General features: G+C 39.9%; 1 long non-coding RNA gene across 1 annotated transcript; it reads right to left on the reverse strand.

Moving 5' to 3' along the window:
• Nucleotides 1-15792: 15792 nt before the first annotated feature.
• Nucleotides 15793-58513, reverse strand: LOC148217020 (uncharacterized). The gene is made up of 3 exons (XR_015797840.1): nucleotides 58394-58513; nucleotides 17253-17448; nucleotides 15793-15990 (listed from the first exon to the last, which is right to left on the reverse strand). It is a non-coding gene; the product is annotated as an uncharacterized LOC148217020 (long non-coding RNA).
• Between the last annotated feature and the right edge of the window lie 13576 nt (nucleotides 58514-72089).

Consider the following 72089-nt stretch of genomic DNA (forward strand, 5'->3'; position numbering starts at 1 on the left):
TAAATACTTCAGAATGTTCAGGTAACCAGCTTTGATGACAGAGTTGTAAGGCTTCTTCCCTCATGGAAGGAGAAACATATAGCCAGTCATTATGATTCAGTTCTTCCAGTTCTCAAGAAAAGCGGGGAGGTAGATGATATGGAGAATCCTAAAGGTCATCTATGTGATCCTGGGGAAAATGAACATGGAAGAAAGAGAAAGAAATGAAACTAGAGTGAAAACAGAAAAAAAAACCGCAAGAAGAAAGAGTCCTATATGAAAAATTTTTAGAAAGCAGATTAATTTCTCAACAAAATAAATGGACAGTGAAAAAAAGGATGTGGAGGCTGCTTGCAACAGAATGAAAAACATTATGTTACAGAGGGCCACAGAAGCAGATTAAATTGCACTAATGGGAAGTATGAAAAGGGAATGGTGGTAGAGTGGTGAAGTGAAAGAGGCTGTGGATGAACAAAAATACACATAAGAGTGTTATTGCTGCAAAAATGAAGATGGAAAAACAGCAGGTGAAGAGGACTAAACAAGAAGACTTGGTCAGAAGGAATGGTTTTGAAAGTGATAAAATGATTTGGGATGAAACTGAAGTGAGGGAATGCTGGAAGGAGTATTTTAAAGATCAGTATGGGAATGGGAATGATAAGTTGAAGAATAAAATTGAAACAAACACTATACATGTTGGCTTCCAGAGAAAAAAATGAAAAAAAAAATCAAATGTGAGAATGTTGAAATATAGCAAGGCTGCAGACTGTGGTGGTAGTAACTGGAACATTTGCAAAGTATGAATGTGGTTATATACTTATATACTGACTGTACAGTGTGTTGAATATGTATGTGAAAACAGTGTCTGTGCCTGACCATTGTTGAATGCCATATTGTTTTCCTATACAAAGGAAAAAGTAGTAAGAGTGAATGCAAAAATACAGGGGAATTCATTTGTTACATGTACCTGAGAAGGTATTTGGCAGAATTCTGATCGAAAGGGTACAACAAATGGCAAGTGAATAACATTTTTCAGAAATGCAGGGTGGATTTATGATGGACAGAAGGTATACAGATCAGCTTTTTGCTCTTCGCAGCTCAGCAAGAAATATATAAATGTAAGAAAGAAAATTATTGTATGTTTATTTAGAGAAAGTGATAAAATGAATATGTTTGAATTATGGAATATTGTGTGCTAATATGAGTTGGTTACTGAATGCAGCAAGAACAAAGATGATGGATATAGAACATCTGTAAGAATAATTGCAATGCTCAGTGAATGGTTCAACTTTGAGATGGGAATAAAACAAGGATGTGAAATATGACCTTGGTTGTTGAATGTATTTATGGACAAAAATATAAGGGATGTTTGTGGTGATGTTAAAGGTGTGTTGGTTGGGGACATCAGTTGCATGCACTTTGTATGAAGAGAATGCCATATTATTGGCTGAGAACTCAAGACATTTGCAATAAATATTAGATTAGATTAAATAATGAAATGAAATGTATGGTGTGGAAAATATTGTTTCTTCTGTTCAACCAAAAAAAAAAAATACAATACAATTTATACATAAATGGAAACAACTAGAGTGAGTAGATGAATTTTGTCCCTTGGTAAAATGATTATGAAAGAATGGATGGAGAAATTTTAAGTCACCCAAATGCTAGCATGCGGTCTGCAAGGAATGAATATTTGAAGATGGAAATGAAAATGGCTGTTTATAAAAGGGTGCTTCTTTCCACTTTCTAATACGGAAGAGCTGGATGTGTCAGGAAAAATATAAAAGCAGGTTGAATATAGTAGGAATGGGTTATGTAAAAAAGGTATGTAGTAAAACAAGAAAAGTATGGCCAAGAATGGATGTAAATGAATGATCAATATGAAAGAAGTACACTGAAATGTTTTGATTGTACAGAAAAAAATGAATGAGAATTGCCTTGCAAAACAAATACAGGATGGAAAATTGAATGGGTTGACAGGAAGGAGAAGACAATAAAGTTGTAATTGGATGGAGCTGATGAGATCCTAAAGAGAGGTAAGAAGTCAAGTAGAAATGGTGGAGGCTTTGATGGTTTGCAAGCATAAAAATACATTTCATTTATTTATTTATTTATTATTTATTTATTATTAAATTTGTATGCCGCCCATCTACCCCCAACGGGTGACTCTGGGCGGCTCACAGTTAAAATCAGAAGCCCCATCAACAATTAAAACTCCCCCATAAATAGTTAAAGTAAATAATCCATTAAAAATCAAATCTAAACAACAAACCCTGTACATAAAAACTAAAAACATTCAAGATGACGTTTGAATGGATATGTATCGCAAATAGTGTTGGTGTAAACCACAGTTAGCCATATCCTTCCCCCCATCTCATGCCTTGTTTTGTTAACTTGTTAATACCTTATTAACTTGTTTTGTTGTTTCTTTTCTGCACTTTTGTTGTTCCCTTTCTGCACTTTGCATAGCATTGCTTATCCTGAAAGGAACAATATGACAGAATATATGAAGCTTTGAACTCGGCACCAGCAGGACAACTGCAGAAATATTTCTCTTACTCTTTTCCCCTGGAGGCTCACAGGTAAAGCGTTTGCTACTCACCTCTGAGCAGTATAGATGCAGGATGGGTTATAAATATTGTTTTAAAACAACAGATGAACCATTGAGCTGATTCTGCCCAGTTAAAATCACAGAATGTGCCAGGATTATTTCTTCAGTAAGGACAACCTTCCCTTGGATCTCCTAACTGCATCTTTGCTGGCTTTCAGGACAGCATCCTCTTTTTTCTGTCCCAGGTCCCTAATTTGAACAACCTACTCTGGGCATCAACATGAATGGGGGTGCCCTCTCCCAGCTCATGTTATAAATTCATGACATTAGTGTTTCATAATAGAGAAATGGAAAGAAGCCTTTATTTATTACAGCTCCAGCAGATGCTGCAATAATGAACATGAGTCTTTTACATTGTCCTCATTCACATCGTTCATACTGAATTTTATTATGAGCTGTGTAATGCAATGTAATGTTCAGCTTCTCTGTGACACAATCAAAACACACATTTTTCATATGCATGTGTCTTTTCTTGGGACGATGGTGGGTAATTGAAAACACTTTATCAGTTTGGAAGTTAATGACATAGGAGGAAGAGATTTAGGTACACAATTCCTGTTGATAATGGGAGTTTCACAGCTGCTGAAAACATACTGCTAAATGTTGACTAAAGATAAGCACGAGAATATATTTGTGCCATGAACTTCACATAGCATTTACCTATTCTCCAAGCAAGTAAGCAAAACAAACATGTCACTCTGACATGTGCAATAGTTATACTAGCTGTAATTTACACGGGAGAGGAAACACAGACTCTAAATGAGCTCCTCTGTTTATATTTGGGGGACAAGAATTCTCAGTTGTGAGGCACCCCTGTGTTTTAAAGGTACAGGACATTGCTAAGGGAAATCCAAGCTAGTTCCTCTTTGTATACTGGTTGTGCTTCCATTAGGTCAAATGGAAGTACATATGAACATGTGGACACGTACTGATGCAAAACTGTGTCCGGAAGAACTGTCAACCTGAAGTACAGGATGGTGATGACAAGTACCACATGCCACGAGGATGATGAGTTTTGTGTTTCTTGAACCACTGCACCATCCCACTCCCACCCACGATTATAGGAAAAGGCTCTTTTGAAGCTGGGAGGCAAGATGCAATGGCATTCTGCCAATTTATTCAGATAAAAAAAGACTCTGATGCATTGGTAGAGAAGACAATAAAACTTTACTGGTATTGTTTCCGTCTTTGCAATTAGGCCCTCTAGCACCCAAAGAAAGTACATGACATGTTTAATCTTGACTTCTAAAATTGTTCAAAGGATCTCAAGGAGGGATTTAGGCAGAGCACGGCAAGCTTTAAAGCAAGGCCAGTTCCTAATTCCTTCTTAGACAACAGTAAGATGCTAAACTCTTGTTATTATAAGGACTTGTATGCTCAATGATTGAGATGGGGGAAGAAAAGACAGAGAAGTTTGTATCTGGAGTCTTAAAATAAAGGCAATTGCCCTCCTTTAGTCCAAACTCCAGACAGAACCCCTTAGCAGGAATACAGCTCAAATTTCCTCCGTCTTACAACATTGATAAAATGAGGCACAGATTCTCACAGGGAGAAAGACACAGAGGGCCCCATTCACAAGGGTCTGGGAGTGTCTTTATGTCAAGCAAGCCAGGCCAGAGGGGTCATACCAAAGGCACAGATGCGCTCAGAAAAATACACTCCTATTGTATAAAGCAAAGTACCATATGACCAGGCTCAGATTTCACTCCAGGGTTCTAAAGGACACCTCCCAACCGGATTGACCACGTGCATCAGACAGGCACAGCTTGAGGCCTACCATACCCTGACTTTCTAGGTGCTCAGTCATTCTCCTCTGCGTTGGCACTTTTGCCTCCTCCTCCTCCTCCTCCGTATGGGGAGACATGTATACATCCTAAGCGAAGAGGAAGCCCCATTCTTTTATTTGTAATCTTTTTTTTTTCTTGCACGAGAAAGCATTCATATATTCTTGCTGAGAGGAATTCATTTCACTGCTTCTATCTCTCCCCTCCTCTGTCTGTTTTGCATGGGGAAGATTTATACCTTCTGGCTGAGGCCGAAGTGGTTTATTTCATGCATTTCATTTTTATTCTGTCTTCTTTTTGCATGGATTAAACCATTCATGTACTCTGGATAAGATTGAATTGATAGTATTGATCAACAGCTGCCCACAAATCTACTAATGATGTAACTCAGCACTCCGCGAAAGATAACATATTCACAAAATATATGCTCAAACGCTATCCCTGTAAGCCAAGGTGCACAGTCTGGTGTCCTCCAATGTTTTTTTTTTTTTTTTTTTACAGCAACTCCCACAATTCACTGGTCATGCTGGAGGGAGTAAAAGGCCCAGATATCTGGAAAGCACAGGTTGTGTAAGTATGTTGTAAATCCTTCCTTGACTCTTTTCCATTAGGAGAATTTATAAAGTGATACTGTATCATCTCCCTGTCATTTCCGCTGCCCTCTTCTTTGTAATCAGGGCTGCTCCCAGGATGACAGCGCTCTATCACATGCTTAGCAATTGTGCTAAGTCCAACTGCTCCTGCAGTCTAAATTTTATTTGCTAGGCTTGTGCAGACCATTTCTCCAGGGTACATGGGGTGGTACATAGAGGGATTTCACATGATGTAATTTGAAGCACTTTGGAGAACAGGCTGGGCCCCAAGGTAACAAAATAGGAATTGGATTAAAGTTTGCACTCCCACTTACCCTAATGACTTGTTACATAGAAACCTGTCATGCATTTTTGAGAAATGTGATTCTGTGCTTTTCAGAAATGTGATTAAATTCTGGAAAGCCCAAGAAATCTGATGACATGACACCCATGGTTCCTTCCTGCTCATTGATGGGAGCTGAGGTTATCTGTGGCTTCCTCGTTGACTTGCCACTATGTATGCTGCTAATGGCTTTTCCTGGCATCTGGGTATGGCAGCATCTCACATGAGATCAGGCACACAATTTTAATTAGCTGAAAAAATGAGAGACACATTTTTGAAATAAAAATGAAAGATTTGTTGTATGGGCCATTAATAATATGCAAAAAGATATTCTTTTATTGCTCTGGGTCACTGAGGTTGAAAGGTACCAGATGTGAAGATATATTACCAATACTTGGATTGGAAAAAATGCACAGCACCATCAAAATCATAGCCACTAAATCAGGACAGATTTGAATTCGTTCCTAGAGAAACTCCTTGAATCCAATGATGATGCCAGGTTGCCAGTTTGCTTCTAAGTGCAATTCAAGGTGCTGGTTGACACATAGAAAGCCCTACGTGGCCTAGGGACTAGTTACTTGAGGAACTGCCTGTCTCCCATAGTATCTGCCCGGCCACTTTGATCCAGGAGGGTTGGTGCACTCCGGGTTCCATCAGTCATCTGTCAGGGCCTGGGAAGCACACCTTCTCTGTAGCACCGCCTGCTCTCTAGAAGGAGGTTCCCCCTGAAATTCAAATGGCTCCCACCCTACTGCTACTCCAAAGAGCCTAAAAGATGTGGTTCTTCGCCCAGGCCTTTGGCAAGGATGACTGACACCCCTTTCTTCTTTTTTGTTCCCTCCAGGTTTGTTTTCTTCACCATCGTTGTTCTGTCTTCTGCCATTTTGATTTGTTTGTTTTTTGTATTGACTTCTGTTCTTAAATGTTTTTAACAACTATAAACTGCTCAGAGTCGCCGGGGTCGGGCAGCATATAAATTTAATAAATTATTATTATTACGTTAACTTTGCTCAGTGATTAAGTGTTGTCTATTTCCCCCCTTATTTATTGTGATAATTTATTGCAGTGAATCTTGGCAACATTGTATGCTGATTATTCTTATGGACTGATATGTTAGAAGCTCTCCATAGATTTTACAGGCATGTTTATGTATTTTTATATTTATAGTGAACTTTAATCCTGATGTCCCCTTCTACCAGTGCACCACATGTCACAACTAAGGAACATAGCATGTAATTATGTCTGGATATAAACAGTTCTACGGGTATCTCTGTATCTTTGGATACATTTGTGTCAAACAGGGTATAAAGTCATCTTTGAAATTCATAAACTGCTTTCCAGAATAACTTTGGGTATCAAGTTCCAAATGTTATGTAGAAGTGGAGATATAATATCACATTCCTGATCAAAATGTTCAGGGCAGTGTTATGATAGAAAGTAAACTCTTGAAACACCAAATGGAAAATAATAGATTGTTCTTACATTGACAGTCATGACATACAGTACAGGTAGATTTTTAGATACCCTAAATGATTATGTCCAGTATAACAGTATAGCAGTATACTGTTTCTAGTCACTTCAATAATGCATCTCACATTAAATCCTGGGCACACCTTAGGATTACATCCAGAATCGCCTTCTCTCTGATGATGAAACCAATCAGAGAGAAGGTGATTCTGGATGTAATCCTAAAGTGTGCCCAGGATTTAATGTGAGATGCATTATTGAAGTGACTAGAAACAGTATACTGCTATGACACGCAACATATATGTAAGTGGAAGATTGCTAAGAAAATATAACATGTTGACTTCAGAAGAGGAAATGCCTCAAAAATGAGGAGATTGGTTTCAAAAAAAAAAAAAAAAATCAGACTTTCCAAAACACTTGGAAGTTATTCAATGCTGCAGTAATAGAAGCTTGGCTAGAATGTAAACCACATATCAGGAATTGTATTGCTAAGTCCAAGAGGATGTCACTATAGTTAATAAGCAAAGTAAGGAAGTTATTAGAGTAAAATGGCTTCTTTCAGACTCCTGACCAAATGTGGAACATTAATACAACAATGAAGAATGCGTTCAGTGCAGGAAGGGAGGCAGTTGTACAATTGGACAATAAGGGAGTTAAATGTGTGTTAAAGAAGAAAAACAAGAGTAGAGTACAGAAAATTGAAATGACTAATCAGCAGAACACCGTGGAATCCGCTTGAGATTGCTTTGAGAACTAAGATGGGACAAAATGTGATTAATGTATAATTTGTCCCATAGTGTTGCCTCTGTACCCAACAGAACACCAAGTTACACTGTAGCCAGATTACTAAACCACTCAATGTAACACCAAGTTTTTTTAAAAAAATCCTAGGCTGATCTAGAAAATCATGAAAATTATAGGAGAGTTAGTTGTATATACTTTCTAAGTAAATGAGTGAAAATAAATATTAAAGATAAAATTAGAAAGTACAAAGAAGAACAACTTTTGCTGGTGAAAGAAATCATCAAGATTTACTATCTGCAAAGATAAATCCTGTCTTTCTAAACTCTTTGGGAGCATTCAGAAGTATGTGATTATGGATAATCCAGGAGACATAAGGTACTTGGATTTTCAAAAAGCAGAAAGCACCAGAATAAGCTTAGCTGTAGGGATATAAGAAAAAGCTTCCTCTCTCCATTGCCATCAAGATCAGAACTGGTAATAGCACTAGTTAATACATTTATTTATTTATTGTACTCATTTCCCATTGTAATTGACACATTCATAAACACATGACATTTCTAACAGCAAAAATAAACAAAAATATTACTAAATATGAAAATAATAATTACAAATAAATACAAACAAAAAAGATGGCCCCTTTCACCCGTTTCCAGAATGCCAATAATGAGCACTGAGTTGGCCAAATAAATGGATGACATCAAATTATTCAGAGACGGTGAAGATAAATAAGGTGATAAAAGCCCCAAGGAAAGTTCTCCAAAGTGCAGAAATAGCATTAGAAGATAAACAAACTCTAGATAGAAAGTAGGTAAAACCTCCTATCTTCATGTTGATGTTGATGGGAGCTCACCTGCCACCGAGAGACCAGGAAAGGATTTTTGAATTTAAAACAAAAATAACTGACTTCTGTGAAATGGATAGCATTTAGTAGCAATTATGTTACACTAGCAATTTGTAACACCAGGACCAAAAATAAAACTGCCAAAATCAAAATTCCGATATGCAAATCTATACTGCAGCTAAACTTGGAACACTCCTCACACATGGGCCTTGAGGGGAGGAGGTCTGAAGCCACTCCCCGGTGAGAAAAGGCGAAAATGTTGCAGTTCTTAAATCGAGGTGAAAAAGGGGGAGAAGGGAAAACACAACAGAGGAATATAAAATTGTTCATAGGTTTAGTATCTAATATTAATAGAGCTGCATGGTGAGAGATTCGGAGCAGAGAGTAGGGAGTAGTTTCTGTTGTGCATTGCTGAACTGTGATGTTTCCTATCGCAACTCATGATGGACATCCACCAACATTTGCATGTCTTTAAAAAGCAGATTAGACAAAGTAAGGGATAGCAAGTTATTAAGAGCTTTTAGTCACAATGACCACATCCTGCCTAGAGGATCAGAGGGAATTTGTTTCTGAAGACCACATGCAAGGCAACAGCAGCAGAAGATGCTTGTGGGCATTTCAAAAATAGGATCCAGACTAGAGAGGCTTTTGGTCTGACCACTTGGTCTCCACTTAATGTCCTTCATTTAAAATATGAATAATGGAGGCAACTGCTTCTGGTATCATTTCTTTCTGCACAAAAATCAAAGTAACGAAGTTATTATGAGATGTGACATCTAGCTGGCACAATTAGGGCTTGGCTATATCCTGTCTTAACTAGTATAACACATTCTGTGTAGGGTTAAAGAGTGCCCAGAAACTGCAGTTAGCGTTAACTGAGGCAAAGTTCTGGTTTCCAATTGCTTACTGTGCAAAATTTAAGATAACAGTGTTAACATTTAAAGCCCTAAACAGTTTAGGATTGACTGTGAGAAGAACCACTTCTCCTAATATGTGCCCATTCAGCCCTTAAGACCTGCAGGAGGGGTCTTTCTGAATATTCCCTGATTGTCAGAGGCCAATCTATCTGGCATATGAAAGATGGGTCTTTTCCTGCATTGCAGCTGTGCCATGGAACAAACTTCCTCGTGAGATGGATTACCTTCCCCCTGGCACTTAGAAAATCTATATAGTTCTATCTTTTTCATCATACTTTATATACTACTACTACTACTACTACTACTACTACTAATATTCTAGTTTGTTTTTAAACTTTTTGTATTCTGTTAGTTCCCCATAGCAATCATTTGGATAAAACAGTAGATTAGAAATTAATTAATTAACGTCTTGTGATCAGGCAAGGCTCAGAAGATGAGTGGGTCTCCTATGACCTTACCTTCTGAAATCTCTAGTTTGTTTCTACTTTTCTCTCTGATTCAGTCCATGGATGCTGTTGGCCAGATGGGTCTGGGGATTGGTCATCTTTCAGCCAGCTGAGTGTTCTGCAGTGCCATTAGACAGATTGACTTCTTCAATTTATGAGAAATATTTGGTAAATGTTTCTCCCTTCATAGATGGCTTATGATGAAGATTTTGGAATAATGCCTTACTGGAACATCTTAGTGAGTCATTTCTATCTATGTCTGTACTTGAAAATGGATGTATGCTAAGTATAAGGTACATATTACTTTAGAGTTCTGATTCACATCTTAATAATAAATAATACCATTTCTAATATATGATCTTAGTAAACTTTTGCAAAAGTTATATATAACTGAAGACAGACATAATTGAAAGAGTTTTAAAGATGGCATTAGAGACATACACATCAGTAAAGGGATTATTGATTAACTGCCCCTCCTCAAGTCATACTTCAAGCTGACTATCTGCCTCCCCTCCCTTCCATTTTTTAATAGTAGCATGTGTTCATACATATGTTCATCTGTATTTTTTAAAGTGAAACATTTTTAAAATAAAGAGAAAACTGTGGAGTCCTTGGTGCTCTCTGAGTTTGGTTGTTTGCTTGCAGATGTTTCATTACCCAACTAGGTAACATCATCAGTGCTAGTGAGTGTGGGGTTTGCTCCCTGTTTATATACTAGAACTAGGCCGATCACCTTACAAGTCAATCAGTATTGTATGTCATTGGTTTTTCTAGATTTCAATGTACAGGTAGTCCTTGTTTAGCAACCACAATTGGGACCAGCAAGTCAGTTGTTAAGTGAAGTGGTTGCTAAGTGAAACTGCGACTGTGCTTATGATCTTACTCCAGCTTTCCTTTGCTTTACAGACCTGCAAAGATCATAAATGCAAGGATTGGTTGCATAGTTACTTTTTCATCACTGTTATTACTGTGAACGGCCACTAAATGAGGCAGTTGCTAAATGTGGACTACCTATACACAACTGTTATTTTCCCATAGCACACCCAAGATGAGAAAGACATTATATAACAAGGCCACTCCCAAATAGATATTTGTCTTCACAATAAAGAAATGACTCTTCCTGGTGGCCACATTAATAAGTATTCCTCCCATCCTTGGGCTGGCAGAAAAATGTGCTGGCCTAATCAGTGTTGTCTGATGACTAAGTTCTATTCTGCCTTGGAGAAGAGACAGGCTACTAGTTCTGTCCTTACAGTTATAATGTGGAGCAAGTGAAAGGCACCATTTGGTGGAGTATCCTGACTGGGTTTCCCCTCCCACCAAACATCACCTGCCAGTAGGAAAATCGCCCAGTATGTGGTGAGGCAGGCATGGGCAACTGTGACCAAGTGTCTGGGATGGAGGCTTTAGCTTTTACATTTCCCAAGTGACACTTGTAGAACAGAGTAGGGGTGCTGGGTGAAAACAGGAATTTTAACCTGCCTACATTGTGAATAATTCAATCATAGTTTGGGCAGCTTTAAAAGAGATGGACAAATTCAGGGTAGATGAATTGCCATTGGCCTTGATGGTCCTACATCACCTCCAGTATCAGAGGCAATATATCCGTTGATAGCCCACTGCTGGAGAAAAATAGTAAGAGGGCACCAAGGCAGGCAGGTATTGATCTTCCTGGATGGATATGTGGACGGCAACTGAATGTTGGCCTTGATAGGCCTTTGGTGTGATCCCACAGGTTTCTTTCTAATGTTCTTAATGCAGATCAGGATGAATCTCAAATGTTACCCATTTGATTAACAAATGGGTTAACAGGTTAACCCTGGCCTTAATTCTTGTACTGTGGACACAAATAGCCTGATAAGGTAACAGCACAGCAACATAGTTCTGTCTCTTCTAAGAATAAAAGGCAGAGATAGGCAACCTTTTATGGCATGGGGGTACATCAAGTGTCTTTTAGGGTACACCTGCCAGACTAGGGCTGAGCATCCACACACATCCACACATATCCACACATAAGCCTCCCCCTCCACTTTATTTTTACCAACCCAGAGATACCTTCAAACTATTTTTCCAGCACTCTTAAGATACAAACACAACATTCCTGCGCTATACTTCCCCCTCAAACACACCTACACAGGTGGATACAAAACCACACATTAAAAAATCCTCTCCGTGTCATCCATCCATCCATCCATCCATCCGTCCGTCCATCCATCCACCCACCCATCCAACAACTCACAGATTCATACCCTCCCATCCCTCACCCTCCCCTACAGGTGGAGAAACAGGATGTTGGGTTGCCATCAGGACAGAAAAGGAAACCACATACACAACTTAAGACCTCCCTGCCTTTATAGTGTTCAGTCTCTGTGAACGCATGTTTAGGCCTCTAGGCAGTTGGAAGTTTGACGAAAAAGCAAAAGCAGGACAGACTGATTGCAAAGGGAAATGAAAAACAAATGACAGATTCAGAAAAAAGATCTGGAGAGAGAAAGAGGGAGAGGGAGAGAGAAAGAGAAAGAGAATTCAGGCTGGTGATACAATGAAGAAATTAGATCAAGTAGTGTTATTCTCTTAAAAGGTGCTGTTAAGGGTGCTGTTCTTCTCCCATTTGTGCCTAGTTAATGGAATAAACCCTGTCCCCAGAGGTTACTTGATGTTTCTCTTCTAGTAGTAAGGAGAAAATTGACTCAGCTTAGCACACACATTCAAGTGGCTACCTCTAGAGTCAACACAAAAAGTCTTTTATGAGAAGCCTGGTAAGTGCACGGGGCCCCCAACAAGGTCGTGATGGTGGTATTTCCATCGTAAAGTTCAGTCAAGTTCATGACATTAAACAGGGCTGCAAATAAGTCTGCAGAGAAGCAACCTTTATCTCCCCACAAAATGTCTCTGAGCAAACACAAAATATAGGGGCTGTCAAACCTCACTCGTGGTCTCACTCAGCCATTGTATGTACTGAGGTGTGTGTTATCACTGATTTTGTTCATCAAACATAGTGGCTAAAGGAGGCCGGTTTATTTACCATGTTCAGGGATTAAAGTTTTTTTTCTCTCTCTCTCTCTCTCAGCCTAATTTAAAGGCTTGTTTTTCACCTAGTTCTCCATTTACTTTTGTCTCCATCTGCACAAGTTATAGGCTAAGGGAAAGATAGCTGAGGCATGTTTTAAAATAATTTCTTCTTTTACCACAACCTTTAAGCAAGAACCCCCCCCCCCAAAAAAAAGATTTACAGAAATAAAGTCAATATTTGGGACCAACTACCATGGAAATTTAATAGACTTACAGTGGCAGTTCGCTCAGTCCTCCCCCACTAATGGTGCACTTTTGACCAGTTGGCCCCTCTCAAAGGATGCTATTGACATGTTTATGTGAGGGAAGGGAAGGACAAACATAAAAGGTAAGAGAAAATGGGGTTACATTACAGTTACAATTTTCTCATCTATATTTCATGATCAATCTTCAACAGCAATCAAGTCTTTTGATTCAGATTTTGTGCAAACCCACCATAGAAATGAATGCTGTGGAAGATGATGCCAGCAGACCCATATAAACTGGGTTTGCCTTGATCATGAATAAAGAAAGTATATATTGGTGGAAGTTTCTGAAAAGAACTGCATAGAAATGAGGAGTGTTTTCCTACTCTGTGACTAATTTATGTCCACACTTTCTTCTAGGCATTTTTCTCTTTGTTGGGTTGAAATTCAGTATCAGAATCCAGTTTGGGGGAGGAAGAGATGGAGTTAATATATATTGATTGAAAAAAAAATGATACTAAATGTATTCATCTAGGCATACCTTCCAATGAGCAGGACTGACATTATTTATTTATTATTTATCTAATTTCTGTGTCACCTCACTAACATAAAAGTTCTTGGGACTGTCTGTAATAAATAACATAAAAACCGTTCTGATAGAAATAAGCATAAATTCAGGAACAGCAAAGATACCATGAGGAAGAAAACTCGTAGAGTCAGTCAGTCAGTCAGCCATGGAAGAGAGAGAGAGGGCTAGATAATAGAGATGTGAAGAAGGAGAAAGTTCGGCAGCCTTGCACTTCAGTCTGCTTATTGTGGTGATGATGATAAAACTTGATAGGGTGATTATATGGATTGCCTGTGAGAAGGAAGTAGTATTTGTACTGATGTCCAAGGGAGGGAGGTGGCTAGTGATGCAATTGCATGAAATACATATACATTATATATAAGAAATCATGACATAATGATGCAACTGAGGGAAATGACATACAGGTAGTCCTTGAGTTACAACCATTCATTCAGCAACCGTTTGAAGTTACGACATTGCTGAAAAATGGACTTACAATTGGTCCCTGAATTTATGGACATTGCAGTGCCCCCGTGGTCAAGTGATCATGATCTGGGTACTTGGCAACTTGTTTGCACTTATGACCAGTTGCCAAGCATCCTGCAGTCACGTGGTCACCATTTGCAACTTTCTCTGCCAGCTTCCCACAAGCAAAGTCAATGGGGGAAGCCAGCAAGGGAGGTTGCAAGTTGCGTGGGTAAGTCACCCCCACTCACCCCGGCCTTTTTTTGTTTGCTCGCACACATTGTACCCTCCTTCCCCCATTCCCTTGCACGCGCGCACTGTGCCCTCCTTCCCCCTTTGCTCAGTTGCTCATACACACACACACCATGCCCTCCTTCCTTCCTTTGCTCATTTACATGCATAGCACCCCTTTGCACTGTGCTGCAGCTCTGGGACTTTGCAGGAGGAAAAAGAAAGCTTCACAAATGGCCAACAGCTTCCAATGTGAGCTGCGCAGCACATCCTGGAAGTGTCCCTGGAGAGTGCTCCTGGTGTGCTCCTGGTGTGCTCCTTCAGTGCTGGAAGTGTCCTTGGAGATTCCTCGAGTGAGCAAAGGAGGGAAGGAGGGCGTGTGGTGTGTGTGAGCAAACAAATGAAGGAAAGAGGGTGCTAGTGTGTGCGAGCGAGTGAAAAGGGGAAGGAGGGCCAAGAAGCCCCTGAGACATAGTGTGGCAAGCAGCCTGAGAGCTGCACAGTTCTGGGGCTGCTTGCCCCATAAGACAGGGTGCAGGACAGACAAAAGGGCAGAGATGGGGAGAGATAGGCAGGTGGGGGGAAATGGAGGCTCAAGGCTGGGAGGGACCAAGCCTGGAATGGCTTGGACTAGGATGGGTCCTCAGCTAACAACCAGTGGAATTTGCTTAACTATGGCAGTGGGTAGTGCCAGGATTGCCATCGCTAAACAATGTGGTCACATGACATCTTGCTTTATGACCATGTCACTTAGTGATGGAAATTCCAGTCCAAATTGTGGTCGTAAGTCAAGGACTACCTGTAACTTGTGTCATTTGCACAATGATGTTACAATGGGTATGATCTTGTGGCTTCTATCAGATACCTGTGGATATTTGGCTGTAGAGATCAACCTGGATTTGGAACAAGTCACAATTTACAGAATTCTTCTGGCCCCCACAGAATATCTTTACAGAAGAATGAGATGAATACATTTCACATGGTAGGGTGTGTGTACAAGATGTCTTCCGCTATTTACTGATATTTACACTTTTCTTCAAGAAGGCTAAGATAGCTAATAGAAAAATCTCTCTCAAGATTCCTGGTACAGGCAGTCCTTGTTTAGCGACTGCCTCATACAGCGACTGTTTGCAGTTATAACAGTGATGAAAAAATAATTTTGCAACCAATCCTCCCATTTATGACCTTCACAGGTCTGTAAAGCAAAGGAAAGCTGAAGTAAGATCATAAGCAAAGTTGCAGTGTCACTTAATGACCGCTTCACTTAACAACTGAGTTGCCAGTCCCAATTGTGGCTGCTAAACGAGGACTACCTGTATGTATGAAGTAGCACATTAACAATGACTTACCAGATTTAAAACAGCTTAACAACAGTTAATATCATCAATTAAGACATTAAAATAGCTGCAACCACAGTACAACAGTGGAAGAAATAAGGATTTTTTAAAAAAATACCATACAACAGATTGATAGATTGATAGATCAATAGATAATATTTATTATTTTGGTCAGTGACCAAATAAAACAGAACATATATAAGCCAAATGCAGTGAAGAGAGAAGAGAAAACCAACCAACCACCCATCCATCCACATAGCCAAAAGATAAGTGGACCAGGTACGAGGATGTCTGTCCTGTGCAGTGGTCGGGTGTTTGCACACATTCACAGCAGCTCTACAGAACTTTGCTGCACTGGGGGGGATGATAACCCTTTTCTTGCCCGATGACAGGGAATTGCCAAGAAGCTCCTCAGGATAATTTGATGCCTGTAGCAAGAGAGAGAAGATGAGTCATCTTTCGATATCGTTGTAGAAGGAGCAGTGCAGCAGCACATGAAGAATAAATTCAACTGAACCGTCACCACAGGGGCAGGTTTGGTTAATCATAGGGGTTTTATTGAACCTCTCGTATAAAAGTGCTGAGGGCAGACTATTATATCTGGCTCTGAAGAAGAATCTTTGTTGGGCTGGAGAGTACAACTAATAATGACATCCATTTGAAAAAGGGGAGGAATTGCGTATAACCCCAAAGGTTATCCTAAAGTAGGCTTTTACCACCCTGTGGAAGGTCATTAAAGAAGGGGTGAAGTCTTTTTTCCTGGGATGGGAGTCCCAAACTCTGATTGCGACGAAGAATTATTGCACATGCCACTTCTTCAAAGAAGAAACACTCTGGCTGCCTCTAAGAACTAGAGTGATCCAACCAACAAACCTACGAACAGACACTCCAGACTTTCGTGCAAACTCTGATTTAAAGACAGACCAATGACACTCTGAGATGAATAGTAATGTACCCCAGTACCCTTGTAAGTGGCATAATGAAAACAAAGAAAGAAACCAGAATCCAAACCAAGCTATATTCTCCTTTTCCATTCCATCCATTAGGACAAATGGTATTTAACGTATCCATTGCAAAAGTCAATCTGTGTAACCATGGAATAAAAGTATTAGGCTAATATGTTTGACTCATTGGAAGTTTTCTCTCACCCCAAAAAAAAAAAAAAAAAAAAAAGTGAGACCCTCCTGTGCAACAGGGATGAGAAACCCACAGTCCTTCAGATGTTCCTGAACTAAAATTGCCAGCAGGCCCAGCCAGGAGAAGGAATGGTGAGTGATACTTAGATTTGTAGTCCAGCAACATTTGGAAGGCGACAGGTTTCTCATCCTTGCCGTCAGATGAGTCTGATCCATGAAGTGTAACGCTAATGATGCATCACTACCCAACTGCCTGATTGTACTTTTTATTCTATAATTCTAATGTTGAAAAATGATAAAATGCCAGTTTACTGGAAAATAAATAGGAAAGGTTATTCTTCAGTCTTCCCAGTTTGCTGTCTCCTCTGCCAGCTTATTTTTCATCTGGGCAGAAGCTATACACCAGTTTTATTTTCTGTGTGATCCATGTGGGACCCAGAGGCATTCTGGGAAATAAAGGTCATGCTGAAAGCTACTGTTTTGTTTACCATTGTGGCAGGTCCCTATTGAATTGGTTTTTTAATTCAAAGCATCTAAAAGATATGCATACGTACCAAAGAGCAGGGAGCTTAAAAGGCACCAAAAGGAGGTGTCCTCGGGCACATTTGTGCTCATGAGCACCAGGTTGCCTCTTCTTGCTGTATATATCAGGAGTATTACTGAGGAAAATGGTGCTCCCAAAGGCATGGTTCTCCACTACCCACCAAAAGCCATTGCAGTTGTTCCAGATTTCCCTTCATGAAGGATTTTCTGTGGGAAGGAGGGGGGAAAGAGAGAAGTGTTGGGAAAATTGAGGAGGCTTTGAAATGGAAGGTGATATCGACCCCTGTAAAATTCTGTGAAGGAAGCAAGACAGTTGCACCATAAAAGCCTTCTCTAGAAACACCCAATGGATTTTTTTTTTTGAAACCAACTTTCAACTGATTTCAACAAGCAAGCAAAACGTCTTCTTAATATTCTGAAAATTAAAGTGAATATTCTGAAAATTAAAGTGAATTATACTCCAAACACTTGCACTGTTCAACCATGGTTTGCACATTCTGAAGGTTTGTCTACCCATCCCCAGTGGTTCATGCCTTTTGCATTCTAGAAATGCATCTAAAACAAGAGCTTTGCTTTTGGGATCTCTGCTGAAACTGCCTTGTTTCAGGGAGTCACCACAGCAGTAACAGAAGGCATGGCTTGAACGTGAGATGCACATTCCACAAACACAAACTTTTCAAAAGAAATTAAAAACAAAAACCACAACACACACACAATGCACACACACGAAAGTCAGTCAAGCCAGCCCAGTACAATTCCAAATGAATTATACCTGGAGGATCAATTCCTTGGCTTTAGTCTCATTTGCAAGCCTTAAAAAGTTCCTATGTTGCCACCTTAAAGCCCTTGAGCTTTGCTGGCTGGGGAAGGGGAGAGACAGAGAGAGCGAGAGACAAGAAGAAAATGAGTTGAATAAACCCTTTGTTCAAGAGGAATGCAGGTGAACCCCAGACATCCTGTTGTATAGTATATATCAGGTTCATCCAGCTGAACTATAAGGGAAATCTAAGCTTAAACTCAGACGTTTCTTCTCTTCTTTCTCCCTTTGATTTTGCCTGGAGATATGTGGGACAGGCAGGCATGGCACTCAGTTAACTTGATGCAAAGTTAAGAAAGAGCCTTGCCGTCTTCTGTGCCAAGCAGAGCCAGCCTCTTTCCATGTTGCCAAGGCTGTAGGGGAGGAGAAGAATGGGCATGTAGAAAATGTGAAGACAGAAGGATTCCAGTTCAATCTTCTGCATTCAAATGAGTTCCTTTGTTCCACATTCCTCACATAGGCCTCCTTCCTGCTCCCAGGAAGGTGTAGGTTATTCGGTGGGCATCTCCGGGTTAATTAACGTGGGACCAGGTTCCCAAGCACCAGTCCTCTTGCTCATCACTTGTCTTGCCTATGCAAGGCAGGAATAGGTGGGGAATGTCAAAGCTTCTGCTAAAATTGTTCAGAAACTGCAAGTTGCAATTTCTGCACAAACAGTTCAGATGTATTCAGAAAAGGATATTTTCACAGAAGAAGCCCTGCTATTTCCTTCCTGAATGTATAGGCAAATTATGGGGCAGGGCAGAGGGGGGCTACATTCCTTAAAACACAGTCTTAAGTGAGTAAACTCACTGAAATTCACTTCGCTTAGAGGACAATGCTGTAAACTTACTAAGAGTACAGTTTAGCTTGTTTTACAGCTGAATGACCTTTCGTGAATGCCAGAAGCAGTCTCCTTTGGAAAGTTTGTAATCGTGAAGGTATTGGCCTTAAGACTGGGAAGATTTGGAGTCAAAGGCCTGCTCGGCCTTGAACCATCCAATCTAATCTACCTCACGGAGCTGTTGTGAAAACACAAAGGTGGGACCCGTGTACACAGTCCTTTATTTCTTTAAACTTGTGGGGCCTTAAAGACAAAGAGATTTTTTTTTTTTTTTTAAAAAGGGACTTTTTAAAATGTCCCTCTTACAGCCAAAACAACAAGGAGTCTTTAACTGCTAACACATTTATCGCAGCATACATTTTTTAAAGAAATGCAATCAGGTTCATCAACTGAAAGATGTATTGTGAGTGGTCTTTCAGGTACAATATGATTCTACATTGCTTCCTTTCCCGTTTTCTGCAACAGAGGAAGGGAGACATTACACTGCCAGTTTTTTTTTTTTAATCTAATTGTCAAGGAAAAAAGTAATAAAAGCATTTATAAAAGATGAATAGGAGTATGCCCTCCATTTGTCTACCATGACACGCACGCACAAATGCAGACACCAAGTGAGGCTAACAAGTCAATTTCATTCAGGCTTTTTTCTCATATTACAGAACCACCATTCTAAATTTACCAGTTGGAGCCGGGAGCTGCAACCAGTCCTGAAGCACAGAACATACCTGGTGGCTCATATGTGCTTCATGCAAATCCAGGAGAAATGCTAGGTTTTCAGGACTTTAAGCATATGTCTTCTTCAATATCACAAGCCTTTTCTCTCCCCTCTTCAGCAAGACACAGGCCTTGGCTATTCCCTCCAAAATCCCAAATAAAATTGCCATCGACATTGTCATTTGTAAAGTACTTTAGTTACAACTTGACGGCAACTTTTCTGAGGAATCTGGGAGGAACAGTTTTCTAGCACTACGTGTGGGCCTTGGATGTAGCTTCGTGCAGCTCTAATCTGGAGCAGGCTTCCTATGTGGCACTTTGCAGGCATGCTGGGGCTGCGCTTCCCAGGATTCCTTATCCGGAATGTCTACTGAGTGTGCTGGCTAAGGAATTCTGGGAAGTGCAGTCCCAACACATCAAGCTGGGAAAGGCCAAAGTAGACAGTAATAACTCTGGATGTTGCAAATTTCAGTAAACAGAAGGCAATGGCAGTTAGGGTTCTGGCAAGTGCTTGATTTGCAAATGGCTGGATCTCTGCCACGCTGCCCCTATAATCTAACTCAGCGTTTTTCAAACTCGGCGACTTTAAGACGTGTGGACTTCAACTCCCAGAATTCCCCAGTCAGCAGACGTCTTAAAGTCGCCGAGTTTGAAAAACGCTGGTCTAACTGTTCTGTAGCATCTTGTCTCTCCTAAAACACTGTCCTCGAGATTCTGCTTAAGGTCATGGGCCAACTGTAGGAGTTGCTTTAAGACTATCCAGGCATGTATCTTATGGAAAATTATTTAGGAATTTTCTAAAATATACTTTAGTTATGTTGTACATACTGTACAAACTGTTTGGCAATGAGGCATCTGTGATGCAACATATTGTTGCTATTAGAGAGCTTGTATAATTCATAAATATTGTGGGCTTTGACAATTAGAAAAAAAGAGCTATCTTTTTTTTAAAAAGTGGCCATTTTTAATAATTAAGTAAATAACAAATACTTGTTTTCCCAGAATTAGGAGGACCTACAGAACCTAATTATAATTTTAAAATTTTTTGGGATGAATGATGGCAAAATTCAACTTCATGCTTATTAGAAGCGCCCCCCCCGCCCCAAGTTATTTGTTAAGATGGGCAGCCTTATACAATTCATCAATCGACCAATCAATCCATACATTTGCAGTTAGAGAATGAGGTGGGGATTCAAATACATTGTTCTTTGTGACAGGAGTTTAACTTCCATTAAAAATAAATCTGGCTTAACTGATTGTGGAATAAGCTGTGGTAGTTTGTACAGATAGTCAGTTCCACCCCCACCTCCTGCAAGACTCCCACAAAGTATTTCCTGCTACCCTATTTACTCTTCCAGCATTAGTCACTGTATATGAGTACTGAATGTATACTGCAGAATCACCTTTTTTCTTAAACCTCCTTTTTCTATCCCAGCTAGTTTTCCTGGAAATAAGACTCCACTGATAACCTTTTCACTGAAAGGATTGTTTGTACCTTAAGAAAAGCTTCCCTATATTGTTACGAACTAAACTTATTCAATGTTTTGAGACCATTAGTCCAGTTACTAACAGTAAGGATGGAAAAGAAATCAGCCACAAATGTTTATGGCAGTGGATTTTCTGTATTTGCTATATTTTGTCATACAGAATCTTCTGTTTGAAAGCGACATCTCTGCCCTCCCTTCCACACACGGATACTTCATAGGAGATGAATCTGAAAAAGAACATGCATTTCTAAAAGTTATGTACAAAAAATAACAATTTTCTGGGGTTTTTTTGTTTTTTTTAAGGAAAAAAGAAGAATATATTTTCCTGCATCCGGAAAATTAGAATGACATGTCTCATCAACAGCATGAAGATTCTCCAACTAGAATTACCCTGGATTTGTCAAATAAAAGTTCTACCTGATTAATTTTGTTTTGTTTTTTGATCAGATAACTTCTTTAATAGAATGTGGGATTGCTGTGGACATAATATATCTTGGTCTCAGCAAAACATCTGATAAAGTACCCCCGATAATCTAACTAGCAATCTAATTAAATAAGGAATAGATCGCAGGATCGTGGATCTAGCCTGAAATCTGTACTGAAAGAGTGCTCACCAATTGTTCCTCATGAACTGCAAAGTTTGAATGAATAGCTTCAGTATTAGGCCCTGTATTTTTTCAACATTTTTATTAAGGAGTTGGTTAAGAAAGTAGTGGGATCACTTTAGAGAACTGGTATAGGATAGGAGATACATGGCTTGACAATAGTCCTCGTGAAAAGGATTTTGGCACTACCGTCAGTCATAAACCAAAATGATTCAGAAGTCTGACATGGCTACAAGAAAGGCGAACACAATTTTAGACTGTGTTAATAGGCATATTGTCTCTATTTAAGAGGAAGAAAACATTACACTGCCTTCTGCATTTTAGGTTCCACACTGAATATCTTGTCAGTTTCAGGAGTCATGTTTTAAGAAGAATTCAGACTGCGGGAACCTGGAGGAAGGAGCGGCGAATATGATAGCCCTCTTCACATACTTCAGTGTTGTCCAAACTTGGCCACTTTAAGATGAGTGGACTTCAACTCCCAGGGGAATTCTGGGAGTTGAAGTCCACTCATCTTAAAGTGGCCAAGTTTGGACAACACTGAAATACTTGAAAGTATATCACTTGGAAAGTGGCCATGACTTTGTGTTCTATTGCCTCCCAAGGCAGAACACAAAATAATGGACTTAAGTTACAATAACATTCAACTTTAATAAATTTAATGAAATCAATAAATCAACTAATATCGAGCATGGTAGTGAATTCCCTTTTACAGGACACATCCAAGCTGAATACGGGCAGCTATCTCTTAAGGATGTTTTGTTCCTTATTTATTATATTGATTTATGTAGTTGTCTATCTCACAGTTGCGATTCCAGTGTTGAGCAGCAGTCGGACGTCATGATATGATGGTCCCATCCCATGTTATGATTCTTAGATTTCAGGGGTGGAGGTAAGAGGTTTTAGATGAAAACTAGAGTTAAATAGTCTTGGTTCATTTGCCAAGCTCCACATAGCGGGCAAGCTTATAACACGAGAACCATACAGATTTCAGAAAGACATCTTTAATGTTTGTCAGGGTAAAAACATAATCTTGAAAATGGTAGAAGCTCACTCCCAAGCAGACTTACAGAAAGCCAATTAAGGTGGAGCCTCTTTGAAATGTTTCCTTCCCACACCCCCTCCTTGGACTATACTGCCTCTTCTCATACCCACTGAACTCCTCCTCTGTCTGGTTCCCATAGTTCCTCACATCATTGCTGAGATCTCTGCCATTTTGTCTACAGTAGTTAGGAAGGCTGGGGAACCCATAACAACCAAGATATTTCCAAGATATTTCCTGTATTCCAACTCTGTGTGCCTTCAGCTTGCATCTTGAGGTGCCTGACTTTTCATATGATATAGAATCAATAACAGCCTCTCTGACAGAGCTGCTCTCTCACTGAGCCTCTTTTGAAACATACATCTAATCTACAGGGGAAAATGACATAAAAGGAGAGATTTTGACCTACATATGCTCAACATTTGTTAATACTTGAAGCATATGGAAACTCTACTGGAAAAAGCCCCATAAAAGTAATATCTTGTTAAAAATGATGCAAGTAATAAAATGAAGTAAAACAGGAGATTTTTTTTCCAGTGTACCATTGCTTTTTTTCCTGCATGAGATACGTTTCTCAATGTACAATTGACAGAATTGTAACCTGTGAAATAAGTGTCAAAATACTTTAATTAGAAGCTTTAAGAATGGGGAAGAAGGTTACATGAAGCTATTACTTATTATTTCCACTAATTATTGAATCTTTCTTTTCTATGAACATGAGGACATGATTACCTAACAATTAAAAGAAAACATAAATGAGAGATGGCAAGTATATTCATTCTAAATGCTATTTATAAATTAGCACAAAACAGATTTTAATATATTCACCTGACACATTCCTCCTCACCACCCACTCCACATACACACATTTTGTCCTGACATTTCCATCAGAGCCACGTGTTTCAGATTCTAACCTTCCATTCCCAACCTTCTATCATATTCCTCTTCTACATTTACCAATGCCCATTTTTTTCCACCAAGCAGTGCTTCAAATCTGGGGTCTGTTGGTGAGATGATCCATGAAGGCAGAAGATCCCATAGCCCTTTGCACAACAGAAATATCAGCTAGCACTTAGGTCAAATTCCAATGCATGTTGTTACAACCTGCCTCCTTAAATAAATCCTGCCATTTCACTTAGGCAGGATATTCTTAGTCCTAATGTGAAGTTGTTAAAACAGATGTCCTTGCATTCCATCCCAGGGATAAGTGCATTTCAGTGTTGGGTGAAGCACATTATTTCAGGAAAGCCCATCTGATTGTACTTTTGCACACACCACAAAGGCTAACACTGCCATAGGGCAAGATAGCTGTCCCCCCCCCCCCCAAAAAAAAAGAAAAGAAAAGAAAAGAAAACTCTTAAGTCCTGATTTTTGTAGTCTGGATATGGTAGCTCTAGCAAAGGCTGCATAAATAAGAGCAAAATATGCTGGGGAATCAGTATGAGGACAGTACTTAGGTTTGCCCCATTCTCCCATCTTTGTGCAAAGGAGGTCACTAAATTGAACCTGCATTTTGAAGGATCCATGTTTATCTTCCACTTCCAGAGGTGAAGCAGCTGTACCTGTATGGCCACTTTTCCTCTCCTTAGCCACAAGCTGGATCATGTCTCAAGACTGTTGTGCTGCAATTTGGGGGCAAGGCTGGGACAAAGTTCTGGATGTTGTCCAAAGCTTGTTTTGGACAATTGCTAAAGAAAAAGGGGGGTTCTGGGGTTTCATGGCACATGTTTGTCACAGTTATTTACACCAATGTAATGGTCACAAAAAGCACATGTCAGCATTTGCCCTTTTGACATTTCTAAAGCCAGGTAGCCTGTTAACAAAAACTGGTAATTCACACAATTTTTTTTTGTTTTGTTTTTTCTAGAGCTGAAGAAACAGTGGTTTTTCACTTGCTGATAATAAGTCAGATACAATTTCTGACAGAAATCCACTTTGGGCTTGAAAGTCTGAACTTCTCATCCCTTGAAAGCAGAGGTGGATGCTGCTCACCAGCCATGTACTTAAAGTCTACCAAGAGTTCAGCAAAACTCCTCCAGTTGTCTGCAAGCTAAATGCAGAGAGTGTGAGACACTGGACCATAACTAAGCAAAAGCGATCTCCTCCATTTCAGTGATGGGCGCCCTATGTTGTTTTATGTGTTTGCTTCTACATTGCATTTGTGTGCTGCTCTTCTTCCCAAGGGAGCCCATAGAGAGGGTGGCTGCCCTGGTATCATAGGCTCCTTCTAGTGGTGCTGAAGAGCACAATCTCCCCTTCCCATATTGCTCAGGCCTTTAGCTGAGTGCTACATGTTTCAGACTGAACACCCTCTGAACCTGTCTCCTGGCGACTGAAAAGATGCCGTTTTACTGACAGTTTTATTCATTTAGTTATTTACTAGATTTATATTCTGCCTTTTTTCCAGGAGCAAAAGGCAGCTGACCTTCATTGTATGACCACAGCAGCCAGCCTGTGACGTAGATTGGGCTGAGAGAGAGTGGCTGGTCCCAAGTCACCTGTGAGTTTCTATGCCTAAGGGTGGACTTGAATCTGGGTCTCCGCATTCCTAGTCCAACACCTTCACCAGTCCAACCCCTGATCTTTACAGAAGTGGTTTGCCACTACTTTCATCTTGGATGTTTTTTCAACTTCTCGATCTAGCCAACAGTCTTGGTCTTCTACTCAGGTGCTAACTAGGGCAGACTCAAAATCAGCCAAGGTCGGGTATGTGCCGCCACTTGCTAAGGCTTAAAATCACCTACTAATGTGTCACAGTGTTCATTAACTTATGAAAGAAAGCAGAAATGTTAAAACCTGACATTTGGGGAACCCCCACCTACCTTCTCTCCTTCCTTCCCTCCCTTTTGCATTTTGCATTTTGTCTTTCCATCAAAGAGCTCATGCAAACTCATTGGATATAAAATGTCAAAGGGATTTGAAGAAGGAACATGCAGAGATTTTTTAAAAAGTATATAATAATATTTTAAATGTGTAATAAAGCTTTAAAATATGTATTAAAACATTTATTATTAATGTGTAATATTATACATAAACCAAATAACAATATCATTATATTACTACTATATAAAATATTGTATTACTACGACTACGACGACGACTACGACTACTACAGTTAAGTGTGTGCATTTCTCTTCTCTTTCTCTCTGCAGTTTACAGTATATGGATGCATTTGTTAAACTCTTGGAAAATATCCTAAGTCATTCAGCCTCTTAGAAGATAAATACTGTACTATCGTCTTAGTGAAATTAGGAGTGAGGCAGCAAAGCTCATTCACTGCAGAGATTACTGTGCTTAGACAAATGTGTTTAAAAAACGGTTACTTTCTTCTATGGGCTGCATATAACCCATCTGAAATTAGTTTCCATACTAAATCTTTGTAGCTTAAATATGCACTAAGTTGCCAGACTCATCCCCTATTCCCATTCCCAGCAAAAAATTAAAAATGTTCTTAGCTTTGGCGCATCCATTTGTATGACTTTGAAGCGAGATTAAATGCTTAAATATTCACACTCTACGATGAGTTACTACTAAAAGAATCAAGAGAGCGAGCATTTGTCCAGTCACCAGGAGTTAAACCCAGTATGTCACGCTGAACCTAACTAGTCGCAGTGTGAAAAAAGTCAACGTCTTTTTGAAACTACATTTCTATAGCTGTTTGTGTGTTTGGCGTACGGAGCCATTACAACAAATCACTGGGTATGTCTGTGGGTATGTATTATATAAATACACTTTGCTAGATACCAGACCTCACTACTTATTACTTATTACATAATGCTGAGAAACAGGAAGAAACTGTAATTTTAAGGATGAAGTTTAGGGGGAAGAAATACCTGGAATCTAATTCCAGCAGATGATGCAGACAGCACGTAGGTTTAATGTGTTTTCAAAGTTCCATGCACAAACCAAAGCTCTAATTATTCTGAACTCAGCTTTCAACCTGGGGATTTGGAGCAGGAACTAAGACAGACAGAAAATGCTGCAGATACAGAACCACATTGTAAAAATGTAGACAAATTCCTTGTGATCTTTCGTGGAACTGACATCTACAACAAATAGCAGCAACCTCTTTCCGTTCTTTTCCTGTCCTTAACTAGGAACAGATTTAGAGCCTACACAAGTCCCTCTAGAGAGAAGAAAACAGAATGGCGAGTGTTACAGGAAGTGTTTCAAGAAGAGGGAGTATAGCTGGTGAAAAGACTCACTTCATGTTTTTTTTTTTTTTTTTAATCAAGTTAATCGGCTGTGCAGCACTTACTTTACAATCCCAGGTACTTCTGAAGTCTGTAGTTACACTTTGTTCAGTGACACAAAATGAGTGGGCAAGGACTGATGTCTAAGAATCCTTGTTTTGAAAAATGATGTGAAAAACAACATTAATATGTGAGTTATCAATACTAAATATTCTATGATATTTCAGTTGTGTCTTTGAAGCTATATTCTGGGAACAGTTGAACATATTTAGGTTATCCAGTCATCAGAAAAATGTAAGGACCTGTCTGGACTCCCTCAAAATCCAGGATCTTGCTCTCCACAGTCATTGACCCTGTTGCCAACGAGAATGGTTGTGTGGAACACTGAATAAGAACCTGCAATGTCCATGCATGATTGTTTGCAATAACTCCATAGAACTTAAGCTGGGATCCAAGTAGCCTCCAAGTTCCTCCAAAAGTGATTAACATGACAGACAGAAGAAATTATTAAATGCATTGGAAGTAATCACATGAACTACATTTAATTGGTTTACTACAAGTGTGATGGTCCTTGAATTCACCTAAATGAAGCTACCATTCATGTCTTATACTTGTAGAGGGTAACCCTGAGCACACCACTCAGAAGGTCAGTGGGAGCCAAAAGCGTTATAATAAATTGCTATGGGAACTCAAAGATAGGGATAGAATAGAATAGCTCAGATTCTGAACGGGAGTAGTCTATAGCGAGTGTGCATGCACAAACACACACATGCTGCTAGTACCACTAGTTTACTGCACTACTTATCTGTTTACAAATCATTTTATAAATACTTGCATCTTTAAGAACTCTTCCAGACAAGGACTCTGCACACCTTACCTGCAACTCAGGACATTGATGATTGCACATCAGCTGAGTTCAGCTGCTGGGCCAACTTATTTCCAGTTCAGATGCTGTGGAATCTAAATCTCACCCTTGCCTCCTGAATTAAACATGGAGCATATTCCAGAGATATGGAGACATAGACCTAGACATAATGAAAGGAAGGGGAGAGACGTCCTAAGAAAAAGCACTGCTTGTAATTCAGTTTCCTTTGGAATCCAGCCTCTGCTTGTGTGCACACATGTGGAGATACTCATGTCTAACTCAGCTTCCAAAAGAGTGGGGTGCTGTATAAGAGGAGGAACTTGAGAAGGAGCTTAGAGGTGACTAAATCCTGCAGTTAGCCCCGCCCTATTTTTGCTGCGGTGCTGTGATTGGTACATTTCCCCCCCACCAGTGACATAGAGATGAGGGAAGATGACCAAGCTGGAGGAATTAGTCAATTGCTTTGCTGATCACATGCTGGCTACTCATAATGAAGACTGAGAGCAATAAAGGCAAGATAAGGGCTGGCAAATTTCATGACAGTTCAAGGAAGGGCAGATGATGGCACTTTATCTCAGCAGTAGGGACATGTCTTTAGACCATTATCAGGAGAAGAGTGTTGTAGGCACCTGCAACAGGGTATATGAGACACCTTAGGGGACTCCCGGTGGTCCCTCCCCACCAGGGAGTTTAAAGAGTTTAGTAGGTTGGAACAACTGCCCCTCTAGGAATAGAGGCTAATCAGAAAAAGTACAGATGACGAAACAATTATAATCAGTCTAAGTCCACTATTGGAGAATTATTACAAGGATCTGAGGTAGAACTTCTAAGACAACAAAGCGTGAAAAATGAATCCCTCCATGGATCGTAATCTGTTCCTAATAATACAGTCTTTTTCTTTCTCTCTCTTTCCGCACAGCTTTTTCTTTAAAGGTGAAATTAGAGCTGGAACTCATAGTTTTGCCTCTCTGGCTTTTCAAAGAGTGAATTTTGCAGATATAGTATGATGGCAGGAACCTGATGTATAATTTTCAGAAAATTGTCAAACATTTGGTGCCTGGATTGTGTAATCAGAGTTTTACTAATGGATGCAGTCATATTTCTGAGATGTTACTAACAGATTCAGTCATATTTCACTAGCAGATGATGCCATTTCTGTGTGTAGATTCATGTTAGTTATGGTATTTACAAAGCCCTTTGAGAAAAATCAAAATGATTGGGGGAAAAAATAATCAAAGATCCCTTTATAAGCAATTTTGCATTGTTGCAATTATTACTTATAAAAACACTGGGCTTGGCAAAGGAAAGAAGGACCTTTCCAGACTATTTGTTTTACAAGGATGAAAAATATTTATTATGAGAGATCTGGACAAGTTCTTTTTAGCTACAGGGAATTCATATTTCTCTAGCATTCAGACCTCAGCATATAGCATGCAATCTAGCCAGAGTTGAACGCTTTCTGGTCAATTTTATTTCACTGGTTGTAGAGTTCAGCATGGCTAAATAGAATCAAATGGGGCAAACATAGGCTGAATTAAACCTTTTTATCACCACAAAAATGTACTAGGACTGCCTAAATAATAACTGCAGTTAGCATTCCCTAGAACAGCAGTTCTCAATCTTTTCTTTTATCTGATCCCCTATCTGGTCATTGCAAACTTTGAAAGCCACCATATATGTTAGAAAATGTTAACCACATTTAATTCATGAACCTGTGTAAGTATATTAATGCCAGTATATTGTCAATAGCATATGATGCCAATCAATCCATAATGCCACAATATAATGACATACTTTTATGCCATGTATGGTGCTGGAGGCAAATCATCACTTTAGTAATGAGGACAACCAAAACATTATTTTATCCTGCACAGGAGAAGGCAGTGATAACTGCTCGTGTATTTTACCAGGGAAACCACATGGATAGACAATATAAAGTGACTGACAATATAATGCCAGATATGCCTCAGGTCCGTTGGCACTCAATTGAGGAAGAGCTGAGGATCTTTCAGAGTACTCATGGTATTTATGTCATAGCTAGATTAAAGCCTTCAGGATGACTACTTGCTGGTGCTGCCATGCAGGAAAAGAAAATTTGAAAAGGCAATTTCAGTAGGGATCTGAAACACAAGATACATGAACATAGGAAAGCTTAACACAGTGAAAAATGAAAAGGATTCAATTATACATTGACCTCTTAGGCATCAGTGAATGGAAATGGACTGGATTTGGAGACTGTCAGTTAGAACATCCATACGGTTTACTACTCAGGACATGAAAAGCAAAGAAGGTGTGGCATAATTTTCATAGTTAGTAAGGATACAGCAAGGACAGTACTTGGATACAATATAGACAGTGACCAAATAATATCAGTTAGACTTTCTGGACAACCCTTTAATATTATGATTGTCCAAGTTTGTGCTCCAACCCCTGATGCAGAAGAAGAGGAGGTTGATGAGTTTTATAGTAAGTTCATTCTGAAAACAACAGAACATCAAAGCAAGATGTACTGCTTGTGGTTAGACATTGGAATGCCAAAATTGGAAATAGTAAGGAAGCAAACATAGTTGGACTATATTGCCTGGGCAACAGAAATGAAGCAGGGAAAGATTTATCAGTTTCTGCCAATCCAATGATTTCTTGTTAACACTGTCTTTAAACAACCAAGCCATGCCTAAAAAATGAACATTATGAGATGGAATACACAGTAATCAAATTGACTACATTATTGGCACAACAGATGGAAAAGCTTAGTTATAACAGCGAAGATGTGACCGGATGGTGTATGTGGAAGACTGCTCATGTGCCTGTTCAAAGTCAAGCTGAAGCAGGAGAAGCCCACCAGTTTCCACAATATGATCTTGAGCATATATCCACCATTTTCAAGGAGGATATCAGAAATCACTATGGAGTCCTGAACCTCATTGAAAGGGAACCAGAGGAACTGTGGAATGAAATTATCAGTGGTAGGTATGAATGTAAAAAGAGACTGCCAAAGATCAAGAAACAACTGAAGAAATCTGGTGAATGACGCAGTGGCCAACAGATTGGAAGAGTCAGTCTACATACAATTACCAAAGAAAGGAGACTTAACAGAGTTTGCAAACTATTGTACAATGTTCTTAACTTCATATGCTAGCAAAATAATGCTTAATATCATTCAACACAGGTTAAAACCTTACATCAAAAGAGAGATGCCAAATATTCAAGCTGGCTTTAAGGAAAGGCCAAGGAACAGGAGACTTCATTGCTAATGGATACTGTATAACTGAGAAAGCCAAAGAATATAAAAAAGAAGTCAGTATGTGCTTCAATGATTATAAAAATGCTGTTGATTGCATCAACCATGTCAAGCTGTGAAATGTTCTTAGGAAAATGAGAATCCCAAAACATCTCATTGTCCTCATGCAAAACTATACACAGGTCAGGAAGCTATAGTCTGAATAAAACATGGTGAAACAGATTAGCTCCAGGTCAGCAAAGGTGTGAAACAAGGGTGTATACTCTTCCTTTATTTATTCAATCTATATATTGAATATATGCTTTTTAATTTTGACGTTGGAGCACATCTCAGGAGCATCCAATACCATAGATAGTCAAGAAAACCCACAAATGGATCATTAAACAAATCAACCTAGAGCTCTCAGCAGGTTTTGGACTTAGCTCTCTGGAAAAGTTTATAATGCTGGGAAAGGTGGAAAGAAAGAGAAGAGAGTAACCAGCAGGATGGACAAGGTGGATGGACTCAGTTGCAATGGTGATGGGTGCACCATTGGAAGACCTGAAGGGTCAGTTTAGAGAAAAATTGTAATAAAGAAAATCTAAGTAGTCACTAAGAGTCAACCCTGACTTCATGGCACATAATATGTTGAAAAAATATATATAGAGGGAAGCTGGATTAGAAGAAGATAAGAATACCATGGACAGCCAAGAAAACAAACCAACGGATCATCAAACAAATCAACCCAGAGTTCTCACTTGAGGCACAAATGACCAGGGTCTAATTGTGATATTTGAACACATTATCTGAAGGCCCAGCTCTCTGGAGAAGTTTACAATGCTGGGAAAGGTGGAAGCAAAGAGAAGAGGATGATCAGCAGTAATGTGGAAGAACTAAATTTAAGTGGTGATGGGTGCACCATTGGAAAACCTGAAAGACCAGGTTGAGACAAATCAACCTGGTTTATCTTTGTGGTCACTAAAAATCAACACTGACTTGATGACATATAGTCAGTTAAATTTTTTTAATTGACATGTGTGAAAGATAGAGTATACGAGACCCACTCAAATCAGACCATGGAGGCAGAAAGGTATGTTAGAAAGATTTTAACTTATTCAGCTTGTTAAGAAGATGACATAACAAGTTATGGTTCTCACAACAAAAAAATGGTTCCCAAAATAATAGATTTTTCCCATAAGAACTAGGTGAGGCACTGGCCCTCTGGTGGAAAAGTAACAGGAGATGTGAAAAAGTGCTATGATGGGACTGGCCAAGTTTTGATGGACTGATCAAAACTTGTTGGAAGATAGGAAAATGTTTGGAAACTTTGGAGCCATTACATAGAATGAGATGTTGTGTGTGCTGGGTGTTCTGCCTTGATTTTTCTGGAACACAGTCCTAGATAGCCAGTTAGATTTTAAGTTCAATGGGTTTTCCTGAATGTGTGAATGAGCAGGGGGTGGGGGTGGGGGTGGGGGTGGGGTAGGCAAGCTGTTTGTCCAGGAAGTATTCAATAATAATTGTAAACTAGCATTGATTTCCAAATTGGAAAAAACAAATGTTATTGAAGGTGCTTTCTGGTCCTCAGTATGACATAATTGGCATAGTTGGCAGGATCCCAAACTAGAATTGGAACTAAGGAGGAATAATGTTTCTGTATAAGAAGGTAATGGGGATTGCGCAAGTCCCCTCAAACGTTGAGCCCGAAAAAGACTGTAGGGCAGAGCAAAGAAACACATGGCCAGTAAAGGGTGCTGGTAAGTCTTATAGTGGAAATTTACATTCTGTAACAGGAAAAGTGGGGATATTATAATGAATGGCTTTGGCAGCTGAATAGAAGTAAAACAATTGTTTGAAAAACACCTTGAGGCCTATAAACCAGCCTTGAAGGACAAAGAGCTGACTATGTTTCACCAATGTTTGCAAGCTGCTCTGAAGAGCTTGGAGAGATAGGAGCAAAGAAAACAGGAGGAGGGCGCTGAGACAGAGACAGAGAAATGAGTGCAGGAAGCTGAACAGTTGCACCAGAACCTATGTAGATCCTTTAGGAAGCAAGCACATTTTCAAAAACAGAATGAACTGCTGTAAATGTCTGGTCAGTGGGATAAGGAAGAAATGTAAATTACAATTTTAAAAGATAAGTTCAGGAGTTGAGTACAGTACTAACTTCCATGGAAGAAAATGTGCACTCTCCAAAGATACCACAAATACAGAATCAGTTGAGCAAAGTCTCTCTACATGTTGTCTGCTTAAAGGCAGGTACTTATTATTTTTGTAAGGAAGCTGATAATCCATGACAATATCTATATTGCAGTTGCCCAGAAAATTGGTTAGTGCCCTCACTTGGAGTTCTTTTCAAATGCCTGTTCAACCACCCACTGGTGCATCAAACAGTTGTTGTTAGACTGTCCCTGCAGGAAGCCAGGAGAGAATCAGCTAGGATGATGTGCCAGACCATCCAAATAGCCACCTTGAACTTCCAGGGATTTCATCCTTATACTACCCCGGGAATGAAGAAGCAGCAGCCTGACCTTACCATGACTTTAGCTAGGGTAGAGCCTACTTTCACCATTAGGGACGTTATCTGCAATTTGCTTCTCAGATAAAACCAACAAGGCAAAGAAGGCTTTAGGCATGAAACTGGGTGAATGTGTGACAGACTGGCTAGCTAAAGCAGGGTTAACAAGGATTCTGAGGGCCGGAGGTGGTAATATTGTAGGAGCAGCATAAAACGTGGAATCCCTGAGAGCATCAGCCATGTACAGATGCCCCAGTGTCCAAGTGAAGCAGTGAAGGGGTGCTTTGATCTACGTTCCAAGAAAGCAAAGCACCCCTCGGAGGGTCCGCACAGCCTGAAAAGAGAGGTTTTTTCCAGAGGCCTGACTGATGACTTACAGGCCCTTTGGAGATTAGGTCAAGGGCCATGCGTGCCCTAGAGCTGCTGACTTCCCTAACACCGAAAATATCACTACTCATGTTAATACAACCTCCTTCCATTTATGAACTGTTATTATTCATTCTTCTTTAGAAACCAGATTGTTCCCCTTTTAAACTTTTTAAAAAGAAAATGAGGTCATGACCAAGAACCGGCTCTAGGAGTGTTATTGAATGGCAAAGAATAAATCTTACACAAATAGGAATTCTCCCTTCCTTCACAGCACTCCATCTCTCCACCCCCAAACCTTTTCAGTTCTTATTTGGGTGGGAGAAGGATGTGTGAAGTTCCAGTGCTGAAGCATCATCATCATGATCATCATGATCATCATCATCATCATCATCATCATCATCACCACCAGCATTAGCATGGTTACACAAACAGGGAAGATGGTGGTCAGTATCCACTCTGTGGGAACTAAGGGCATCGAAGGGCGGAGCGAGGGAGGACAAGTGACATCAAATGTATCATGACATCATTTGGCAAAGGATGCAAATGTTGTAATTCGCATGATGCCCATCATGTATTTTGTATTATGTAAAGTATGTAATCTGCAAATTACATAATGATACAAATTATACAGTCGACATGATGCAAAACTATGTAATGATACATGTAACATCATTGGGACTTGCACAGGGTGCCTGCAGTGGAAACAATACCACAGTAGAGGTTCTGGATCTGGTACTTCAAATATCACATCAAAGTCAATCCATCGAGATTTACTCCCTATCTGAAAAAGTCCAAATTTTCAAAGGAAGTTGAAAATGCCTGCAACATTGCCAGATCCTACTTTACTTTCCCCTGAATTCTGTGATATTAATGATCTCAAGGTTACAGTCAAAATCAGCGCACATTTACTCACAAAAGGAGGAAGAAGCAGATAGCAAGGAACTGCCATTTCTCTGTATCCATCTATGCTGGGGACCTCTTCTTCCATAGTCTATGAGGGTCAACTGTTTTGTGAGAAGTACACAACCATCTGTTCTGTTCTGGCGGTGACAGTGATATTTGGGCCATCCTAAGCACCCCACTTCCATGATAGTTGGTCATGGTAAGAGTTATCAACTAACTAATATTGTTTTCCTGTATTTTGTTTTCCTTTTCCCTCCACCTCTTTTTTTTTCTTTAACGTTTTATCTTTTAAGACTGTAAACCTAAAAGCAAGGACTGAATGTTTCTTTTTGTTATGTAAGGCAGGCAGGCAGGCAGGCAGGCAGGCAGGCAGGCAGGAAATGTGTAGGAACTCAACCCTAATCCTTATTACCACTGAACACTGTGAGACTTACATGACTGCACTATTGATTTCTTCTCCTAAAGCCACCCTGCTGCTTCTGCTGGGATTTCAGATGATTTAATCAAAAGTAGCATTGATCTAGCCAAGTTAAATGCTAGGAAATTCCACCATCTTCATAAGGAAAGTTAAACACATTTTGATCCTTTCTCATTTATTTGCTTAAGCAATTTTTCTTAATGAAGACAGTTACTTAGGATTCAAGGAAAACCTGCAGTTTCATTTCCAGTGTTTGGTCAGGACCTTCTATATATTTCTACGTAAGGGTAGCATCTTTGAAGTTTAGGATAGCACATTCTAACCCAGTAAGTGGACGATTTGTCTTACATCCCGGATTCAACCATCTGATCAGCCATCGAGGTAAGAGCAAGTCATTAGCTGCATCTCCATCAGTAAAAATAATGAAATTAATTATGTACCTCAAGAGATCGCTATGAGAATTCTGTCATTAAGGCTTATGAGAATAAGAGGCATGAGCTACCTGTAAGTCGGCTTTTACAAGCCCCATTGGCAATTATAATACATCTCTTGCACCATTCTCATTTATTTTAAATGGGGCTTGCACTGGTGGTCTTCCCAGTGGAGAGCCATTAGGGGCTCCCCACCATACAGACCATGTTCCAGCAATTGCCATTGCATCGTAATTGACATACAGTTAAGACAACACTGTCTTAGAGTGATGCTTAATGTCTTGCGCATATAAGATTATTTACATTTTGTTACATGTTTCCTGCCCCCTAATTGAACATGCCCTGCATAATGACAGGTTTAGCATTCTCAAGGCTATTAATTAGAAAAAAAGATTCCACCACATTCATTATTCAGGAGGAGCAATGCTTGGCAGGAGCGATCTGGCTTTAATATGGGACAGAAGCACCAGATGTTCTGCCTACTGTTGGTTTTGTCCATTAAGGCTTTTATAAATAAGAAGACTCCTGTGTGCACATAATATTGATTCTCAAATCTCCGTACAGGTCACCTTTCCAGTCACGGATGGTTTTGGAAGTGTTAATTATTTATCTCCCAGGCCAATTATTAACCTGAATGACAGTTCTCTGGCTGCTTCCCTCCTTCCCCTATTTCTGGAAGACCCACCCACTTTTGAAGCAAGGGAAGATCTAGCTTTTTTCTCGCACATTCAAGATTTAACGTCCACAGCCTCTTCATGCCCCTTGTCCCATAAGGGCCTCTCGGTCAGTGCTGCTATTTATTACTGTGCATTCATTCATTCATTCATTCATTCATTCATTCATTCATTCATTCATTCATTTTACTTGGATTTATTGTTCTATTTTGTTTTTATGGATTGTAACCACACACTTGGCTACTGAGCTAACCGGGATATATTAATCATAACAAGATAATTTTATAGGTAACTATAATCACCTAACCTGGTGACTAATCTCTAAGACCTACATGCTCCTCTTTCACACCCTTTATTGGTCTTCATCTTTGTTATTGATAATTGTGATCATTAAAATATTAATTAAAGAGGAATACTCTTTAAGGAAGCATCTGGCTCAGAAGCTAAGCAGTGTTAGTACTTGGATTGGAGACCTCCAGAGAGTCTGAAGGATGTAGGGATTTTAAAAAATTACAGAAGAAAATTATGTCAGTGTGTTCATAAAATCCCAGAAGTTGAACTCAAGTTGAAGAAATATATTATTTAAGACATATATGGAAAAGTATCACTGGATTTCAGAGTATAAATGAAAAACAGTATAAATTATACTGTCACAAGAGAAGGGTTATTCTTTTATTCTGTTTTTCCAAATCAGCTTAAGACAATACTATATTGATTCAGAACCTTGAATAAATTATGCCAAAATAAGCTGCACTCAGAAAGCAATCATATTTTTGAAAGTCACATTGAAAATCACCTTGAGAATCAGTTGTATCATCAATGCTCACTTGCAGCTATAGAACAGAATCTTAGGTAGAACCCTGGCCTCTTTTCATTCTAGCTTAGACAACGGTGACTAAGTCTACTAGTGGCCCATGTCATTTTTGGATGTGTTTCCTAAGGAACCCATTTCATCCTGTGAACATAGTCAGCTGCTACTTAGGAGAAAAAATAAAATTCATATTTGAAGAATATTTTTCAATGTATCTTTTCTCAAAACATGCTGGTTTAATATAGTCCTCCTTCATTGGGGACTTCTATATGAACCAATGTATCAGAGAAGAAAGGGGAAGATTACTTACCATGGATTTCAATGGCCGGGAAGTAATCTGTGAAAGCCACAGAAGGACAATCCTGTAATATGTTGATAAGATACTCCTTATGCAGGTCCTGACCAGCAACCCAGCTCCATGTTTTAGTCTAATTAAAATTTCCCATGACATTGCTAATACAGTCTTCAGACAACCTAAAAGATGCCTATATACCTGGACATCACCAAATGGTGTACATAAAAATCAATTTGACCGTATTATTGGTAGAAGGAGGTTGAAGAGCTCAGCTACAGTATAACACATGGCCAGGGGCTGACTGTAGTATAGATCACAAATCGCTCATATGCGAGTTGCAAGTTAAGCTAAAATAGAAGAAGAAATGTAACCAGTTTCTAAAGTATGTTCTTGAGCATATATGCACCATTTTCAAGGAATCAGGAATTGTTTCGAAGTCCAGAACTTCATTGAGAGGATATTGGAGGAACTGTGGAGTGGACTTGAAGAGAATGTTAAGGATGAGTATGAAAAGGGACTGCTGAAGACCAAGAAACAGAAAAAAAGTAAACTGGATGTCAGAACAAATGGTGGAAATGGACAAGAAGAAGAAAAAAAAAGCCAAAGCAAAGAAACAAAGATCTCAGGAAGAAACTTAACAAAAAAACTTCAGAGAACAGTTGGAAGAGAGAATAAGCAGTATTACAACAACATCTGTAAAGATATTGAAGATAGACATAGATACTGAAAAACAAGGAAAGTTTTCCAAATGATCTCTGAATTCAGAAGGTGGTTCTCACCTCAAATTGTATACTAAAGGATGCCAATGGACAGAGAGTAGCTGATTCAAAGAAGATCAAACAGAGATGGAAGGAGTATACTGACATTCTGCTAAGTAGAGATGTCAACATTCAAGATACCTGAAAATATATTCCCTACTTACAAGAATCTCTAGTATGTTAGATCAAAACCCCGGTCATTACCAAGTCAGAAGACTACAGGAATTGATGGAATATTTACAGAAATACAGCAAGCAACAGAAGAAGAATCAATAAAGTGTCTAATCAAATGATGCCAGCAAATCTGGAGAATGACACAATGGCCAACAGATTGGAAGAAGTCAATCTACTTATCGATACCAAAGAAAGGAGACTTAACAGTATGCAAATGATCATACAATATCCATATTTTCACATGTTATCAAAATAATACTTAGGATTATCCAATGCAGATTAGAGCCTTACATGGAGTTGGAGGTGCCAGATGTTCAAGCTAGCTTTAGAAAAGGTCAAGGAACAAGGGACATTATTGCTGATGAACTCTGGATAATTGAGAAAGCCAAAGAATATAAAAAAGAAGTCAATACATGCTTTTGAGAAAGACCTTTGACTGTGTTGATCATGTCAAACAGTGGTATTTGCTTAGAACATTGTCCTCATGCAAAACCTATATACAATTCAGGAAGCCATAGTATGGCTGAATAGGATGAAACAGACTGGCTCCAGGTTGCCAAAGAGAGAGACAAGGCTGTACACTCTTCTCGCCTACTGTATATGCGAAATATATATTGAGGGAAGCTGGACTGAAAGAAAATAAATGTGGTTTTAAAACTGGAGGAAGAAAGATCTATAACCTGAGCAATGCTGATGACACTACCCTGATAACCGAAAATGCAAAGAATCTGCAAGCTCTAATAATGAAAGTCAAGGAGCACAGTGAAGAAAATAGGACTAAGACTATATATAAAGAAGGCTAAATTAATGACAATAGCTAAAGCAACCAGTCCTAGAATTGATAAGGAAGATATTAAAATGGTGTGTAGCTTCTGCCTTTTAGGATCAGCTATTAACCATAAAGGAACCAGGAGTCAAGAATACACTGCAGACTAATATTTGGTAGAGCAGCAATGAAAGCCTTTGGAAAGATATTCAGATGCTGGGATGCATTTACACCTACAAAGATCAGGACTGTATAGGCAATGGTATTCCCTGTGACAATCTACGCAAGCACAAGGTGGACTCTGAGGAAGCATGACTGAAAGATGATTTATGCCTTTGAGCTTTTGTGTTGGAGAAGACTCCTGGGAATACCATGAATAGCCAAGGAAAGAAAGCAATGGATCATCAAGCAAATCAACCCAGAGTTCTCTATAATCTATATCTAAGTGGACAATTGCTGTTGGAAGTCCAACATAATCAGATTGCAGATAAAGACATTTCTCTCAAATGAGTTGATTGGTTTTTTTTAAAAAGAAAAGGAAAAGCAAGAGTTTCTGATATTTAAAAGATGTTTGGCCATAACTCAAAAGCTCCATAATAGAAGTTCAGCTACAAGATATGCTTGTCCAGGAAAAGTATTACCAAGTCAGAAGAATGACCAACGTGATTAACTGTCAATATCAAAGAAGATGTTAGCAGAGAGCCAGATATTGTTTTAGAAAATGGAAGATTTGCCCAAACAAAGAGAACAAAGGAACACAAACATAAAAATAAGCTGTAAGGAGACAATGAAGGATGCGACCCAACCACCCTCACTACTTTGAACAAAGTGACATATTACCGTATTTCTCAGTAAGACCAATGATAATTTAAAAGGAAGATTAGAAACCAGAAGATAAGTAGAAAAGTGATTAGACTAATAACAAGCAAGTTAAAGGAAGATAAAGGAAATTGCAGAGAATATTATTCCCATCTGTTTTCACTGCAGAAGATGTAAGGCAACTCCTCGTGTCTAAAGAGATATTTTCAAGAAAGGAATCAAAAGAACTGAAGCAAATAATGCTGTCATGAGAAAAAATGTCTAGTCCTTACCAACAAATTCAGAACAAACTAATCACTGGGCAAAACATCTGAGAACTGTTAAATGACCCATATATAAATTTACTGATCTTTTACCCAAAATATGCAATGGGCTTGTACAAGGTAGCTTTGATGCACCTCAACGGGGAGATCTTAGACTCCTTAGGCTCTTGCCAAAGCTAGAAAAAGTTTCTGCCCCAGTGGGGCACTCATGCAGAAATTACAGATGTTCCCTGTAGCATAGGAACAGTAGTGTTGCCTCACTCTGGGCAGAAGCAGGATGTTGTAGATACTGTTTCAAGGGGATCTGTTGCACCAAATATCTTCAAAGCAAACCTCCACCCCTACCCCAGCCCTAATATATAATAGCTTTACAAAAATCAGTTTCTGTACTGGAGAGTGGAAAAGCGACCAAATTTAAAAACCAAGCTAAGAAATTACAGGCAGGATAGCTTAACATCTTTGCCAAGGAAACAAATTGACATTTGTTAAGGGAGAACTTAACAAACATCAAATCAGATGTTCTCTTCTTGGTAAGTAACTGATTAATGTACAGTAAGCAGAGAGTAAAAATAAATGGATATAAATGGAGGGATGTAGGCAGAGGCATCTTCCAACTATGTGGATTGGATTCACACATCAGAGTAATTTTGGTAGTTACAAAAGCAACAACAAACAAGTGTAAGAACTCATAAATGGGGAACATTTAAAATAAAGACGTGAGCGTGAGTAAAGGGTCTTAGCTGCACATATGAGTCCCATTAGCTGACTTAGTTATGCATATGCATCGGATTAGCTGACTCAGTTTCATCTGCCTGATTTCTCAGTGTAGCATCAACCCAGGCTACATCAGGAGTTGAGGTGGAAAGGGGGTGGCCCATAGAAATACCAACTTCCTCACCAGAAACTGGGATACGCTATGAGACTCTGAACTTGAGGTTAGATCTGTGAGGCAGACTAGGGATACTATTGATATATTCTCTGACCGTGCTGGCAAAGGTGATCTCAGGTGTGGTCCTAGAGGACTTCTACATTCATGGTGAGGCTGTCTTGCAGTGCCAGTACAAGGTTTCATGGTCTCCATGGGTCTGCCCTAAATTATTATCAGACCAACGCAAAAGGACCAATGCATAGTCTAAGTTTAATTTTTGCCTCAGGTTGAGAAGTAGATGGCCAGGTTGAGGGGGTTTATAGTTGCCCCTTCTATTATGGTCAGACCACCATCTCATGAAATTGGATATCGTGGCATCAAGCAGTCCCACAGGGACATGGAACTCATTTAGATCATCTGTTCCCAGAGACTTTTGGAATGTGATGGATTCTAAATGTGCTGGGGGAATTGACCCATAGAATGGCAAAACAGAGTGTCCAGTTGCCTCTAAGTGTCCTGTCTGGCCCTGTAGCTTCTCCCTAGTTTTCTGTAGAGTGTTGTGCAATGAAATAGGTCAGAAGAAAGCTAGCATGTAAACAGTGTAAGTATCCCTAGGAGGTTGCATGACCATGCCTTAATGCATATAATCATGCTTGTTGTGTGGCAGTGAAGGGAGCAAAAGAATGCTTACTTTGTAGCTTCCATTACAGCCTCAGGTAGCCAGCAGAGTTCTCTAGAGTTTGGAAGGGCTTAGTGTCATCTAAGACACTAAGAAACCCCTGTGTTAGTGCCTTCAAAGTCTTGCTGTAATGAATTTGTGAGATATTCTGAAGTTGAGCTCACTCCTATTCATGCCAAACTGAAATTGCTTTTGATATAGCATGTATGTATGTATGTATGTATGTATGTATATATATATATATATATATATATATATATATATATATTCCCTCTCACCCGTATGGGTGGTATGTGTCTTTCTCAATCTTGGGTCCTCGACCAGAGGCCTCAGAGTTTGAGGGTTCTGTGCAGTATCTTAACTGTTCCTAACCCTGCCTCTTCTGGACAGAGAGCTCTGATGTGGTTCCTGGGATCTGTTGGAGCCACTCTCCCAGCTTAGGAGACACAGCCCCGAGTGCTCCTACCACCACTGGGACCACTTTGGCCTTTACTTTCCATATTCTCTCTAGTTCCTCCTTCAGGCCCTGGCACTTCTCCATATTTGGCATAGGCTGGTAAAATACTTTGGTCTTGTTCAGGCTGATAGGCCAAAGAACACAGCAGGGTCTGAGAATTTGTTCAGTATCAACTGTAGATCACTGTCTTTGTGTTCCAGGAGCACACAGTCATCAGCAAAGACGGTTTCTTGGATGACTGTATGGAGGCACTTTGTTCATGCATTCACCTCTGTACCAATTGGTACCTGCTGTACATTCCTTCCTTCAGACCCTGGACAGCATGTGACAACATGCAAGTGAAGAACATATTGAACAGGACTGGGGCTAGCATACAACTGTTTTGGAAATGGCAAATGCAGCTGATGTATCACTGTTGTAAAGAATCTGTCCTGTCATTCTGTTGTGGAGTAGCTGAATCAACTTCACAAATTTCCTTGGGCATTCATAACATCTCAGGAGCCTCCCTGCTTACAGTGTCAAATGCCTTTGTCAGATCAATGAAGACAGGATAAAGAGGCTTGTTCTGCTCGATGCACTTCTCATGGACTTGCCTCATGGCAAATATTATGTCTGCTGTACTCTGTTCTGGCCAAAAGCCATACTGTACCTCTGGGAGTTTCCTTTCCGAGACAGTGACAAGTCTGTTCAGGAGAATGTAGGCAAAGATCTTGCCCGCAATGGACAGCAGTGAGATACCCTTGTAGTTTCTGCAGTCTGATTTGCTTCCCTTATTTTTGTAGAGAGCCACAATGAGGGCATTGCAGAAGTCGTCAGGCATCTCCTCTGTGGACCAAATGTCTTCCAAGTTGTCTTGGAATGCATGTAAGGCATTTGGGTCTAATGCTTTGTAGATCTCAGCAGGAATGCCATCCTACCTTGTTGCTTTATTTGAGTTCATCTGCAAGATCACTTTCTTGATCTCATCAGTAGAGGGAGGCAGATCGGCAGTTGAGGAATCTGCTCAACTAAGGCATCCAAGATCGGCAGTTGAGGAATCTGCTGTAAGACATCATGATCAACTGTGGACAGCCTATTGAGTAGGTTGAAAAAGTGTTCAGCCCAGCGGTTTTTCAGTCCTTCCTGGTCTTTGATCAGGCTTGACCCATCAGATCACAGCAGGGAGGAGCATCCTGATTTAAAAGGACCATAAACTGACATTATGATGTTGAAGAACTCTCTGATGGCATGCATGTCTGCATAGCATTCCACCTGCTCAGCCTTTTCTCTGCCACCAGCCTTTCTCTACCACTACAGTTCCGTCTATACTTTGGACTGCAGGTGCTTAAACTTGTCTTTCTTTGAGACAGATGATGGATCATTTTGCCAGTCTGCATAGGTCTTGTTCTTGGCCTGGAGGACTACGGAAATGGTCTCATGGTTTTCATCAAACCAGTCTTGATGTGCCCAGGTTTTCAGTCCAAGTACAGTTGTTGCAGTCTTCATGATGACATCTTTAAACTGTATCCACTTTTCAGAACAGGTTCCTACAGGCAGTAAATTGCCAGAGAGTTTTTCTTTAAGTACATCTTGGAAATGTTGTACTTGACCTGGATCTTGCAGTCTGCCAATGTTGAATGACTTTCTGACAATCCTTGGTTGTTTACGAGGTAAAGGGGCTATGCACAGGTTGAGGACTGACCGGACCAGCCTGTGATCTGTCCAGCACTCAGCACCTCACAAGGCCCAGGTGATGAAGATGTCTTTAAGGTCATGCTGACATACTAGGACAGGGTCAAATAGGTGCCAGTGTTTGGGCCTGGAATACACCCAGGTAGTTGTATACTTGTTTGCAAGTCTGAACATCAAGTTAGTGATGCACAGGTTGTGCTTAGCACATTGCTGAGAAGCAGCAGGCCATTGCTATTTAGTTGTCCCACTCCATGTCTCCCAAGGACTCTGTCCCAGTTGTTGCTGTCTGTCCCCACCCTAGCGGTGAAGTCGCCCAGAACGACGAGTTTGTCATTGGTGGGGGTTGTTTGAATAATCTGGTCCAGGTCCTCATAGAAACTTTCCTTGTCTTTGCCTGGACTCATGAGAGTTGGTGCATAAGCACTGACAATGGTGATATACCCAGACTTGCTGAGAGGAAAGTTCAACTTAATGTGTTCATTTATTCCAGTGGGTAGAGTAGAAATGTTCCTCAGCAGAGCAGTTTTGATTGGAAAACCTAGTTTGTGAGTCCTGTTGTCAGTCTGTAGTTTCCCTTTCCAAAAGAACATATATCCACTTGCTGCTTCCTATAGTGAACCCTCATCTGCCAGCCTGGTGTCACAGAGTGCAACAATTCAATGCTATAATAGTGAAGTTTGCCTGCTATGAGTACTGTTTATCTTCCAGGCCTTGACACCTTGTCTCTATCCAGCAAGGTGTGGACAATCTGAAGGCTTTGAAAATGAGTTTTCTTTGATTAGTTTTTCTTGATGCTCGATCACTAAGGAGATGATCTGCCAGCCACGGTTAGCTAGCCAGATGTTGTGGAGCAGACAATGTTTAGGGTACTTTTTCTAACCCCCTCCCTAATGCGAGAGTGGGCAGTGCTATCCTAGAAAGGCTGCCTGGTTGCCCTGATGCTGCCAGACATCTCTGCTGCCCCAGGTACTGAGATGAATGACCACTGGTCCAAGGGCCGCCTATGTGCAGGTTTGTGACTACAACTGCCAGTGGTCATCTTCACCTGTTACTTCACCACTCCCCAATTGCCACTGGTCTCAACAAATTAGGTTCGGACTGAAATAATAAGCAGATGAGTTGTAGATGAAGATGAATTGCACAACAGAAGCCTGTGCGTGATGGAGTTTTAAATGAAACACCTGTTGTACAGGGGCAGTCCCACTCTTTCAGCACAAGAGACCTTAATCCAGTGGCACGGAGAACTGCTATGGCTGGAGACCTCTCCTGCTGCAGTGGATGACAGGATGTCTAAGTCTCTTGTTGTGCTCTTAGCATTTCACAACCCCTACTGGGCTTGGCTTCTTGACCGTTGGACCGTTGATCAGTCTCCTCTGCTCATTCTGCCTGGGTCAGACTTCACACACTAGGATAGACAAATCCCCTATCTCACCGAGAGTTGGAGACCTGTCAGCTACCCTCACCTGGTTTGGCCCGTTTGCCGAGACAGTTTACCAGGGTGTGGCTGCTGCACATGTTACAACTACTTGGAGCCACAGGTGAGAGCTGAGTGCCAGCTGGAGACCAAGAGTGAATGAGCAGTTCTAGAAGGAGCATGGCAGGTCCCTCCACCAAAGGTGCTACCCCTCCCTGGACATCCCATACATCCCTATCAATGAGTAGTCCATAGGAAATAACTTGGGTTAACACAGTCTATCCATAGAGGCAGATACTGCTGTTGGCATTGTTAATATTAATTTCTGACTCCATTTTTCAAAAGTATCCTTCAATATTTCCAGTGTTAGAATATTTTGCACCATTCTGAAGTTGTTAGTCAAGTTTATGTGTTCTTCTCCTTTAACCACAATCTTTAGTTCCCTCTGTGTTCAATTTTTAAAGTCTTATCTTATGTTTTTTTTAAATCAAAACAATAGCATTTTCCCATGATTCTTTATAATTAATTCCAAAATCTTATTTCAAATTTATCTGGACCCTTAGTCCATTTGTAACTTTCTAAAATCAAAGTTTTAATCAACCTTTTGCTGTTTATTTTTTTTAAAAAAGTTATGTTTGTAGTTTTTTTTTTTTTTTTTTATGAAGGATTAAAGGCAGAGTCACCTGGTGTTTTCAGATTTGTCAATCCAAAGGTTTCTAATAGCTGAAAAGTAGTTAATAAGCAATTTCCGAATGCGATTGGAAAAAGTAGTATGTAAACTTTGTGTCCTTTTAAAGGCACTGACCGCTGTTTGAACAAGATGGCTATTCTCTCATTTCCCAGTGCTCAAAACCTGCTGGAGATCGCGGTCTTCCAGTCTTCTGATAAGGAGCAACTGTCTGGAGCACTTGTGGGTGATCTCCCATTCTCTCTTTGTCCAGAGAGGTTTGAAGAGCTGACCTACTTATCGCCTCTTCATTCTTCACTGCAGTCGTCGGCTCTGCTTTTGCAAAGCCATCTTCAGTCCGCCATTTCTTCCTCCGGAAATCCCCTTGACCTTTATATTTCTGTGTCAAAATACATATGTGTCCCAACAAAGATTGGCTGCTTCTTGCCAAAATATGGACTACTTGACTGGATCAAAATGCCCACATTCCCAAACTATTTTTTTCCTGAGAAAAAGGGTGCTGATTTTTCCACTGATCTCTCAGTAGCAGGAGGCAATTTTGTTGAACACATGCATACATGAGCTTGATTTTACTGTTACAAAATGATCAGGAATTTGCTCCTGTTTAATAACTTTTTTCCCTTGAAAAGTTCTGAACTACTCAGAGAAACAAGGCTCAGTGCTCAGCTTCCCATCAGATCCACTTTGTGGGATGACTTGAGAATGACCTGAAATGAAGTTGAGGCACTCTCAAAAATGTAGTGTATCTGGAGGAAAGTTAGGGAGAAAGCCTTGTGCCATTCTTCATATCTTACCCAGAATGCCACCAAAGCAAAGGAGAGTGACTGCATGTTTGGTATCTAAAGCAGAGCAAGAAGTGTGACCAGCAAAAAGCTGTGGAGATATATACATACATACATACATACAATCAATCAATCAATCAATCAATCAATCAATCAATCAACAAACAAACAAACCCTTTACATACTAAAAGGAAGAAAAATAAACAGCACCTCCAACCTAACCAGTTAGGCTCCTCTGATTTCTTATTTTCTGAGCCGTCTTCCACTTGGGTATTGTTTCCATCCCATCCACCAACCTAATACATAGTTGGAAAGAGATTGTCAGCCGAGCCTTTGGGATGGGAGCAGGACATGATTTTCAATATCTGCACAGGAATCTTTCTTTTCCTAGTAGATTTATTTATTTTTTTAGCTCCACCTGTGTGGAGCAGAAGACTAATCAAACATGATGAGGTTTAGTGCGGATTTTTTTTTTTTTAATAGTGAGTGATGTCGTATCAAGTTAGCTCATGAGCTTCTCTCCTCCTTCAACGCTCTGCATATTTTCAGTCAGTAACACAGTGAATAGACTCCATTTCCTGCTGTGGAAGACTTACCAGTTGTTCTCTCCTGCTTCTGACCCCACTGTGTCTTTTTTTTCCCCTGCTTGAAGGATGTGGGTGATGATTTATAGAGCACGTCCAATTGGCTGTGTTTGTCTAGGCTGGCTTGCTTCACACATGCTGAGGCCAGCGGTGAATTTGTAAGGAACCTTCCAAGGAAAATACCTTCCAGAGGGGTGAAAGGAGGGGAAAAAAGCTAACTAAGCAAAACAAACCCAGGCATGAGATAATCTGCTTAGCAAACTTTTCAGCTGCCTTTTGAGTTCTATCCCAGCATAGTCCCCGTAGCCTGGGTCCCCAGATGCCACAGTGAGCTCAGCGCTTAAGTACTCCGAGTCATTTCCAAACATGCAGCTGAATGAGTGGCTTTTGTGGGGGAGGGAGGATGGCAGCTCCTAAGATGTCTGGAATTCCTGGTCTGTAAAGTGCAGCTACGTGGAGTGGCATGGGCTGAGTGCCATGCGAGGGCTTGCATATATGTCGGGTTTGAACAAGGCTTTTACTGGCAGATGAACTGATTGGAATAAACAGAGTAAAAGCTTCATCCAGTCTTCTGAGCTGGACCTTTAGATAGACAGTCCGTATTCAGCCCATGGACTGGATCAACCAAAGGTGTATTTTCTTAAGCATATTTTAGGCATGGCTTTAAATGGGCAGTTGTATTTATCATTCTGTTCCCAGGTTCCATATGCAGCTTAGTTTGTTCATGGATTCTGCGGTGGTAAATTAATAGATTCCCCCCCCCCCATGAAGAATGTTTTGCCATCTTATCCCTATTTCTTCTGTCTTTGCATACATGATCTGTACAGAACCAGCTTACATTTAATTTGGAAGTACTCATTGATAACAGCTAAATACAGATGACCCTTTTCTGAAAAAGCAAATTATCAGCAGGTACTGAGAGCTCCTTGACAAAATGATCAGCTTTAAGTGATGGGATTCTTGGCTTTCTAACCTGTTGTAAAAATAAGTCCTTCAGCTTATTGGGCACATTTCTGTCTACATATTCTTTTAAACAGTGCATTGTACATGCGTGTTATCCTACAACATTTACATTTGTTTGTAGCTCAACCTGAGTAAGATTGTTATACGTATTATATTCCATGTTTTGTGAGCCAAGAACTCTGTTGCAATATTTGAGAAGTGCAAAAAACAAAGGATACTTGCTATTCATATTCCCTGAAGATACAAATTAGTTCCTTTAGAAATGCCAACTAAATACCAAGCACTGCTAGTTGCAGAAAATAGCTGCATTTCCAAGTCTTGATATGTATTTGCAGACACAATGTCAAAATTAGTGTCTTTGAAAGATGCTGAAAGTATTACAAAGTGACAGAACTATCATACTCTGCCAGAAGACAAATACTACATTTTACAGTTCTTTCTTCTGATAGACCCCAATATCTGTTAATATGTTAATAAACACTTTCTCTTTCCAGATATAGAGCTGGAGAAAAGAGAGAGAGGGAATTCCTTTTCCTTTTTTCTTTTTTTTACAGGGACCCAAAGCTGTTTGTTTGTTTGCTTGTTTGTTTATAAGAGTTATGGGCTACCTCCACCTGTTCTCAAATAATTCAAGGCAGCTTTTAAGAATAATAAAAGAGTCAGATACAAAATGAACATTGAAAAGAGTAATAAAACAATTTCAAAACAGCCATATAGAGCATAATAAAATGCCAGGGCAACAATAACACCATACATGCCAAAGCATCACACAGATCACACGGAACCGTGGTAGGCGGACAATAAAATCCAGCTTCTGAAGATCAAAGGAAATACAGCTCTCCCAGATATGGTGGGGACTGAGAGCCAACAAAGAGGCGGGAAGATGTTCCAGAGTCTGGGGGTGGCAAAACAAAGATCTTCTCCATTGTCCCAGCCAAATATGGGTTTAATAAAGAGCTAACTGAATAAAAAGTTCCTTCTGTAAAGGAACATCCTGAAACTCTCCACAGTTTTCTGGGGGCCCTTGTTGTAGGCTCTCTGTCCTTTTCATCTGTTCCTTCCTTTAGTCAGTTACTCACTTCCTTGGTTTCTTTCTGCATAGACATCTGTTCTGGACCAGAATGACACCCAAGTGATGAAGCATGCACCGTGATATCAAGGCACAAATCCCGCTATCTTTCCTACTTGCATCACATCACACACAAGCATATAAGGGGCAAAGGGTTGCATCGCAATGTCCCAACACACATTTTGTAATTTGTCATATACCCTTATTGGGCATCAGGAAGAGCAGTGCATGGTGGTTAAAATGGATGCGGTAGGGAGCACAATGGATCAGTCCAGAGTCAGTGCATCTGCTGAAGCTCCAAGCCGACCTCTTCCATTCTTCCAGTCACTAGATCCTGAGCAACTGGAATGTGGCTACTGATGAAAGCTCCTGCAATTTGTCTACAAAGAAGCAAGACTTCACAGGAGCACTAGGAGTTTTCTCTGGTAAAAACCTGCTACACAGCTTTCTAACATTTCCCTTCCTTCCTTCCTGGGTTCATGATGAGCCATTGACAGGAAATCTCATTTCTGGGGCTTACAATTCATTCATGGAGTCCAAGTAATCATGGTAACAGCCTTGTCCTCCTTCTACAGTCTTCTCCAGCAGGGTGGTTAATTTATCACTTCCTATGATAAATCCATACTATTTAGCCCACTCACCTATTTGTGGCCGAAAGTGAAGAAGAACTAAAGAGCCTCTTGATGAGGGTGAAAGAGGAGAGTGCAAAAGCTGGCTTGAAACTCAACATTAAAAAAACTAAGATGGCATCTGGACCCATTAATTCCCGGCAAATAGAAGGGGTAGAAATGGAAGCAGTAACAGACTTCATTTATTTGGGCTCCAAAATCACTGCAGACAGATACTGCAGCCATGAAATTAAAAGACGCTTGTTCCTTGGGAGGAAAGCTATGGCAAACCTAGACAGCATATTAAAAAGCAGAGACATCACCTTGCCGACAAAGATCCACATAATCAAAGCTATGGTTTTTCCAGTAGTAATGTATGGCTGTGAGAGCTGGACCATAAAGAAGGCTGAGCGCCGAAGAATTGATGCCTTTGAACTGTGGTGCTGGAGAAGACTCTTAAGAGTCCCCTGGACTGCTAGGAGGTCAAACCAGTCAATCTTAAAGGAAATCAACCCTGATTGCTCATTGGAAGGATTGATAATGAAGCTCAAGCTCAGATACTTTGGTCACCTAATGCGAAGAGAGGACTCTTTGGAAAAGACCCTGATGCTGGGAAAGATTGAAGGCAAAAGGAGAAAAGGACAGCAGAGGATGAGATGGTTAGATAGCATCACTGAAGCAATGAGCATGAAACTGAGCAAACTCAGGGAGGCAGTGAAGGACAGGAAGGCCTGGCGCAATATGATTTATGGGGTCACGATGAATGGGACACGACTTAACGACTGAACAACAACATGGCTTTGTCTACTGTACAAGAATGACTGAATTTACCAATATCTTTGACAAGGAATGGAACATTGCTAAAAAAAATGAGTTGTTGTCAATATTAATATCAATGCCATCCACTACTTATGTGGTACTTCAGATAGAGCAATTTTCACCCCAAATGACTCACAAAGTAGAAGTAGTTACACTGAATATGAAAAAAGAAGAGAAAGAAAAATGAAAGGTCCATCCAGTTGCACATGCTTCACTTGTTTGGGTGTTAGAACTAGGTGATTATTTCAAAGGTTTCTTGGGATTTTTTTAAATAAAAGGTTTGCTCCAACTGCATAGACTTTTGGATTGGTAAACTGGCCTAATATTGCAAGATTCTAGATCTCATCTAAACCCCTAGATACACATGGAAGGGAAATGGAGCTACTTAGAGTTGGAGGGGGAAAAATCCTTTTATATCACCATGCTATTTATGCTTTATTACATCCTTAACTTACACTGTGTTTGGAAGATTTCTTGCCCTCAAATACTCACCAAGCAACCAAGAAATGTATTCTCTGCTGTAAATAGCATAGAATGAAACATTATGCCAAGCTGTATTAGGCAACAGGAAGCTGGTTTTTATAAAAATAGTGATTTGAGTGTGGGAACAACACCCACGTTCTGGTAGAGTTTCACTGAAAATGCAGTATGTGTAAGTCCTGCTTCTTTAGCTGACTTCCAACTCATAGGCATTTCTTTCTTAGTCAACGGAGCTCGTGTTGATCTAAAAACTTCCTTTTTCTTTTTTTCACAAATGTATATAGAGAAAGGGTTGAACAGTTGCCTTCTGATACAATATAGAAAAGCAAGTGAGTTTTGTAGTTCATTATCCCAGGAATCATTTATGGGAATGACCATACATCTCTGATAATAGCCAGTCTGTGGCACCAAATGCCACCCTTTGGACAAATGTGCTGTGTTAGAAACATGTATATCTTTGAAACTTATTTATTGAACTTTGGCTGCCAAGTCTTAAATAAAATATCCCCTAGTCTCTAAATCATACAAGAGAATTTGTATTGATCAAGTAGTACAAGCAGAATGATAGACTAGAAACTTTATACAGAGGAGATCTTGAGTTAAAGTCAGGAGGAAATTCATGCACCAAATAGTTGCATGTCTGAATTTGCAAACTGAAATTGCAAAACTGTATCTGCCTCATTATAGAATCCATCTTCACAGCTCTTCCTGTTATTCTGTACAGTTATGATTTCTGAAAAATGTATCCAAAAAAGTAACATAATTTGTAAACGCAATACATAGGTATGGGGTGGGGTGGGGAATAGTGCCCTCATCTGGTAAAATAACCCTCTACTGCTTGAATAAGGAAATCTATTCTACCTGTTTTTCATGCTATCTCAGCTAACTATTATTTGATTTTGATTAGCTCTCTGGTAATTATATCACAGAAGCAAAAGGCAAATTTACAGCTCAAACCATTCTCTTCAGCTTGCCTTCCTTCCTTCCTTCCTTCCTTCCTTCCTTCCTTCCTTCCTTCCTTCCTTCCTTCCTTCCTTCCTTCCTTCCTTCCTTCCTTCCTTCCTTCCTTCCTTCCTTCCTCTAATTTCTGACATTTCCAATATTCAAAGGCAAAAAGGATTCCATGTTATTTATCCAATAAGAGGAGATGCATCTCAGATGATATAGTGCGGTTGCTTTGAGCCACATAAATTCTTGGCCTCTACCAGATTTGAAAGCTAAATCTAGTTTGGTGATAGTCCCAGGTTCAATCACCAGCATTTCTGCAGAGGGCTGGGTAAGATTCTTGTCTGAAAACCCATTCAGTGGCTGAATTCAGACAGCATAGTTAATAGGGAATACAAACTTCACTGTTCTAGGGAATGTTCCAGGGAGTGCAGAAAATGTCCATTTTGTTTCCATAGCCCACCAATCCAGCAGTTCCAGGAGTGACCCAGTGGTTTTCTGGAAGTAAATCTTTCACAATAGTTTGCAGTGTTCTTGATACGGTTTGGCCCAGAAGAATCTTTTCTGGTATTTCCTGGAGCAGGGAGTTTTGCATACAACTAATGATTAACTAGGTCAGTTAAAGAGCTAATTGTTATATTGTACACCACACGGAGCTTGCTTACTTTTAACCTCAGTGAAGGTTTGTTTGTTTGCTTGTTTTCATAGCTTAGTCTGTAGTATAACTCAACCCACGGGAGTAGCCTATAGTTGAGTGTATTTTGTAAAACCCAGAAAAAGGGTTAATTCCGTACCCATGAATGCAATCACAGTAATTCTGAAGTAGCCCAGTGGTCTGATCCAGCTTGGCTTCCTGTGTAGCCTAATATTGAATGGAAGATTTTAATTAGGGTTAAATGAGGGTTTAAATAAGGGGTAGTGGTTATTAAATCATACAGAGGAAGGTGAAGATACATATTCATAAAAGACAATGAGTGACCCAAAAGAGCGGTTTGGAGAGCAATCCTTACAAGCCAACTAAACCACCATGCTTGGGATATTCTGTGAGCCGTCGGCTTCATAAATCAAAAATAGGCAGCCAATGGGTAGTGAGGTTTAGGGTTTTACTTATGTACGGGGTTGGTGAGGTTTCTTAGAGATACAACAAAATGATCTTTGTTTCAGCCAGTTGTAGCCCCTTCAGGCAATACTGCCTGAGGCCTCTCTCTGGACTTTAATTCGAGAGAAGACTTGGAAGGGGAACAGCTCAGCTTGCTGGGACTGTCTTCTTGAGATTCACACGAAATGCTACATACATCTAGATGGTGAGGTTGAGATGCACTGTTTCAGCCCTGCCAGTAAAATAGATAAGGAGGCAACAGTGATTTATGACCCTGACATTCCATCATGGAACTTGAAGTGGCATGAATGGGATTCTTTGGCAGAATCCCATCCAGGCACTGGCCAGACCCAAGCCAGCTTGGCTTCAACAAAGCTGCTGTATCATCCTCCTCAGCCACGTGGCATTCCTGCCATATAAGATGAGACTATAGAGAGGCAGGAGTGATTCTCAGCTGTTTTAAATGTGCAGATGTCATGTGCGAGAGAAATATAACCTGGTCCAGGGTCATAGCATGGGGGTGGCAGTTTATCCCTTACTCTTTCCTTCAAGACATATCTTCCTCCACTATTTCTATTATTCTGAGATAGAAAAAGTGTGCCCTGTTATAGGTCACTGTGTAATCCACCCTTTCTAAAATCTCAATAAACTTGAGTGAATGGTAGGCCAGGAACACTGAATTCACCCCCATCCCAATTCCCCTCTTGAACAAGCAGGATTCCAACTGAATCACCCAAGCTTAGAAGCACATTCATTGCATTCACATTAGCTCAGTGGGGCAGAAACGCGTGTTTTGCATGCAGATTTCAGGATTAATTCCTGGGATCTTCACATAAAGGAGCATAAGCTGGGACAGACCTCTAAACCCCTGGAAAGACGCTACCCACCAGTACTGATAGCAGATAAACAAGAAATCTATCCGTAGTTAGTCAGATGGTAGATGGACAGTTCTAGAACAGATAGAGAAAAAGGAATAATCCTATACTCTACTTGTGGACATGATTCAATACACATCTGGCACTACATATCCAGCATATAAAATCTACTGGCTTGCGAAAAACAAATGGAGCCAGATCAGATGTGCTCCGCTCACACAGGCAAAATTTGTTGCAGCTATTAGAAATGTTCTGTGAAAATTCTTTATGGGCTGAACCCTTGCAGAAATTTTAGAATGCTGCTTTAGTACTTTATGTCCTTTCTTCTGTGAATGCTGCCCATTTCATAAATACTTTTTTGCCATCTTGACTATCTTCTTTCTTATCACGGAAATAAATACCTTATCTAAAATAGCTATTTTTAAAATAATTGCAATGCATTTATTACTTATAATATTTGTCAGCTGTCCCAGTCAAGACACATTGTGGACCTAAAGCGGGGATAAAGGGAAACCAGCAAGAACAAGATGAGGCACCATAGAGGACCCAGGCATTCCTTGTGATCCCTCAGCAAATAGGAAAGAAAAGGTTTTAGAGAAGGGGCAAGTGAATTATTCCATTTAGGTTTATCCCAACTTCTTATTTTTGCAGATGCATCAGGTTTACTTTGCTGAATTTGAAATTATTTTTAAAAGTTCACATTCGCATCAGTTTGTGTTTCAGTGCATGTTTCTCCAAAGGTATGCATGTTTGTTTTCAATTTCTCTTACTTCGTACAGAGTTTTTTTACAACAGTTGCTCTAATACACTGCATTTCTGTATATGATTTACATGAAACACATTGTATAGAGGGTTAGGGTTAGGGCCAATCCTTCATGGTTGCTAGTTTTGATGTTTGATTGCTTTCTTTGTGGCTGAAGGAATGTAGAAGTCTCTCTCCTCTACACTGGCCTTGGGCAGGGACTCTCATCTCTTTTTTTCCAGGATCCCCTCGGTCATTAATATTGGGCTCAGTTCTGAAAAGCTACTGCCCTGGGACTCATGTAGGCCTTGTTAAAGAACACACCACAAAGATAGACAGATAGACAGGCAGGCAGGCAGGCAGGCCGGCAGGCAGGCAGGCAGACAGACAGATGATAGATAGATTGATGATAGATAGATAGATAGATAGATAGATAGATAGATAGATAGATAGATAGATAGATAGATAGACCTGGAAGAAATCATGTGTCAGCAGGCATTTCTACATGTGTCAGCAGCTTCTGTGGCAAAATTAACCACATGTTAAAAGCATCATGTGTGACTTCCATTGTGGGAATGCATTCCCTTCCCCCAACCCACCCCTTCCCCCCCCTTCTAAACCTGAAATGGACTATATTACAAACAGCTTGTAAAGTGTGCGACAGATCGACTTGAAACTGAGGTCCTTCTGCTCTTCAGTCTTCCACATTTTGCTAATAGACTGGCTACATACACAAACAGTCTGTTTCTGGGCTTAGGTTTCTATTACACTGGTTCATGTTTCAGCAGGCAAACTGGCCTCTGCGTTTATGTTTTCAGCCAGACCAGTAAGTGGATGCATGCATTTTGCAATTCCAGACATCGTTCCAGACCAGATGTGGGGCCTTTATTTTTAGTACGGCAGGAGTGTCTGCTGACCCTCGGTCACCCCATGTCTAATGAAAGATTGACTGCCTTGCATTTCATACAGTAAATTATATATGAGAGGACAGCAGAATTTCAAAATTAATTCAAGATTAATCTTAGGCTGACTTGCACATGGAGCAATTTGGCCAAGCGATGAAAAAATATGTCACCACCACCACCACTACCACCACCATCACCACAACAAATGCAGGAAGGGGGCAGTTGCCTCTCATTTTCCAAAAGGATTATCACCAGCCTTTTAATTAATCCATTAGTATTATTATTTGCAATGCAAGCTTCCCCCAAGCTGGACCACTCCCACTAAAGCAAAGGGGTTTTTTTGTGTGTGTGTTCAGTCGGCAAATACAAACCTTAGTTCTGGGAAGAGGAGAAGGAGAAGGAGAAGGAGAAGGAGAAGGAGAAGGAGAAGGAGAAGGAGAAGGAGAAGGAGAAGGAGAAGGAGAAGGAGGCTCCAGTTTTCATGGACTGAATGCAAGAGGAAGAATTAGCAAAACAGTCATCACTTTGAATCAGTTGCAGCATATTTTTAAAGGATTTAGTTAAAGCTCATTAAAAAAGCAAGAAAGTCATGGAAAACTAAAGCAAAAGAAGACATCCATTTGAAGATCTATTAGAACAGAATGACGGTAGAACTATAACAAACACAGTATGTTCAAATCATTAACAAAAATGTAGTTCTGTGCATATAACTATTTTTGATTAATCAAAACAACATAGAAGAGTAGGAGAACTGCTTAAAATATAAGAATTCTTATCCAGGGTAAGTCAAAGCAGAATTCTTCTATGGGAAAGAGCAGTAGGCCCTCACTGAACCAGGGTTGTCGGCAGGACATAGTCAAAAAAGTCAATATAGTGGCCACGGCAGTGTGTTAGAAGCTCTGCCTGTTGCATAAAAGGTGGGAGGGGGCATCATCTATTCTATCCAGATGCCTCCAGATATGTTGAACTACAATTCTCAGAGAACCTGGCTCCTGGCGGTAGGAGAAAGCAGGGTTGTCAATGACAAACATATAGAGGGTGTATATTCAGGAAGCAACTCACTGGAAAGAGAGGTCATCAGGCAATAGACCAGCTGTCAAACAGGAAAATATCAGGTGTAGATAAAATACCTGTTGAGCTGTTGAAAGCTTCAAGAGAAGAGACACTTAATGTGCTAACAGATCTATATCTATATGGAACAAAACTAAGTATCCAACAGGTTAGAAAGACAAACAAAGGGAGATACCAAAAATGCGTAAATGGCTGAGCCATTAACATAATTCCTTATATATGAGGAGTTTTGCTCTAAATTTTCCAAAGAGGAATAAAGTCATACATAGGTAGCAAAACGTTAAATGAACAGCCAGGTTTTAGAAAAGGCAGAGATGTGTTCCTAACCACGGTGATGCCAGAATGACAAAATGGGTGTCATGATGCAAGCCCTGCTCTTTTGTGCTGGTGTTGTGGTGTTGCATACAAGTCCATAAGGAACAAGGGTTTGTGTCATGTTCTGACTTCCACCAGTTGCTCTCCTCCTGCTAATGTCCATGGGCAGAGAAACTATGATCAGATAGCTAGTATAAAATGAACATGAGAGAGAAAGAGCAAGAAAACATGAAAAGAAGGCGGAGGCTTATTTTTGGTTCATTGCCTACAGCAAAGCCTCTACTTGCAAATCATGCCAGAATGTGGAACATATTTAAGACTAAAGGGTGTTCCAGAACACATGATCATTCTTCTAAGGAATCTTTATAGTGAACAAGAAGCTACTGTAAAAACTGAGTTTGGAGAAGCAGTGATTTAGAATGGGGAAGGGAATGAAACAATGATGCATATTATCTCCATATCTGTTTAACTTAAATAGCAAATATATTATGAGATTGGAAGGACTGGAAAAGTTGACAACTGGAATCAAAATTAGACATCAAAATACTAATTATGTTAGATATGCAGGCAACAACTATTTTGTTAGCTGAACATAAAGAAGAACTCAAAGAGTTCATTATGAAAATGAACTGGAAAATGAAATACCCAGGTTAATTTTAAATATTAAGAAGACAAAGGTAAAATGAGCCTGCATGCTTAGTGAATTATACAGGTGATGGTGAAGAAGTAAAGTTAGATACTATTTTTTTCTTGGATACAAGAATAAAGATAGAGTAAAGAAGAGATGCATCTTAGGGCAGAAGGCAAACTTAAGCAAGATTGTGAATAATAAGGACATTTAAATGACAACAAGGATAGTGAATTTTCTATTTTAATATATAACTGAACACTGAGATATTTGGATTATGGATTTGGAGACAGCAACTAACAGTCCTATGGACAGAAAGCAGAAACTCACATAAATTGGGCATGTAATACAAGTACTTAAAAATAATTTTAAAAGACCCTATTTCTGTACTATGAATAACCTATACAAATCGGCTGGGACATCCCTTTAAAACATGTAGGTAGACTGCCCTTTTTCCTGTGCATATCTGCCCTGCCCTTATCTGCTCTCTTTTGAATTATTTCCGATGATTGTTTAATCTGTACTTACTATTCATTTACTGGAGCTGATTGTTAGTATTTATGAATTCTTGGCCATCCTAGTGGAAGATCTGGTAGAATTCAGACTTGTCTTGAAAGGACAGTCTCCACATACCACATTAACTTGCACCTCTCCTCCAAGTAGGAGTATGGTAGTGATTTCAGCTGCTAAAACATGACTCATAGGAATAATTTTACAGTGTGTTAGCCAGATTGCATCTGTTTTGAGGAATGATGCATGAGTCATCCTTTACAGGGATGACAATCTTGGTGAGGGGAAAAATGTATTGAAGTCAATGGCAGGCTGAGTTATACATGTTTTATTTCTCATAACAAATGAAATAGTTAGTGGGGACAGCGGGTGTTGGAACCTAAAGAGGGCCAAAGAAAATTTAGTGGGGAGCAAGAGCAGAAAGTAAGACAATCAAACTTTGCTTGGATGAGAAAAAAGTGGAAGTGGGATCCTCAAATTCAGGTGGAACAGAACTGACAGGGAGAACTTCACTAGGAACTTTAGGCTTTTGCCCTGGACCTGGGAACTATAAAATTTAGGAGAGGTGGGAGTGTATGGTACAACAGACAGAACAACATATAATATGAATAAGGGGAAAAAAGGATGAATAAAACAAGAACAAAATGGTGAAACCAGACAACAGCACAGGAAACAAACATGTTACATAGAGGGCTCCAGCCATCCTAGCCCAAAGCCTGGGAGAATGGCCAGATCTTCAAGGACCTCTGGAATGCCATGAGGGTGGGAGCCACCTGGACTGCAGGGGCAACCTCATTCCACAAATGTGAGGTGCCACAAATATATTCCATGTATTTTACATATTATATAATACTATAAAGCCTCCATCTAACAGACTATTTGAGTGAAGGGAAATGTATGTTAAACTCAAGTGTTTGTTAAATCCAAAAATACTTCATTTGCCTCAGTTTACATCATTTATGTAATGATGCAAATTGCCTGAAACAACAATGTTGTATCTCAAGTCCACTATCACTCACAAATAGCTGCCATGGGGTTTGTCTATTCAAAGTCCATCAAACCAAGGTCTGTTAAACCAAGGTTTTACTCTATACATATTACTCTATACATATAAATGTTCATGCTATTATCTATGTTGTAGTCTACTCTTTTATAAAATACTTGTTTATGGACATACAAAGTACGTATACTGCACAATGACTTTTGTATGTCCAATGGCAGTCCTGTGCTAGCAGAGAGTATTCCATACCTACAAGGAAAGGATTCTGCCTTTCACCAATCCCCCTCTCTGATAATTTAATATTAAATTTGAAAGTTGAAGCAAGAGTCATTTCTGTTAGATCCTGGAAAAAGCTTGTACCCTCCTAGAAACAAAAGGGCCTCATCAAGTCCTGGAATTAATTATACTTACGAAATTAAGAGTTTATCAGATATATATGGGAAAGTTTTCAAGATTGGCCTTCAGCAATAATATGCATAACGAAGTCGCTTGCTATACAATTTTATAATAGATCAGCATTCAGTCTGGCTTTAGATGTATATGTTTTAACATTTCAATGCTGCTGTTATTCATCTGGAACTATTTCTGTTGTTCATTTGATTCCTTTGGTGGTTGATTATATTTGTTGCATATCTTGCTCTTTTTTGTTTGTTTGTTTGTTTTTGTTTTTGTTTAAAAATATAGAAAGTCAACATATTCAGATGTGGCTCTATAGAAAAGTATCAGTGCACATTCTGAGTTTTCTGAATCTGTTCAGTGGTAACATCAAGCAACCAATCAGGAATGAATGCATAGGCTAAGTGTGGTGTCAAGACACTATTCTGAATTTTTTTTTCCAATGGGTTTTACAGAGAAAAGTTTTCTTTTGGATTTTTGTTCCTAAGTAGAATAAAACTTTCTGAAACTCTCACAGCTAGGGCTGAGGTCAGCTGGAGAATGAGACAGAAAAGCAGGATGCTCATCTAGGAAATTAGGGGGCAGGTCTCAGCCCAATAAGACTGCAAATGTTTTAGAGCCTATTAACAGACCTCCCCCAAAAAAGTTGTGAAAAGACAAGCAACATCTTATGCAATAAATACATAAATAAATTAAAAAAAAGTATACATGTCTTATGTTATAACCAGCACTTAGGTGACTATATGCATCTCCAATTAACCTAATGAATATGATTTAAAAGAAAGGCATGATTTTCACGAGTGTATGGGAGTTCAGTGCCACCCAAGAACAGAAACGTGCACACTCACTGAACACACACACACACACAATTACCTGGCGAACATGACATATGAAGAAAACAAGAATGCTGGCATTGTCCTCAGAATGGGACAACATTCATGGCACACTGAAAATGCATTATCAGTGTAAAAAGCAAACTGAAGGCAGCAACAGGAAGATTAAGCTGAGATTTCCAGAAACCCAGCCATGATCCTCTCCAAAATGCAGACCTGCCTTAAGGAAAGCTCTGGACAGGGTTGTAATCTCTTCTTTTCTCCTCCTTGACTTATTTGTTTCACAGAAACAAATGCAAAGGGATCCTGAAAAAGTCTGAGAGCTCCAGGACCTGGACCTGGGAATCAGTTCAAGTAAATGGAGGAGCAGAAAATCTGCTTGTCAGATTGGCCTGGTTAATATGCAGAGGGTTTGAAATTCTAGGTAGCATTTCAAGTGTATCAAAATACAGTTGAAAGACCAGAGGTTAATTATACAGGCATGGCAGTAGGAGCCACATTATTCTAATGCTCTTGGAAAGCACCATGAAGCATATGGACTGAATGAAAGACCTCTGTGTGTGTAATAGGTTCTGCATGGGGAAAAGGTGAAGGAGCAAGGGATCTCTTGTGTACGAGAGGCATGAAAGGAGGGGAAGAGAAATGATTTAACCACTTGATGGCCTAACTTTATGCAGAACAACTAACACAAGGTGCCCTGTACATTAAACAGCAGCATGCCAGACTGTCCTTCCCTACTCCTGATTTATGACCATTCATACAGACAACTATTTGGTCAATAATGTGGCAAATCTTTAATGGGGGGCTTGCCTTTGTACTATAACATGTTAAAATCTAGTTTGTACTAGAACAAGTTAAAATCTTTATTTTTACCACTTTGGGATCAACTAACCCAATGGGCTTGATGTAGATACTCTCAGGCCAGATATCTCAGTACAGAATCGGAGGATATTTCTTTTGGAGGGATGTCTTAGATACAGGAGGAAGCAGAGTAATCAGACCACGGGGGATGAATTCCACTGGAAGAGGTCAAGGACAACCTTGAGCACAAGAAGAAGCAATGTATAAATAAGTAAATAAGTTAGAGGTGCCAACTATGTGTCATCTGAAACAAAATACCCAACTGTGTATTTTTAATATTGTGAACAATGAACCTATTCCAAAGTTTTCTTCCTGGTTCTGTTCACTGTCTGGGGTCACATTATATGCCAAGCCATGATTTATTTAACCATAAGTAAGATTCACATGTCATACTAAAATTCACATGTCTAGTTTCTCCTGTCATACTAAGCCAAAAACAAACAAGCCACAGAGTAGTTTAATGGAATGTGTGAACTTGAATGGTTTGAAGGTTGCGAGGAGCCCCTTTCCTTCTTCTTTTGAGTTGATTGCTTGGCAAGAAGTTATTTTAAAAGCAAGAAACACTCTAAAATCAGGAGACCAGTCCAGACAGAAGGATTTTTATTATCCTGTCAGAATTGCCTTCCTTGTATTCAGATGAGCCCAGAATATAAAAAGGATCCTGCTGGGTCAGGTCATTGGCCCATCTAGTCCAGCATCCTGGGTCACACACAGTGGCCAAGTAGATGCATTTGGAAGTTCACAGCCTGACGTGAGGGCAGTAGATCCCTCCCATGATCACTTCACAGCAATTTAAGTACTCCTAGACTTGCAACTCCTGCTTGAGGAGCAGGTAGCAGCTGTGACTCCAAAAGCCTTTGCAGAGATTCATCTCGTGTGTGAATTGTGCCCATTCCTGGACCAGGAGGTCCTCCTCAACATCACATTCTTTGGTCACCTTGTTTTTGGATTGTTGCAACACACGGTACTTGTGGCTGCTCAGGAACACCACTTGGAAGCTGCAGTTGGTCCAGACTAGAATGGAGTGACATGAGCCATTGTGGGCAGGTCATGTTATGAGCTACACTGATTGCTAGTAGGTTCCTGGACAGAGTTCAAGGCGCTGATTATCACCTATAAAGCCCTTCATGGCACTTGGCCTGATTATTTGAGACCGTCTGCCCATCCTATACAGCCATGCGGTAGCACTATTTAATCAATGGAAAAGAGTTGGCAGGCTTTCTTTTCCATTGATTACAGAGTGCTACCCCATGGAAGCAGGCCTTCTTTGTCATGGTGCCTGGCCTCTGAACAGCGCCCTCCCAGAGATATGAATGGCTCCTTACTATGATCTTTTAAAAGTGAGTCTTGAAGGCCTGGCTCTTCAAGGTGCTGGGTTAGGGAGTATAGTGGGCCTCTATGGGGATGCTGATGGATTGAAGGTTATATTCTTGTTTTGTTTTGTTTTGTTTTGTTTTGGGACTACAATCATTTTGTTTGGTTGTGAAGCTTTTATTGTTTTTAATATAGTACAGTACCCAGAGTCATGAAAGAACTGAGCGTCTTTAGAAATTTAAATAAATAAATAAATTGTCACGCCATCTGTGATTCAGGAGGTAGCAACCCATCCATATTAGTAGCCATGGATAGCCTGGGCCTTCATGAATCTATCTAGTCCCCTTTTAAAACTATCCAAATTGGCTGCCATTATCAAAATCATTGGCAGCAAATTCCACAGTGTACATGAAATATAAAAAAAACATTGAGTGTAGTTTCTCTCTCTCTCCATGTTATGGATGCCAAATGTGATTTCATATACCTCTATCATATAAACTAAAGAGGCCCGATTGCTGCACTTTTTCCTTCTAGGGAAACTGCTCCAGCCCTTTAGCTTGGTTGTCTTTCTTAAGGTACAGTGACCAACACTGTACAGAATACATAGATTTCTAAAAGAAAATTATCACATAAGCAGTTCTATTTTCAGTTCTTCCTAATGATTCTGAGCACGGAATTTCCCTTTTTTATGGCAGCTGCACTCTGAGTTGACAGTTCATCTAAATGTTCACTTTATTACAAGATCTTTTTCTGGTCAATCATTGCTAAGTTAGATCCTATTAATGTATTAGAGGAGGATAGATTTTTTTGTGTGTCAACACACATCATTTTACACTTGTTTCCATTGTCATTCTGAAGACCATTCACTCAGTTTCAAAAATTCCTGAGAGATGTCTTCACAAAGTCATTTTGATTTTACAAAATTTAGATATCTGTAGACCTGGCCATCTCACTACTCAGCCCTAACTCCAGGGCATTTATATATAAATTAAAACCCATGGGGGCTGCACTATGCAAATCTCACCAGTGTGAGAATTGTCCATTTTTTCCAACTAGTCGCCAATCCGTCGAGAACTTTTCCTCCTATCTCATAGCAGGTGAATTTGCTTAGGAACTTTTGGCGAGGGACTTTGTTCAAGGCTTTGTCCAAGTATAGCATCTGTGGGCCACCCTTGTCTTCATGCTTGTTGACACCTGCAAAAAATTCTAGAAAGTTAATGAGATACTCCTTACTGATGCAGAAGCCATGTTGGTTACTTGTCAGCAAGATGCATTTTTTAATATGTTTGCATTTTTTTTATCTTTTCTCCATAACAGATGTTAAACTTATGGACCTACAGTTTCCTTTATTGCCGCTTGATTCTTTTTTTAAAGTAGCATATGCATAATGGAGCCAGCTGCTCTAAATGTACCATGAGTAGCAAAAGTGGAAAGACTGAGATTTTTACCTTCGCAACTTTACTGAACTGGCAATCACTATGGGACTTCAGAAACCCTATCAAACCAGAATCTTTCTGGTCTGGCAGCACAAGTTGTTCAGTGTACTATGAAGCTTCTTCAAAATCCTGAAGCCAACGTTATTCCAGAGAAAATTGCTTCAGGGAGCCCAAATCACCAATTGCAAGAGTACTTTCCGATTTTGTTAAAACTGAAAATATAGTCATTCTTCAAATGACTTCAGAACTAGTTAATGAACTGGACAGGCATCCAGTTTTAGAGACAGCTGAAATAAAGTTGAAGACTGAGAGTTCCCAGTGCTTTTTGCTGCCTAGTCCAGCACACACAGCTGAGTACAAAATCTGCTAATCCAAGAACTTTGACAGGATATGTTTGTGTCTCATTGCTTAGCTGTTGACATCAAGGCAAAAGAGAGAGCATTAAGGCTACCAGAATGATGATGCTGATGGCTGGAGGCCATCACCAGGCCCAGAAGTCTTCAGGTATGTCTTCAGACTCCAGTTGCAAAAAAAAAAAAAAGCTGGTCCGAGTGAAACACTGGACCTAATTCAGTAAGAATAATCTTGCCTTCTGATGTAGATCTGATCATTGAGCAGCTCCTCTTCCTCACAAATTTATCACTCAGGCATGTTATCACAACTGCAAGGAAAAAATTGCTGATGAGACATTCCAGTTTAGGTAAAATACAGGGCAACCAAGTGCTGTAAGTTGCCCAGGGTAAGCATATAGGTAGCAATAAAATGAAGGCAGAGAAATATAATTGCATACATGTTTAACCAGAATGGGGATGGGAAGCCCATAGCTCTCCAGAAATGGCTGAACCCTACTAGCATGGTCAATGATGAAGCATGCTGGTAGTTTGATGAATTCTAGGGAAGGGGTTAAGTCCTCATCCCAATGTTAGATACTACCAGAAATACAGGAAGAGGAAACATTCAACTGCTCTTTTCTGCAGCACCCATTTTTAGCATGACTTCTGGCCTACATTTTCTGTCATGCTTTATGCTAATGGAGGATAGAAATATCTCTTTAATTCCACAATAGCATTACTATTTTGTACTGTATGTCCCTTGCATGAGGAAATGGTTTTATTCAGTTATAATATTTGCATATTGCCAATTTTCAAAGAAACTCATGGACTCTTACAGTAAAACAGACTATATATCAAAAATGCAGTGACCAAGGGAAAACTGAGACAGATGAAATGCTCATCTGAGTAATATGGTTTGTCATGTCACTGAAATATTTGCAGATTTGGGTTACAGTGGGATCTATAGAGTCAGTTGATTACCTTCCTTGAAAATAAGGAACTGAACTGAAAATAAGGAAGTGATGGCTGGAAATATTGATTTGGATCCTAGTTAGGATTTAGATCCTAGCTAAAGGATGGAATTGGAATCTAGTGGAGAATCCTACACCTTCCAGGGCAAAATTTAAGGAAGGCACAAGATTCATGCTGAATTACTTCAAAATCCTTTTGAATCTAATACCAGGTTTTTCCAGGGTCTAATTAAATGCTAATAAGAACTCCACTATCAGAATCACACTGGGCCAAGAAATGATGAATCAATGTTGCTCCTTCTTAGTACCCCAAACCCTTTGAGAGAGTAGCCCAACTGTTCAGAGTAGATGCATGTAGTTTTCCATTGTAGCCCCTTGACAATCTTCTCAAGAATATAGGGGACTTATTATGCACCTGGTTTATAAAATGGCCTTTTCATGTGCCCAGGCTTTGTAGCTCTACCAGTTTTCTTAAATGAAGGAACTTGAAGGGTCTCTTGTCATCCTCAAAGTTCCATCTTCTGTTACTGGTAAAAATTTTCAGATACATCACCCAATGGCTGAAAATGTCTCTGTTTGGAGTACCCAAATAACAACGTGTAACTGGGAAATGGGTGGACCTGTTTTGTTAAGTACATAAAAGTGAAGTATCTGAGCTCTTGGAGAAATTCCAAGGTTGCAGAAATATAAAAACACCATATTGCGATCATCATCATCATCATCATCATGAATAAAGGAGATATCATAAAGTGCTCATTGAGGATTGAGCATGTTTGATGGATAAGGAATAGACACTATACCAGGCACTATACTAAGCAAGTTCGTAATTCAGAAAGTACCTTTCAAGGCAAAATACCACCAGCTAGGAGGTATGTGAAGTGTTCTGACACACTGTTCTTGTAAGCAGCTCTGGGGTTCTTCTTGACTGAAGAGAAGGTGATTAAATGCTTGAAAGAAATACAGTGAAAAAGGTTGGCACCATGATAAACGAGATTCCATATTCAGTCCTGAAGACACCCTCTGATTTATAAAATGTTCCAGAGCCAGAACTGCTGTCATTTATGTGATGAACGATAATATAGGAATCTGGGCTTATGGTTTCTACCATAAGCCTCTTTCCACGGCTTCCTTTAATTTCCTTGAAACCATGGTAAAGTCAACCAAGGTGAGACTAATCTCAGGGCAGGCCAAAAAGGACTAAGTTGAATCCATATTCCTGCTGAATATATTTTTCAAGTACACAGCAGAAGTTCCAGAAGTTTTAACAACAACAACAACTGGAAAATAAAATAATTAGAAACTTTTCTTATTGGGGAACTAGATCTTAAGAACAAGTCATTAAAGAAGCTTGGAGGTTAGGAGAGTGACCTGAGCTCTGCAGTGTAGAGAAGCCCTATCTGGATTCACAGCTAGGCCCAGCATTGTTCACTGGGGTGGGAGTCAGGAGATGTGAAAAAAGTCAAGTTATGGTTGTGGCAATAGAATTGAAGCCCCAACTTCTTCTATACGTGTGCACCTTTGAAAGTTTGACAAAGGGCAGAACTTCAATTTTTTGACACCCCTCCCTGCTGCAGATGCCACTAGCTATGCCTCACCTTCAGTCTCCAACATGTAGTGTAACAATAACACAAAATCCTTCTGATGAATTCTTTTTCCATTATGGTTTTCCAGTGTAAAAGATAAGGAAACAATTGCCTCAGAAATCAAGGGGACTGCTGCTTCTGCTCTCAATCATTGTGTGGGTGTGTGGGTGTGTTTGTGCATGTTGGGGCAGTGGCAGTATAATTGTTAAAGTGTTTACTTCTAACATGATTTTCCCATTTGGTGCTCTTCAGCTGTGGTACTACTGAATAATGGGAGCTGGAGTCCAACATGTCTGGAAGGGATTAGTTTGGGGTACTCAGTTGTATTCAGTTCATAAGTATGCTTGAGACTGTAGTGTTAAGTGGGTGTATAAATAGAAGCAGGGCTGCAACCATAGCTTATTTCTAGCTTGAATTAGCAATAGGACATTATTAATTGGGGAACTCAGATGCCACCTACACAGAGGGCAGTATGCATTTGAACAATCTGAGGAATTGCTTCTTAAAAGGGAAGGAAGAAGAAGACACAACAAATATTTTTTCATGACTTGCAAAGGATATATTTATCTTCCTTTTCATTTAGGCCCTCTACAAGCAGAAGGGCTGGTACTTTTCTATCCTACTATTCAAATGGCAAGTCTACTTTTGAAATTATGACTAGACTGTGGGTGGGTGGAAAATGATCTGGCAGGAGGGTCCAAATTTGAAATTGCTAGGATAGCCGCACCCAAGTGTAGTGGTCTCCAAAGATATCAGAAAAGGAATGCTCAGAATTTTAGATCTTGGTGGGGGATCAAGCAACAAGGAAAAGGCTGATCCAAGATATTGGACACATTTTATGTCTTTCTCAGTTCAGTGTAAGGAAAGAAAGGCAACTGGATTGCCTGTTGGATCTTACGTCAGCTTTGGGAATAGGAATATGAAGGAGCCTTGACTACATCTGATAGAGACAGGCATGTTAGTGGCCACCAGCCAGCTGCTGCATATGGAAGTTTTCACTAGGAGTACATCTGGCATTGGATCCATTGATATTTTGCTTTGCTTTCCTCCATATTCCAGATAATACCTAATGTAATGTAATATGCCATGTGACATCATGGCTATGTTCACATTACACAAATGACTTAGCCTTTCCCACACAAATGACTGGGTTCAAATTCTCCTATTTGGACAGATTATGCAAAGATTTAGCTCTCTGGAGAAGGCTCCAATGCTAGAAAAAGTGGAAGGAAGGAGAAGAGGACCACCAACAGCAAGGTGGATGGACTCAAATACTGTACAGTGGCGATGAGTGCATTGTTAGATGACCTGAAAGACCAGGTTAGGGACAGATCATCAGGGAGAAAATCGGTCTATGTGGTCTAAAAGTCAACAAAAACTTAATGGTACATAGTCAATCAATCACTCCACTAAATAGATTTCTCTGTCAGGCAGTGACATCATCATCATCATCATCATCATCATCATCATCATCATCATCATCATTTTGGTCATCACATCTACTGCAAAGGAGACTGGGAAGCTATCATGTTGCACCCCATTTCCTGCCTTAATAATTTATTTTCCTCTCTGCTAGGACAGCCATGCCTAGACTGCAAAATCTGGACAGCCACTAGACCATTGCAGAGAGATACAGAAATCTCTAACTGTTTGCTGCCATCTGGCTTCATCTGGATTTTGTAGCCCGGGTATAGCAAGCCTACCTTCTGGAGGAAGAATCTATTTTAAAAATCTGAAGTGCACACTCAAAATTGCTACTGCCGCAGACTGGAATGGAAAGGAGTTTATCTATCATCAGCCTTTTCTCTCCTTTTTTTCACCACAACCTCCACAACAGCTGGATGTGGGCATGAGAACTATCAAGAAGGCAAAGTCAGGAGTTCCTAGAGAGGTTTCATTTTCACCACTTCTCCCTAGGACATTATCTAAGTCTCAGGAGGAGATTCAACTAACCCCCTGGCAAGTAGTTTACATGACACAGGGAGTTAGTTTAAACAAGACTGAGCCTGTTTAGTGTTAGAATTGACTGAGAATGTTGTTCTTACAGCATGTCGAATGCAGGTTCCATATTCATGACATTTCTTCTGAACAGGAAGCAATGATGTGGGTCATATACCCAAAAGAGCTGATGCATTTACTATTTCAATGACTTTGCAATGCATTGCCAGTTCAGGCAGCAGCACTTAGCCAACCATGGCTAATCTAAAAAAAAAAAAAAAAAGAAGCCAGGATTAGATCTGCTTAATATTTGGGTAGGATACCACCAAGAATGCCAAGGGTATAGGCTGGATTAGGAAGTGGAAGAAGGTGGCAATGGTAAACCACTTCAGTACGGTTGCCAACTATGTAGATATCTCCATCTAATCATCAGGAGTCAGACTCAAGCTGAGGGTACAGAAGAGCAAGGAATAAAAACACAGACTGAGAAGTGTGTCAGCCCATTAATGTAGGTCCTGTCTGTAAACAGACAGTGCAAGGATTACAGGAATATTATTTTTGTTGTTGTTGTAGGGTATAATAACAGAATCTTGAAAGCCTGACAGCATTTCTCCTTCCTTCCCTCTTATACCAAGGATCTTGGTGGGGCAATCTTGAGTTTCTTTCTCACACTTTTTCCCCCCTGGGCTAATGGTTGTTGTGTATTTTCTCCAAGGTCATCTCTGTGTTCCTCCTCAAAGTAGGCCTTAAAATAGCCATTTTATGAAGAATGCTTAACATGCTTCAACCAACAGGCTTCTTCAGGTAGATGAGCTCTTCTTTATGCAATCTGGTACTCTGGTGAAAACTCAGTAAAATAAAAATATGGTCTATTTGTCCAGCCATTGCTTATTTGCTGTGCATCCACCTTCTGCTCCTCCTTGCTTTGTAACACTTCTCTTCTCTTTTTCCTTTATCTGGGCCACCTTCTGATGTATCTTCATAAAGGTATAAAGAGTATTGTTCCCTCAGACAATGTAAGTGTATTGCTCTCCATCTCCTCTGCCTTGGAGTGTTGCATGTGCTTGTGTGAGACAGAGTGTGTCTTTACATTTTTGCAACTAAGTATATTGCCAACTGTGTGGGGTTTTTTTAAAAACAATCCCAAAACATTGGATTGTCTTATCTTGGAATTAGTCACTTCTTTCTAAGAACTGATACAGAAATACTGAGAAACTTTAAAACACACCATAAAATGACTGCATTCCCCCAATACTCTGGGTGCTCTTAGTTAAATTTGACATTTTTAAAAGTTTTTTTATTCTGCCTATATTATTTTCATAAATAACTCAAGGTGGTGAACATACCTAATTATTATTAGCCTCCATAAAGTATTTCCAGTTAATCTACTCTATCTGTGGAGAATTTTCTGCAGCTGACCAAGAGAGGACCTCCGCCTTCCATCTAGAGATGCTTCAAAATTAGCCAGCAGAGCACAGTGACTGAAGGGTTTCATACAGAAGACTCAGGACCAAATTCCTGCTGAACTATGAATCTCACTGGACAACGTAGTGATACCTAACACCAACCTGGAGTGTCGCAAAGTAAGATCACTGCTGGGAGCTCCTTGGAGAAACAGTTAAATATGTTATAGCAACCAGTAAGAAGATGGAAATGGCTTTGCTGAACTGAAAATGCAACTCTTTTCAGTTTCCAGGGATTCCACCCATACAGACCCACCTGAAAACAGTAGTACATCTCTATTGCTTTCTCTTCCCCAGCAACAGCTGTTCCTGTAGACTTTGCAAACAGATGTTCCATGTTCCAACCGTAGCTACCAAGACCTTGATCAAGTGATAGTGTTTTAAGTAATAATTTTCTTTTGTGCTCCACATAATAACATCAGATATTTAAGTGCATCTCTCAAGAGTGAAAAAGAATGGCAATCAGTAATGCTGTTCTATTCTGAAAGGTATCTCTTTGAATTCCATCAAGATGTAGAAGTCTGGAAGGTTTCACTTTTATTATGCATCTCATAAAGCCAGCAAAGACATTTAGGGTATAATGCAGAAGAGAAAATGTGCTTGTAGTAACTGGTTTCAGGACATTTTCTCCCTTGCCAAAAGTGTTTCAGACTGATGCTGTAAAAATTAAGTGGGGTATAGAATGCTTGATATAGCTTGAGTGAGCCCGCTAGCTGAAGTGGTTTTATGAACAGTAAAGTATCACCTGGCATCTTGGACTTTCTCTCTTCCTCTCTCCCTTTTGCCTTCACTCTATTTTTGGATCTTAACTCCTCAGCCATGTAGTGGTCTCTCCCTGAGAGCTCAGCAGAAAGCTAACTCATGTGTCAAAGGCTTTTTGAACTCTTTGAACTCTACTTTACACAACAGCAGAAAATATATGCTATTCATCATCTGAAAATTGTTTGGAGAAAAATAAAAACCTAAACTTTCACCTCTGGCAAAACATGGTTATTTTAAAAGTCTGCCTCTGTGAACCTTTAGCCTGGACTAAGGTCAAACAATGGGGTGTATTTCTGAGTAGACATGCACAGGATTGTGCTATTTAGTTATGAGACATTATGTACAGGTAGTTATATTATTTGTGATGATGTATTTAGAGACATATTTTTTAACTAGGATGATCTTAGTTAAAACCACATCTCTCCCTTTTTCTGAAAGAGTGATTGTTCCATAAAGTTCTTGTCTCTCTCTATTTTTTTAAAGGAACCTCGGGGATCCCCTGACACCCAAGGCCATCTGGGCTGGGGAGTCAAGGGGGACAGTCACAACAGTGTGATCAAAGCCTCATGCGCAAATTTGACTTTTTTGCACCCTCTACCCCTTTTCTCACCCCAATCAGATGTAGTTAAATAATATCAGAACCTGAATAGTGTTGCTACATATTACAGAGAAGGAGGAAGAAATAATTTTACAGAGCTGTCACCCCACATATCTCAGAGAACACAGCGCCACACTTAATGGGAGCTGTTGAAATATGACCTCCCCTATTGTCACCTTCTCCAGGCTATTCAGCAAGAAAACAGCAAATAATTGGCTTCTGTCATT

The sequence above is a fragment of the Python bivittatus genome, unplaced genomic scaffold (assembly GCF_059951505.1).
Source record: "Python bivittatus isolate LINGU-HERP-01145 unplaced genomic scaffold, Pbiv_v1 ctg000020_np1212, whole genome shotgun sequence".
Lineage (NCBI taxonomy): Eukaryota > Metazoa > Chordata > Lepidosauria > Squamata > Pythonidae > Python > Python bivittatus.